The sequence below is a fragment of the Cyprinus carpio genome, unplaced genomic scaffold (assembly GCF_018340385.1).
Source record: "Cyprinus carpio isolate SPL01 unplaced genomic scaffold, ASM1834038v1 S000006527, whole genome shotgun sequence".
NCBI classification, from domain to species: Eukaryota; Metazoa; Chordata; class Actinopteri; order Cypriniformes; family Cyprinidae; genus Cyprinus; species Cyprinus carpio.
Window position 1 is genome coordinate 238,183 of NW_024879193.1, and position 72,089 is coordinate 310,271.

General features: G+C 37.6%; 1 pseudogene; it reads right to left on the reverse strand.

Moving 5' to 3' along the window:
• Window positions 1-30,249: 30,249 nt before the first annotated feature.
• On the reverse strand, window positions 30,250-39,751 carry LOC122133888 (annotated as a pseudogene).
• Window positions 39,752-72,089: the final 32,338 nt, after the last annotated feature.

Consider the following 72,089-nt stretch of genomic DNA (forward strand, 5'->3'; position numbering starts at 1 on the left):
TCACAACAAAATCTACAGGAAAACAAACATTAATGATTACCCTTTTAGTGTCGTTTATTAATAATATGAAAATGTTTTACAATAAAATCAGTATAAAGTCAGTACAACAAATGCTATCATGATGCATTAACACTTTTGAATTTAAGTGCAATTATTTTTGACTTTACAATAATAAAGAAGTAATTCTTTTTCTAAATTGGGTGAAAATGTGCTTAATTGTCAATAAAATATCACAATGGAATGCTCCTAATTAGGTTTTATTTTTATGCAAAACTGTATTTTCAAAAAAAAAAAAAGTGAAATAGGCTACAAACAGTTTGTCAATCAGCTGAATCATTCAACAGAATCGGCGCAAATGATTAACAAATCGGATGTCTCTACAGCACCGCAGGTGCAAAGAGAGGTAATAATAAAAATGTAGACTTTTTTCTAATGATTATGGATGTTTTTTGACAGGTTTTTGTGATTTGCTCATTTACTGACAAACTTAACAAAAATTTATCCATTTCCCCTAAAAAAAATTCCCTTTTAAAACGGTTTTGGAAATTCTATGCAAATTCTCATAAGGTTAACTCATTAATTATCAGTCTGAAAAAATGTTTGTTCAGCTCCTCACGAGAATCAAGACTCTTGACTCCCTCAGATGAGCTGATTGGAGCAGAACTGCCGTCACATAAGAGCAGCACTCAAAACAGATCACCAACAAACGACTGACCCCAGGTCATCACAGCATGAATGGACTGAAGGAAGACTGAAATGATTCACAAGTGCCTCACATGAACTTTTCATAACTTTCAAATAATATTACAAGAGATTTAGCTTGGTTTATCATTCATTTTGCCTGTTTGTGCATGTGGTCGTCAAAGCTTGATTCAACTTGCGCCCACCACCCTCCCACTCGTGATCTGCCTTGTCATGCCTTGGAGTTTCTCATCCCTTTTTCCAGGAGGGTGGGGGGGGGCCATGGACGAATAAGTGGGATGGTTTTGTAGAGTTGGGCGGGGGGGGGGGGGCACCCAATGACCTCAAATACTAGCTTTGTAGATAGCAGATCACAGGAATAATGATCAGAATTCTGTAAGAGGGAGGAAGAAACCGGCTCCACTCATGGGAAAACAGAGCAGAATATGAGGTCTCCAAGCATATCAATTTATTAAAAAGGCTCTTGGGTTTAGGTTTTTTTTTTTTTTTTTCTTTTTTATTTGTTATCTAAATTCATATTCCCTACCGATGTGCTTTTTTGGGATCTGTTTCTGGGTGTTCCTTGAGCCTTGCATGATAAACAACATTGAAAACATCATTAGAACCGTTTTCCCATTTTAGAATTATCCATTTAGGGCAATGCAATGGAAACACTAAAATATTTTGGGCAAAAATGGAAATGGCAAAGTACATTCGGTGCCTTGGAATTGGCAAAGGCAGAGTACTATGAGATACTTTTCAGCTACAGAAAATATATTTGGGGTAAAGATTTCCATATCTAACAGCTTTCAAAACCAGATTTAAATATAGTCTGTAAATTAGTGGTGCTTATTAAGACAAAAACGTGACTATTATTGCTCACCCATTTTTTCTAGACTTAAATGATATCCAAATTTAAAAACTTACTAACTATCTTACTAACTATTAAAGGTACATCAAGTGATTTTTGAAAAACGCTTTTGACCACAGAGCCAGACCGAGTCCCAAAACACGCTCAGTTTGAGTGCACAGGATGTATATTAGCAGATCGACTATAGATAGAGAAAGATGGCAGACTTATCTGTGTTGGTTTTTGTTTGAATATGCTTGTGTGTCATCTTCACTTGTTTCCGCTATCGTCGTTGCCATGGTGGTGTACGAGATTTCAAAATAAGGGCGAGGATCTGTTGGGGTATGGGCGTGTTTGTTTTGGTGCTTTCAAATATCAACATAGTTTGGCAAAAATCGCTTCATGCACCTTTAATAAGAAGCAAATTAGGAGATTAATGAGACAAAAGCCACAATTAATGGTTTTAGTAGACCAAACAGATTAGATTCATCAATTTAGCCACCAATTTGCCAAAATGTAAAATAATTATGAATTGCTGTGAAATTGAGTTGTAAACATCCAATAGACTGTACATGAGCTATAACAAGAGATGGGAATATCCTAGAGACTTGAAAGGTTCCACCTAGCAACGCCCTAAAACCCACCCTGTACACTCTAGCAATGCCTTGGCAGCCGCCTTATCATTGTGCTGGTAACTAACATTTTCCTCAAAAAATCCTATTTAAATTTTGTTTTAATGACTGTTTTCGTCCAGGTGGGATTTCCCCCTATACTGGATCCTTTGGCTTTACATTTCCAGTGTCTTTGACAGTAAAGCATTCAGGCTGGTAAAATGCTCTCAGTACACCCCCTCCGGCTCCTCAGCGCACCTGAAGCAACCGCACATATATATCTGCGTCTATTCAGCCTGACAGATGATACCCTGAGCTCTGTGAATCTAGTCGGGATCTGTTCTCTCAATGGACACAGATATTACTCTTGTACACGACAAGAACATTTTTACATATGCATGAAGGGAACGCTGAGCTGGATCCGTGAGTGTGAATATTACACAGCAAATGAGACCTAGCGACACAAACGACTTGTGAATTAATAGCAATATGTTAATTATGTAGATCTGTATGGATGTGTCAGTTGTATTGTATACTATTCTAGTGACAAAATTTAAATGTGATGCACTATCACGATGTACATATGCATAAAAACAAAGTATACTTTGGGCTTAAGGGATAGTCCACCCAAAATAAAGATTGATTTGCAATGCTCAGGGCTTTACTCAATCAGATCATTTATCACTTAAGATAAATGAACGTGAGAGGGCAAAATCTGATCTCGGATCACTTGAAGGCTTGTTACATTGTTCTTAAATGGCACAGTCCTGTTAATAACTCTTGAACCCCATGGCCTCTGACTATTTCTTCAGGTCTTTAAGGGTTATCAGTTGTAAAATCCATTTGAGACTTTGTCCGGTTGGCCTAAACAGGCTGGGCAAATTGTCTAAAAACAAAAGAGTAGACTGACAAAGCGCTGGAGACTGAGCAATTATTCATTGCCACAGTAAATGTTGAGAGAATTAATATATAGCGTCTATTAAAGAGAAAGACAGATTGCGGCTTCCCTCAGCAAACAATAAAGCAAGCATGGTCTGGATGCGAAGCTGAAGAGCAAATAACCTGCTTTGAATCTATGTGACTTTAGTCCAAAGATCTTTCAAAAGGCAAATCAGTGATGAAGTGCTGGAGAGACTATAAGCTATTACTGTGCAGATTCACTTAGCAGGTCTGCAGTGCATGCTGTCGCTTCGAGTTTAGGTCAGGCGGCTCCACTCCTCTCTGCACCTAGATGACAAGGCCTGCCGTTGTCATGGAGACCCTGGTTGCTATGTGCGCAATGCTCTCCAAATGTGTGTCAGGGGAGGACGACACTGAGTTCTTTTAAAACCCTGCCAAGTTTTTCCAGCTCTCGAGTGACCTTTTGCACTGCTTCATTCTGCTGCATCACAGAAAAAACGGTATGGCAAACTTGATAATAATATATAAGAATATATAATATGTTAATGGTTATATGATACACAGTATCATCTGTTAATAATAGTTATTTGTGGCTTAAATTCATTTCATTAAGATTGTTGCAAAGAAATGGTGGCTCTTAAAGTCTAAAAGTGTTATCAAATCTAATGAGTACAATGAATTAAAGACAAATGCTACTCATATGTTCTTTTGACAAAATGCTCTCACATATGAATGTTGACAATGTCAAAAAAATATAAAAACCACTGCTTCCTTTCTGTGTGTTTGTGTAAATAACAACTTCTGCATCAAGTTAAAAGAAAACCAAACAGTTGTGGATTATTCTGAATTAAGTTTTATTCTCACTTTTGATAGTGTATATTTAATTTTAATGTATTGAATATTTGACCAGTGAATTGTAACATCAAATCACCCCCCCCCCCCAATGCAAATAGTTTAAACAAACATTAAATAAATGAAGGACCAATTAAACATTTAAATGAAGCATACGGGGAGAGAAAAGTTGTATTTATTTTTAAAATGAAAATAAGTAATTAATAAGTTAAATAGCTCTCAAATAATGCTTGTTCCTTGATTATTATTCTTATTATTATTTTTGGTTTCCTGAATATTCACTTGGAGTCTTATATGGGTGCGGCCCGGTGAGACAGTTTCCCAAGCATTATGTCATTGATTGTGCAGTTGTTAGTGCCATGGCCCGACCAGTGAGAACAACTTTACAGGAACTGAGAATTTGCTGCCCCACAATTAATTCAAGTGCACAACCATAACTTATTCTGAGCACACAAGGTTTTGTTGATGGTACAGCTCTTGTTCTGACATGTCTAAGAAATCCACTGTCTTCCCTGTGCTTTAATTCATGCATTTATTTGCGAACAAAAAGGCATTGAAGGAATAGCAAAATACAGACCACAAAAAATCTCCAGCAGTGTTTTTCAGAGCTTAGAGGCTTTCAAGGTTCTGCATGGGGAAGATAATATACTCTATTTGGAAGAATATAGTTGTGTTGTTTTGGTTCAAACTGTGCTTTATCAGACAGGTTTTCACGACAATCAAAGAAATGCTCCTGTGTTCCTCTTTGACCAGCTGTGTTATCTACACAGGGGAAAATACACACACCAAATAGGAGATGTTTTTAATATATATAACAATATACTGATTTTTGATTGTTGGAAACAGCTGTGCTGCTTCATTTCTTTGGAACCTGTGATACTTTTTCAGGATTCTTTGATGACTAAATGTTTAAAAGAACATCATTTTATTCAAAATAGAATTATTTTCTAACAATGTAATTATTTACTATGACTTTTATCATTTTAAATCAACCTTGCTGAAAAAATAACAAATTTCTTGCACAATTTACTGACCCAAACTTTTTAAGCAGTAGCATATACTGTTTTAAAAAAATTTCTATTTACACATAAATGCTTAATTAAAGAAAAAGAATGTATTACAGAGAATGTACACAGGTGTTTCAAACACTGATAATAAATCAGCATATTAAGAGGTTATATATATATTTCAGATCAAATAGAAATACGTACTTTATAAAAATAAAGAGAATTCTTTTAAAAAACATGAAAAATCTTTTTTTGATCTCTCTCTCTCTCTCTCTCTCTCTCTCTCTCTCTCTCTCTCTCTCTCTACTCTTTATATATATATATATATATATGTGTGTGTGTGTGTGTGTATTTATTTATATATATATATATATATATGTGTGTGTGTGTGTGTGTTTTTAACAATATTTTACATACAGATCTATCTTCCAATAATAGCTGTGTATCCTTGATGTATTCTCTTTCTTCTTATAGGTGGTTTCCAGGAATATTACACTGTCCTGCTATGGGTTGCGCGCCTGAGACTTTCGCCAAACGTTAGTCATTGATTGTGCAGTTGTGTGCCATTGCTTGACTTTGTGTGAGCAAGTTTAACTAGGCACTGCGAATTTGATAACCGGGAAAAGTGGGAGTCAACAACAGGATGTACAATCCAAGTGGCACGAACCCGAGAAGGAAGGGAAACATCGGGGACAGAAGGATAAAATGTATTAGGAAAAAGGAGAGGTGAGAATGCAAAGGACAGACCAGGGACAGGCAGGGGTTAGATGTGATGGTACAGAGGGAAGGGGGTCGGGGTGCAGTAGGGAAAGAGAATGATCTGGGGGAGAGGGAGATGGTCGACGTAGGACAATGTTGAAAAATCCAAAATGTGGGGGCGTGGCACTGTGCTTGGGGGGGAAAAAAATAGCGGTGCGGGGAAAGAGTCGGCAGATGGATGGTGAAAAAAACAACAAAAGGCATGAAGGAATGGCAAAATCAGACCCAAAATCTCAGCATGTTGTTCAGAGCTTAAGGCTTTCAAGGTTCTGCCTGGGAAGAGTAAGTACTCCAAATATTTGGAATAGTTTTTGTTTTGGGGTTCAAACTGAACTGTCTTTATCAACAGGTTTTTAAAGACAATCAAAGAGAATGCTCCGGTGTTCCTCGTTTGTACCAGCTGTTTATCCTACAACGGTGAAATACACAAATAGAATGTTTTAAATCTATATAACATAACACTGAATTTTTGATTGTTGGAAACAGCTGTGTCTGCTTCATTTTTTTGGAACCTGTGATACTTTTTTCAGAGTATCTTTGATGACTAAAATGTGTTAAAAGACATCAGTTATTCAAAATAGAATTATTTTACCTAACATGTATTAGGTTACTATGACTATTTATATCATTTGAAAAATCACCCTTGCTGAAAAGAAGTAACAAATTTCTCTTACTGAAATTTTCCTGACCCAACTTTTGGAAACAGTGCTAGATTGTGTCAAAAAAAAAGATTTCTATTTTAATACATAAATGGCTTAATTCCGAAAAAGAATGTATTACATAATGTACACAGGTTTTTCAAACACTGAGGGGGTATGAAATCATCATATTATATGTTATATTTATTGGTGCCAGGGGAAACAGAGTCCACCAATGAACTGTAAACGTCGCCATTTATGAGAAAAAAGAGAAGGCTTTAAAAAACATGAAAAATCTTACTGATCTCTCTCGCTCGTGGCCTCCGTATAGACCTCTCTCTCTCACTCTCTCTATAATATATAGATATATAGTGTGTGTGTGTGTGTGTGTGTGGGTGTTGTGTGTGTGTGTGTGTGTATTTATTGTCGTCTGGGTGTAGTAGGTGAGGTGATAACGTGGTTAAAAGTAAAAAGAGATGAGTTTGTGGAACAATATATTACATACAGAATCTATCTAACATTGGAGCTTGGGGAGGGTGAGGGTTTTCAGGAGGAGGGACTGCACTGTTGACAGCTAATGCAGCAGAGGGCACAGTGATGTCAGGTAGGGAGGTTGGGTGAAAGAAATGTGATCAAGGAAACTTTGTGTGTAGGTGCATAAACATAGAGGAACCAGTGTCAGCATGTGAGCGATTGGTAGTAGATAACTTGGTGCGGATGCTAGCAAGTTTCATCTAAGGAACGCTTGCCAGCCGTGCATCTACCAACCTGAGAGAATTGGTATCCCGTACCGCACACTACACACACACACCCACACACACACACACACACACACACATTAAATATATATAATATAATATATAAATAATGATATATAGGTGAGTATTATAGTATAGAATCATATAGTAATCTATGAGTAAGTTATATATATATAATATAATTATATTTTTTGTTAAATGCAAGAGGTTTGTTAATTCAATCAAGGTTTTCGTCTTTAAAACGCTCTTTTCTGTAGAAATAATTTCTTACACATCTTATCTCAAGCCTTCATTGATCATTGATATGCAGTTATGAATTGCCTGAGTATGTGCATCTCTACTAATAGTGAAATTGTAAGTTTAACTGCTTCAAGAACAGCAACATTGCCATATTCATACTGAGAAAAGACATTTAGCTTTACAGTTGTGGACTATATAACAATAAAAAAAGTCAATCACAGGGCAGCACTGACAAGAGGTTTCTGTGCTTGTGTGTGTCTGCACTGTAGGTGTGTGTGCGCAGAGAAAGCGGGAGAAAGAAAGTGCTCGTTGCATAGAAAATACATTTACATAAAAATTTAACAGCCCCATAGTATAAATATATATGCATATATAAAATCATAAAAAGCATAAATCAAGTTAATCATATAGTCACATGTACGTATTGATGTTTTTGGTGGTAACTTGGGCTAGTTTCCCACCGGCTCTCAGCTCTGGGTGTGTGTTACATGTGTTTAACATATCAGATATTGGACAATAGGGGCTTGTTATGTGATACATGTTGTAAGAACTGTGTGAGAAAATCACATCACACTGTTTCAGCCCACTTTCTGTACATTTACGACTCAACCCCCCTCTCTGTGTAATCAGTGCATGGGTCTTCGCTTAGAGAGGAATGCAGGCACTATGAAAGACATGATCTAATACATAATTTGATGTAATCTGCTAAAGCCTCAAAGACCCAAGTTTTTTTCAGAAATATTTTTTTAGTACATTAATAATGAATTATATGATTAAATGAGTGGGAGGATTGACTTTATCTCTTTATTTTAGTCATGTACAAAATATTTAATTGCATTTCAAATTAGCCATCATTATTTATTAAATATGATTAAATCTAAATTCACATCTAAACTAACTGGTTATATTCAAGTTTACAATATTTTTTAACAGCACTCAATCAAGATAAATATATTCTATTATATTCTCTGATCCTTAATAGTGTGTCTTTCCAATCCATGTGCTTGTCCTGTAATAAATCAAACTGTAGTTTCTCAATGGAGTGATCGAGTCCCAACACAGCTTGACATCACTGCGTGCTTCACTTCATAGAAGAGCTGAAAACAGGTTCTTTGATGGCTGGGACAGTAAGGAGTGATCTGCTTGAAACTGTATAATGGCAAAAGTGATTTAGGAACAACTCCAGTGATAGTACTGGTGGAATAAAAGCAGAAACGTGTTTTTGACAGTAAGCCCAATTCCCCGAAAACAGTTCAAAACTGCTTGCTTCTGACTTCTGCCAGCTCTCCTGCATTATCACAGCTGTCTTTATGTTTCTGGGGATTCTTTCCGTGTGTTGTCTCCAGGTATCTGTTGCACAGCTTACCTCTTCTCAAGCAGAATGGTTCGTGTTCTGGAGCAGAGTTCTTGGCCAGGCAAACTGAATTCTGTCGCGAAACAGCTGCTGTCATAGGTGGGAGTTTAAAGAATGCCTGAGGGATGTAAAAGCAGGTATTTGGCTTTGTTTTGAAGTGGGGCAATTCCATATTCATTGATATAATGCTTGAGGTAGAATTTCAGCAAAAGTAGATTTAAGGTCTGAGAAATCCCAAGGACTTTGAAGTGCTTTTAACAAGAGTTGAGTATTAGAATGGGTCTTTGTTCTCTTTTACAGAAAGAAACAGCGCTCCAACAAACCTCATTTTCACACTCATGTGAATCTCTCATTCAGCTGCATTATGTTCCATCCATTAAGCACGGGATACAGGCCAGTCTTGCACAAAAGCAACACAACGAGCAGGTCGTGAGGGTGCCATCCGTTACAAACTCTACAAATCACACTGTTTTATTTATCGTTTAGCAGGAAGTGGACAGTTATTTAGACTGTATTAATACTTCCGTCCTCCATCTACAGCCTGATTCATTACAGGGAAATATATGTCCAATCAATATCTAACATAAGTGCTAAAAAAAAAAATGTCTCGGCGTAGGCACTGTTTAAGGGACAGTTTAGGGGGACCGATTCTCACTAAAAAGGATTAGCGGGGGGGTGAGCAGGCTCTGATTACTACCAATAGTTGGGCGATTAGTATATTATTGTGTTATTATTATTATTAAACATAATATTAAGCATGACAAAATATTTATTTTGGGTTTTATTTAATTTCATTACACAAAATCAACAACTGAAATAAACACAACCACTTTTTTAATTTCAATTGTATTATTATTTAATATTTATTGCTATTAGTATGCCTAAGAAAATTATTATTCATATCTTTTTTACTGCCACTTGTTATTTATTTATTTATTTGTCATGGCAATGTGTATACTACATGGTCAGGTATCAAAACAGTATATTCTCACATCATTTATAATCGATTTCATTTTATTTCTAGACTAGCTATGGATTCTACTCCAGTCCATTGGTTTTTTGGCACATTCCTTTATAAAAAATAGTTAGAACTCTAGATCTTCAGTATAGCACAGTTGCTTGCGGTCAGAATGCCACTCAATGTAAGGCTGTTGAGGGGCTTGAGAGCGCTTTTAATGAATGAGAAGAGATTGAATGCAATGATGAGTTCATTAATGAAAAGGTCCCGCCGCCGTGCTACGGGGGGGGGTCCCGACCACACTGTTGGTGTCCAGCAGTTTCAGAATAAAGTGCGTGTCCTGCGAAATGAAGCAAAACGAATATGCCGTGTTGGATCCCGACTCCCGACCACCACACAGCAGAATAAACCAAGCTGCATTCTGAGCCTCTTCAACATAATTGCCTACAGGACAGACACCACTGGAAACACAGTAAGAACAACTACCTAAGAGGCGCTCAGAGAACAAGCACAACAGATCCTGGGATGTCTTGCTGAAGAATGAGGCAATGTGATTGATTTCTTAATAAATAGACCTCAAATTAGATGCTATCAAATATCTTTAAAAAAAAAAAAAAAAAATGAGACGCATGTGATTGTGGCATTTTTAGGGCTCTGTATTTAAAGCCGCTTTTTAAGAAAAAATAGAAGAAAAGAAGTAAAAGACAAGGAATATCACATATATGACCTCCTTAACATCTCATTTGTTTCGCCTCCCCCCTGGCAGTAGTTGAAACAAATGAAGAGTTCTTCTGTTTCTTAGATTTTATTTTTCTAGCTAATAGTGCATGTAATCTCACAACAATCTCTCAAACACTGCTCATATTTTTTATATTCAATACTCTTGAGATCTGGCCATGGAACTCAATTGCTATATTTTTTGTTTCTTGTCTGACAGCTATGATCTCGTAGCTACATGTTCACAAAGGGTTAGCAAATGTTTTAAGAGAACCCCTTTGAGAGCAACTTGATGGCTCTCAAGGGAAATAGTATCACCCCTGTATATATACATCAATATATACAGTATATATAGAGTATATATATATTATTATATATATATGATTTACTGATATGATATAAAGCTATATATTAGATATACTAGTAGTAGTAATAATACTATTATGATATATATAATATATATAGATATCTTAAACTTGCTTGATCTTTGCATAATTTTTCCTCCCAAGAGGCTGCGGCAGATGTGGAGAAAGGCCCACCCTATCCTTGAGAAAACATAGTCTATGGATAGAGGTATTTATTTTTTCTGCTCCAGGTCTCTGGCAAGACTAACAGTTGAAAGCTGAAACAAATTTGAAGTTAAAAAAAAAAGTAAAGAATGGTCATTGATTGATTGTGATTCTTACCAACATGCAGATTTATTCAACTGAAAACAAAAGTGTTCAATCTGATGGACTGGAGTGGTGTGTGTGGGATTTCACAGTATTATGTTTTATCAGCATAGGGTTGTACCTCTCATGCTGGACGTCAGCACCATGTCAACATGCGGAGCATCTACATTACGCCTTCGCAAGCTGATGTAATATAAAGCAACATTCTGCTCCAGAATCTGTTCCTGATGAAGAAACCAAAAAATCATCTACAAATTACTTGATGTATTTTGCTTTGGTGACGCTAATTTTCAGCAAAATTTTCATTTTTTCTGGGTGTGAATTATTCCCTTTAAATGAAACAAACAAACAGTCTCTGGAAAACGAGCAAACCAAAGAAGCACATTGTTTCTGAGGGGAATAATGGAAAATGATGTTTACAGCACAAAATTGAGAAATTTAAAAAGAAAAAATCTGTTTATGACCTTTAAATAAGTGAATATGTAGTCTAGCAGAGTGAGTTATTGTTGTCATAGCGCACATGCAGCAGTATAGAGCGGCACCTGCTGTGAACTGGGATACTTCGGTGGAGAGGAATGTAAGTACAAAGGTCAGAGTGTCAGCTGTACCTTATGACTTGGCTAAAGATTAACGTATGAGATGCAGAATATCTCCATAAAATTATAGCCTACTACAACTGTAAACCGATGGTAAATGCTAGATGTTTTTCTACATACATGGTGCTTGTGGGTAAAAGCAAAGAGGGGTTAAGATAGAAGTTGAATCAATTTTTCGGCCTCAAGCAAAGGCTTCTCTTCACAACAATCCAGCCAACAGGCTGGCAGTCCATGTTTTGCTAACATGACATCCTTTGACAGCTGTGGTCCTCATGGGAGTGAATTACTGGGGCTTTCGCCTTTAACACCGCCATGCACTGAGCTCACCAACCCCCAACAGGGTTCCCACAAAGTGCACGTCCTACTCCGGATGCCTCGCATCATCAGGCCTTACAACACCTACGCGTAGGAAGTATCTCTAAGCTCACAGTCACAGCCATGGATAGGAAGCTAAAGTATGCGTCCATAAAAGGGAAACAAGATAAAGCCACGAGGAGTGAGGGGGGAAATCGGAATATTTTAGTATTCGGAGAAAGCACGAGCTACGAGATTTATATGTAAGAGAATACTTAGAGGATATCTGCAATTCCGCGCCTACATGTAAGTGTTGCACCCGGTAGCTACATAAGATATAGTAAGAGGAGGTAGAAGTATATAAAGATTCTCGTCTCTTCTTTCCGACACTGGTGGTTTATAACAAAGAAGAGTGTTTTTGAGGACATAAGTATTCACTAATTTACAAAGGTGGCACATATAAAGCAGCGATATAGGTTGCATTAGTCAGAGGTGAAAAATAACGTATTTAAAATATGAAGCTACGGTGCATACATGCTTTGGCAGACCATTTATAGCGATTTTATCATGCACTTCAATGGCTCAAAAGGGGCTGTCTTCTGTGACAGCACATGTGGGAGGGCCTCTCGTAGGAGCTCCGCTGAACGGATAGTATGTCCAACCTTAAAAGGGTACTCAGCACCACGAAAATGTGAGAAAATTTGTGTGCGAATTATACTGCCGACGGCTACCCACCACGTCGTACGCTCCGTTCTCACGTTGGGGGCCCAACTATCTGTAAAAAGCTTTAGCGAAAACCGAACACAAGTCATAGACTATCTGAAAGAAAACCATGAGTGACTGGGTACTGTCCAATAGCTGGCCAAGTAAATAACAGTGTATGGCCGAAAAGAGTATGACACTAGGAACACTGTCTACCGCTATGAATGACTAATACACTTTTTTGTAAGCGAAGAAAAACAAAATATTACGCAACTTTATTCAACAAAGTTCTTTTCAAGTGCGAGGAGCTCTGCTGCATGCGAGTGTCTCTGTCGCTGTCTCCATACTTCGATCACCGCATTGATCGTGCTGCTTCAATATGCTGTCTATCTACCGTAAAGGGGGGGGAAAAACGCACGGCCGATATATGACGTTGTCATACCTTTCCAACCTTAAAGGGATACTCCACCACCTCAAAATGAACATTTTGTCATTAATTACTTACCCCCAGATGTCGTTCAAACCTGTAAAAGCGTGTTCGTCTTCGAACACAATTAAGATATCTGGATGAAACCAGGAGGCTGTGAGCTGTTCCAATAGACTGCAAGTAAATAACATGTCAGGTCCAGAAAAGTATGAAGACATTGTCACGCTATGAGTGACAAGGAACACTTTTGTAAGCGAACGAAAACAAAATTAACAACTTTAAAGTTCAGCAATAATCCTTTGGTCAACAGTCTCCTTTGTCTGCTTTGTCCATATCACCGAGGCCTGCATACTAGTTATATATAATCTCGTGCCTACAAGGATGTGCTGTTTAAGGGTGCAACGTCAGGTTTCAAACATCAAAGCGCTAAATAGCCACGTAGTACATACAGCATCCTTGTGGCGAGGCTGATACAGAAGAGCATATGCAGCATACGGTGATAGGAGAGAGCAGCTCAGAAGGAGGCGCGTGGACAAAGGAATTGATTGACTTTGGTGTTTGCACAAAAATTATTCTTGTCGCTTCATAGCGTTAGCAAGCGGGAAGGCATACTGATGGCAGAGTGGACTATTCTAGCCTCAAGTAGAAAACATTACATTATATAGCCTAACAAAACGCATTTGTCAGTGTAAATCTAGATAGTTAATATTATGTATTAAGTACTTTGGAGGAAATTTTGTACATTTCTCAAACACCCAGACAGAACTGTTTTCATCTGAACATAGAATGTGCATTAATTCATCAACATGTTAACACCCATTAGCGTTATGTCTGAGGGTGGGCCAAAGGCCGCAGCTAGCTGCGTGGCATTTGCTCCGGCGGATTTTAAGTGAGCTTGATGGATAATTATGCCTTGGAGGAAAGACGGAACCATGGTACGGTCACAACAAAAGACTGCGCTCAACGAGGCTGTCCACTAATAACGACTCATACTCTAATTGCAGGCTTCATGAAGAACTTCAGTGGCTTTGGCCAGGCCACAAATGAGAGGTTTTAAACACTCTCCGACACATCAAACAAAGAAGGTCTACAAGAGTTCCCAGGACTTTCAAAGGAGTGTGTACTTTTTCAAAGAGTGAAGCCTCTGACTGTCATGGCGCATGATGTTTATCAGAGGAAATGCCCAGCGCTGATTTCCTGAGAAAGGGAAAGTGTGAGGAACAATGCATCTTTAATTCCTCTGCCCTAGCTCTGTCTTCCAGAGGGCTTTGTATCCTATGGTAAGTGAGCTGTCGTCTGGCGAGGTCGAATGTGCCTGTGTTGCCTTGCCTGGTTTGATTTGTGTTGTGATTGTGTGTGTGCACACCTGAAGGCTAATTGGTGAGAGAAGTCACAATTGACTCTTTTGTAGGATAGTGAAGGTGAGTGGAAGTAGGAGATACTTTTTAGCTGCATGTTCAGCGACTGTATAGAGTGTAGAACCAAACCTACAGTCAGCATGCTCAGGATGCACAAACAACTCAGGCTCCATGTTTGTATAGTAATTATAAATTCATTCGGTCTTACTGTGATCCTATATAACAATAATAAAAATGAATCAACACTTTTATATAAAACGACGTAGAACTCGACAAATTAGACATATGCAGATACCAAAGGGTGAAGAAAAGAGAGGATGCATTGAATAATTATTAGTTTCCTAAATGGCTCTATACATGCATATTTTTACTAGCATGTCTAATTAGTATGCTTACAGATACCGCCTACAATGTCTGGTTACTCTTGTTCTGTTCCGGACTGGAGATTACAGGCGAAACCTCTGTTACTGGAACCACCGCACTGCATCGATTATAGTAGCTCAACTTATCACAAAAACATCAGCTTACACTATTAATTAGCTGAACGCGTAGGATCGTCAGCCTGGGGCTTTTGTTCATCAACGGCTCACCAGACATAAGGGCTCCTGTGAGGAGAGACGCTGGGATGCCGCCTGCATCGCACGTATGCTGAGGAGTCCAGGGGGGGATTGACATGTGCTTCCTTGCTCAGTCACACTGCCTGGAAGTGTCAAGTATAACCTGATGTAGCTGACTCAGGTGTGTTTAATTAGATTGCAGATCTAAACTCTGCAGGCACTACATGACCCTGCCAGGAGTTCAACCTCCTGTATCAATTACGTATAGAAAAACAGCAAAAGACCGCTCTCCTTGAGACGCCGCTTAAGTAAATTGAAATAAAAATCACAGTAAATAAATAAATAATAAATGAAATTTTAATTTATTTATTGTTAGTTTTATTTTTTTTATTTTCTTTATATTTTATACGTTTTCTTGTCTAACAATATGGGCTACACTGAAAACAATTTGGTGTGTGATTTAATTTAAAACAATTTTAACGGTCAAAAATTGTTAGTAAGTTTAACAAATTTAAAAAATTACAAAGCAATGAACAATTTGATGTACCAATCAATCAAATACTAGTATTCCAAATAAGTGAATGTCCAATTATGTTTAGATCTCTTGTGTAAACTAGTTTAAGAAAAATAAATTGGATTATCTCTGCCCCAGCTGCTCTGCCAGTTATTTATGTTTTGCAGTCATTGAGGAAAGTTTTTATCTGTGAACTAGTTTGTTAATTTTTTTTTAGTGACGCCCATTTCCTCTTCATTTTAGGTATAGCTCTTGTGATTTTTGTTGTGCGTCTTTGACCTTTTGATCGGTGTCGGGATTAATACCAAATCGTGTCCACAATAATACACAGTATTAAGCGTATTAAGCTTTATATTTTTTTCCAGTCAACTGAAGTTAAAACTACAGTGAATATTTTTTGGTTTTTTTTCTTTTTTTGCCACCGGCCCCCTGACAGCACTGAAAAATAATTTACACTTAAACTCCTTGAATTTTAAGGTACATGTCTAGAGAAACGTTATATATTATTATGTTTCCATGACCACTCTGGTTTTCGACTCGTGTGTATTGAGTAGGGGTAGATTAGGTCCAATACTGACGTATCTTAACAAGAACCATTGCTCATATACTTTTTGATTATTTAAATGCAGGGTCTCTCACTGGCCAAATAAAGCAGATGCCAAATTTTTGCTAGAGCCGAACGTGGGCATCTCTTTGTATCATCACAATAATTCACAGATCTCTAAATAACTACTCCTTGAGGCTGCAGGGAGGAATTAAGTACTAACTACTGGGAATCCTGGTGCCAATGGGTCAGGTGCCCGAGAGGGACAAGGAGGCAGTATTAGACTAAAGAAGGAGAACACAGGGAGGAAAGCTTTACCCGCAGAACTATGGGTAGAAAACACAGACTGACAGCTACAAACATATGCTGAAATATCGCGGGCGTGCGTCCAATAAATCTAGATTTTATACTGTTTTAATGAGCTGATGTAGCCAGAGAAAGGACAAGGCTTCCCATTTAAAATACTGCAAAACAGTGATATTAATGATAGTGATTTAGATATTCTGTTTTGATGCCATTGGCTCACTGGGAGCTGATTGACTGACAAAATAAATAAAACAGAGCCCATTTATTTATTTTTGCACATTTATTTTATTTTACTTTTATTTTATCTTGTTTTACATTATTATTTAGTGTTTGATTTTCCAGACTACTTGAGACCACACACCAAACATCTGGACAGAAATGTGATTTACCAGAGTCTCCCAGAATATGTCGTTGCAGGCTGTCTGCTCAGCGTAATAAGCCTGTTCATTATCATACATTTGACCTACAACAGAGCTAACTGACTTGTTGCACATCAGGTAATGTAACCAAACCGATATCATCTTGCTCGTCGCTAACAGAGAAGCTTCACACCGAGGACTGGAAGCGAACCACATGTCATATTTTTCGTCACTATGAGCGTGCAACTGACAGTAATCGCGTAGGAGCAACAACCACTAAACAGTCCTCTGCATGTTCTAGATTCCTCATTCCCATTTACCAAGCCATTATAGCTTTTTTTTTTTGATAAAGTGGGTTTATTTGTGTACCTGTTGGTGGGCTAAGAATGATGGTACAAAAGCAACCTAACCCTAGATAAAGAAAGGGAGACAAGCTGCCTGAATCGGAGAACCCTTGAGGAGGTGACGTGATGATAAGCCAGATAAACTCCTCCATCCTCTTACAACAAAAGCTCCCACCTCTAGATCAGACTACAGAGCCCACCTCGTGAGAGATCAAAATGTATTATTCAGAACCAGTGGTTTTCTCTGCAAATTTATGGAAATCAATATAATTGTTTATGCAAGTTAAATATTTAAAACAGCCACGTCTGGCATTTCACAGAGACCGACTTATATATCAAAATATTAATGGACTGGTTCTTTGCAGCAGAAGCTGGTTCATTTTCTCTGGTCAAAAAACTAATTCAATGTTAGTCATAGATGGTCGGTCCGTGAAAGTTACACATTACAATAGGCTACATTACGAATACAATACAGCTTCTTTTTTTAGATACACATGCATTGGTTTTCTTGTTCTTTAAAGCACTTCATTTCACTAGTTTGTTGTTGTGAAACTTAAAGAGAGGGGTTATTTTTAACGCTTTTCTTTTCTAATTTAAACCTTTCTTTTCTTTTTTAGAGTGGTCATCCAAGTAAAAAACATGCAGGTAGGCGCACTATAATTCTAACGTAGTAGTCTGTATGGCTCTTAGTATATATGGGCGATAAGCCCAATATCGATTTGTCATCCTTGTATTAAAATCAAATTCAGAGAATATACTTGGGGAACCAAAATCTGACATTGTAGTAGAATTATATAATCCTGCCAGTTTCTTTTTTAAAATATAGGTTTGATAGTCCCCGCTTGCGCTGATCTTTTAACTGGAGATTTTTAATGTAGGACATACGAGGGCGGAAAGATTGGTGAAACGAGCTTCTAACTAACTGCCATTCTGACGCTTCTCTTCCACTGCAGCGCTACTAAAAATCATCTTGTAATCATTTCATATCTTCACATTATCACCATAACGCCCAAACCCCCACAATGCTGCAGAATAGTTTTGGAGGACGATTTGTTAAGGCCGGCGAAGGCCGCGAGGGAGCGAGAGATAATAGCCGCAACAGACCTTTGCTTCGGCCCTCAGGGCTGTTGGCCTGTTCATGAGCCAAAAGTGGCGAAGCGAAGGGGGGAAGAAGTGGATAGCCAATCGGGAGCTCCGGAATGGCAGTGGCGCGTCCACGCCATGTGCCCCCTATAATTTAAGACTTTCTCTCAACTAAGATCCCTGGCCATTACCTTCGAGGTGCCTTCTAGCCCCGAGAGCGAAGGTCACAGTAGAGGGGAGAGTCAAGCCTCATCATGAGGATTTTTTGTTGGTTTTTACGAACGCGCGCGTCAATGAACTAAACACCGTCTGCATGTTTTGTTACAATAGTCTGCCCTGGAAAATCAAAAGTGGGAGAAGATCGTTGTTTGTTTTTCCCCCACCCACTTCTTGAATTTATAAATGAATAACAAAAAAAAAATTGGCGAGCCATAGAGGTGGAACCGACAATATGCAAAGGAAGGATACCGGTTTTTCATATCCGATCTGTCAGATGCTTCTGATTGAGGTTGCCCATCCGACTTCCTCGAAAGAGCCCCCCACACCCCGCCCCCTCTTCGACTCTTCCGAGTCTTCGTGCTACCGACATGTGTTTATTTACAGCTATATGCCCTCACGGGGATATATACCGAGATTCGGTCCTTCATTACCCTCAGCACCTATTGAATTTCCATGATCACTCAGTTACATCTTGTCTGATGGAATGGGGGCGTGTTTTTTTTTTTTTTCATCAGCCGTGACTGCCTTACACACCACCAAGACAGGTACACCTGTTTACATAATACTTGACAGACAATTATGGACCTATATTCTCAACCTTGATGAACCTTGCACAGACTTGGCACACCTTTCAAAAGTCCGTCATAGTATCGAGTGAGATTTTGACGATTTTTAATTGGGATTTGTTTTTTTTTTGTTTTAAATATGCCGAGAGGTAGGCTATCTGATTTTTTATTTTTTTTTGTAAAAAATCGGCCGAGCCAGGTTTGTTATTCTGAATTTGTCCGGGTAATAAATAAGCTCATATGTATTCTTAAAGATGATTGTGTTTCAAATCTTCGTTCTTGGCAGCGATTGGTCTTTCTTAAGTATCGGTTTTTTATTAAACTTTTTAAAATGCAGCTTCTAAAGGAGTGATTAAGAAAGTGTTTTTGAGCGTGCTCGATTAGCCAAAGTTTATCTTTTTTTTTTTGGGGTTTTCACTTTCGTTTTTTTTTGTGGAGAACGTAAAATTGCTGATTCTCTTGAATAAGTTATTAAATTAATTCATTAATATTATCTTATCATTAGTATATGGGATGTATGTTTCTTATATATATTATATATTTAATTAGTGATATCTATGTATATATATATATATCGTATATATCATATCCCTATATCTATATTTGCATAAGTTTAGATTTGTTAGTGTGTTTGAGACGATTTAGACTTCTGTATTTCATGTGTTCCACCTGTTTGAGGCGTTATGTAGTTCTATCTGCATAGCTTGTGACACCATGATGAAATCGGTATATTCTCCCATGAAGTCGTTTATTGTAAGGCTGTTTACAGCATTGAAATAGAAATTAAGAGGGGTGGTGGAAGGTTGTCCGCCTGCGTCTTTACCAATAGAGACTCGTAGGGCGCTTTGTTTCTAAAACAATTCTGAGAAGAATGTGTATTTTTTTTTTCAGGTTGGTATTGTGTGTTTTTTGTTCGTTTGTTTTTTTATTGCAGGTGTGACTCGCGTAGTGCGAATCATTATTACTCGATGTGTTTTTTTTTTTTTTATTTTTTTTTTTCTTAAAACCAGATGTCACGACTATATTTATTGCCATGAGGTTTGGATTTACTTAGGCCGAAAAGAATTTTTTTTTTTTCTATCACCAGATTTTAGGCTTACAGGCATTCCTACAAACTTGGCTCTGAGATTATTGAATTATAGCGGATTTTCTGGGTCAAGACTGTGCATTCTGTAACGTATCTGGTATTGTTGATGTCTCTTTTATCTGGCCACTGCATTAAATTCAACGATAATGACATTGCATTTAGTTAGGCAAACTACAAATGTCTTTCGCGTGTTTAATGTCCAAGAGGCAGATTGGTAGTGTATGAAGTATAGGCTCAGTGATCTTTGTAATTGGGCCTTATGTGGTGTTGGCATCAATGACCAAAATGAAACCAGTCGGTTTCGGCTTTCTTTTAGATCCGTAACATAGCATTCTATGCCTACACAACGGGGTTTTAATGTTTATTATTTCCAGTCCTATAATGTCGCGTTGTTAATTTCCAAGAGGGCAGTTTTGTTTATTTTATTGAAAGTTCACCTATGCGTCAGTGGACTTTTTAATTTGCAGTCAACAATACCAGCTTCAAATGAAAGACGCAGAGTCGCTAAAGTCGTTTATCAGATCTTTCTTTTAGGTCTCTGTAAACCAGCATACTCGATTTGCCATAACTGTGTCGCTTTAATTTGTTTTTCCAGTCAAAGAGGAAACCTAGAGGACGAACTGTCCGGATGGTGTTCTAGGTTAAACCGGACCAGTACAACCCATTGATTGTGGAAGAACCCAAGAAAAAAATCCTGCAAATGCCGCGCACCATTTACTCGAGGAAAGTCCGTTACCAGCTCGCTCGCGCGGCTGGCAGAGCCGCTCCAGGAGGGCCTGCAGGTATAGCTCGCTGTCTGCTGCTCGATGCGATAGAGATTGAGGCTGAGCTCGCCGCGCAGCAGCTGGGTCGGCTCACGCACCCAAGTAACACAGGTAATACGGAGCTCAAATTCATTTAACAAAATTTCGTTAACATGGATAATTACTGGGCTGCCGCTTGAGCTGCCATCGGACATTGCGTTCACCAGCTGAATAGCCACATCTATCGCTGACACTGGAGCACATGATGAGATAAGGGATAATAGCAGCAAGGCTTATCAGGTCATAAAGCGTTGCTCATGTCGTAGATTAGGTGAAATGGTATTGCTACCGTCTAAGATTGTTGTGGATTACACTGTGATAGCTATTTTCAATTAAATTAATAGTAGTATTGATTTGCAATGTTTGTCAACGATAACTATTCGGAATACACTTTTTATTTGCGTTATTTGTTGTCCAAAGAATATCGCCCCTCCCGAACAACACAAAGCCGTTATGTGTACACAATCCCAGACACAGAGTCACGTTAGTCTGTTGATGCTGAACGTTGTGTTTTCCTTGAACTTCTTTATGGGCATAATGTGCAGATTTCAAAAATATTGCCATATAATTAGGTTCTATCTGTGTTTCTATTCATTTAAGAATATTTTCATCTCTAATTTTCTCTATCGCATGATTTAATGTTTATTTGACTTCAAATTGTCAGGCGTTTATACATTAGCCGTACACAGGGACTTTTACCTAGATTCGGCTTTGTTAAGGATTTTAACTTTTTTTCCTTTTATTTTTTTTTTTTTTATTTTTTGTGTGTTTTTTTTTTTTTGCTAAAGGTTTCTGTCGAGGCCAACACGTCAGATATCTAAAAGATCTTTTAAATACTAAAGGTGTTTGTTCGCACTATTAGTGATCTTGTTATAAGTATAATTATGTTACATGCAAAAATATAAAAGGTCAAAAAATTATATGAATCCAGAAGTTACCTCCTTGATCGTCTATTCGGGTTAGGCCTATTGTCTATTTATCGAGCTATCTCTTTATCTTGCTTAAGGTGAACGTGCATTTTGAACATGCTCCAACTTGTAATCTATATTTTTAAATATTTTACCTGAAATATGTACACAAAGATACAATAAATACATAAATAAATAATTAAGACATAGGTCTACATGTAGCTACCAAAATCTCCCAACAATTTGTATTTTAAGCCCTCTGATCCCCCCAAACCTTGTTCGTAACCAGTTCACAAGTAGAAAAGAGAATACCTTTAGGCCTAATCACTGTTAGCCTTCCCACTTTAGTTTCTCTGTCTGTAAAGAAAAGTAAGGCAAGCAATGTCAATTCTATTAAAAGAGTCATTTGATGTTAATATATGTTTACAGTGCTGGCTCGAACGAAAAGACAAAACTGACGCTGAATCGTGTATTTTACGTTGTTTTGTTTATTTATTTTGTCACAGTGTCACAGATCGGTTCGGGAGCGGAGAATCACGGAGGATCCAAGTGTCAAGAAACTTTTACAAAGAACGCGCGATGTTCCGCTGCGACGTCAACAAGCCCTTTTTTGGGGGACAAGCTCCCAGGCGAACTCCATGGCCGCTGCAAACTCGCCTCCATGCTCCGGCGTTTGGGACAATTACACGCGCACTATAGGCCACAGGACTCGCCCCAGCCATAGCCCACCCACTCAGCTCCTACACCCCCCTACATGGAAGATTACCAGCACTCCATTCCCGGTACCATGCTTGTTACCTAGGTCCCCCCGCCCCTACACATTTACAGATTACAGTGGCACACACCCTAGGACCACCACGAGAGGCTACAGATGTAGGGGGGCCGTGTATATAACTAGACACTGATGAAATCTCGAGATGTTAATATGAAGAGGGGAACATCGACTTGTTGACTTTAAAAACTCAGAATAAATAAGCTGAGAGTGCTATCCGCACGAATGTATCTGGATCGGTGGAACAGCACACCTGGTGTTGGCTGTTCTGTGGACTGTTTTAAATCGGCAACATGCTGCGATATATGAATGGGCTTTGTGTTGGAAATAACAGTTAGCGTGTAATTTAATAATAAGTAATGTGGAATAAACAAGTAAGGATAGTAAAGGTGCAATGTGTTCCCGGTACTACATCCAGACACTAATTTCATCAGAAATATAGGTGTTATGGTTTAACACAATGTAAAGGAAAGTGTTAAGCGGGTTTTAAGATTATTATGTTTTATGGATCTTTCTTATATTTTTCATGTGTTTGTTCATTGAGTAGGGCGAATATTAAAACTGTTTTAAAAGAAGACGATGGTTGAAGCTCCAAAAATTTTGGGTTGGGGTCCCGGGTTAGAACAGACCCAAGCTTCTACCACCCATCCAAATGTGGGAGGCTGGTGGCCGCTGCGTGCGGGCTGAGGTAGAGGGTCACGAGGGACTCTCGAGAGACTTATTAAGTTAGTTTATAGGACTTTGTCACAAAAGCGTTTGAAGCCTCGCGTATTGACTATATATGTGGATTTAAGAATAAATAGGCAGAAGCCACTAAAATTCATGTTCACTAGCTTCGACACAGATTTTTTTTTTTTTTTTGCGGGAGACCTGCACTGCGGGTGCTCTCGAAACCAATGTGTTTTTTTTGGATATTATTATATTATTCCATGTAAGTAGTTTCTGTTGTCGTAATTCTGTCAAACCCACCTGACATACCAATGACCCACAACCAGTTAAAAATATTTCCTCTGTTTTGCTTTCTGGTCACAGCCTAGCCCTTAACGCAGTTGCAAAATAACGTTTGCAAAATCTCAGGGATTGCCCAGTGGACCTATCGCACTGTTTGGACTCCCCCCCCACCCTTAGGAAAGGGTTAAGTCGGCAACCAGCACCGGACCTCCATTTTGTGATGCATGTTCGTTTGCATGCATAAGCCTGGTAGGGACTGCGTGCCAAAGAGGATTGTATTCGGAAGGCGACATACGAAGCACAGACAGTGTTGGAGTCACTGGAGTTTATTAGTATTCTGTTGGCAGATGAACAAGATCAGGACTACAGCGCAAAGGCACGCGTGGTAGGTGAGCTGATACTGAGAAAACGCCTTGTGCTTCAGGCCATAGTCAGATCACAACAGAAGGAATCGACAGGGATCGGAAACAAGAGGCATCAGGACGTTAGTAGGCAAGAAAAACCCCAAGGATGGTTCCATACATGGTTATCTATGCAAATTACAGAGCGGAGTCTCTTGGTCGGTATTCAAAGGAGGCAATCTAACATGTTCTCCTCCCAGATGCCAGCACAAATTCCCGCGGGTTGCGCACGTTTCAATTTTCATACCACATACATATGAGCCGGCTCCCGTTTTAAGACCGTGTAATGACGTTAGTAATAAAATGCCACGTAGAATATGTCCACATAAAATAGCATTATAGCACCTAAACCATTCAAAGTTCTTGTCCATTCGAATTTAGAGTATTTTTAACTCGACTTCCACGTGGACAGACGAAGCGATTGATAGGTAAGCATGCATCCGTGATTGTTACCATGGTTTTGTTTATTTTACGCTTTTGTCTCTTAGAACAACAAATTCAATTAGAATGTGAAAAAGGGTTTGCGGGGGTCTAGGTAGGTCTGCGGCGGATGGGTGTGTTGTTATGAGTGGTCTTGAAGGTTACAAAGAAATCACGATGTTCTTCTGGACGAATTTATTTCACTGTCTAAGTCCTACTGAAAAATCACGTTGTTGTTGATGTTTATTCAAGGGAAGTTGGGCTAGAATATCGTTCTGCCGATGCCAAAGCATCACCGCCAGAGAAATGAGGCTGTGAAAAAAAATTATATTAGAATGTCATGAGGCTTTAAAGACTTTTTAGGTGCCACAAATTCAGATGGAATAAATACAATGAAAAAAGTTGAAAAAGAAGACAATGCGTCGGGTTTTATGTGGCTCTGTGTGACATAGGTGGTCAGTTAAGCTACCCATAACCTGACGAATAAACGTTTTTGGGTAAACAATTTATAGTAGGCAAAATTAAAGACTGCATCATTTACAAACGTACATGACCTTTGCAATTATTTGTAGTGTCTAGGTGGCCCCCTGCATTAATGACTCTGTTAATTAATCGCTTATATATGAAAAAATTGATGGTTACTGTTTAAAAGATATTTTGTGTAAAGTGTTACCCCGACCTTAAAAAAAAAAAAATACCATAACCAAGATTCTAACAAAGATTTAATTAATTAAAACTGTGCGGTGGGCCTATAGCACTTAGATGTTGCGGTAAATATCATTCATTCATCTTTGAGTTGTGCTTTTAATGTCACTAGACAGCTTGTTTACTTTTGGCCTTTTTTTTGTGTTTTTGATTTACAACTGTTCAAATAAAGTATCCAAGCCATATCAGAACATTCGGAAAGTGAGTTTAATGTTGGGGTGTTGTATTCCCTCTGGAAACACCTCGGTAGCTTTACAGAATGACGTTTATTACTTTAAGAGCCTAACCAATGCTGCCAACTTCACAGAGAAAAAGGGTAGGTATATGATCGAATAGACATTTAAAAATCGTCGGCGCCTTCGTTGTACCATGACTGTGAAAACGGAAAAAAAAAAAAAAAAAAAAGTTCAATTTTTTTTTAAAGTTTATCGGTTTCGTGACATGTATGCCCTTTGGTTTTACGCGGTAAGTGGGCCCGTTTTATGTTAAAACCATAATTGTGAACCACAGAAACGCATAAATTAATCCGGTTCTCATGCAGAAAGAGAAATCATAGCGATCTGATAGACCGCCTAATGCGGTTCATCCATTCAACCTCTTACGCCAAAATGCATGACTCGATCCCCTTACATACGTGATCTCCTAACACAGAAGAATAAGGTTGAAATTTTCACGACTGGCCATCCTAAATTAGAGCAGGCCTATTGCCTCATATGAGTATTAATTTTTGATTAATCGAGATGACGGTATGATTTAGAACAGGACTTTTTTCCAGACTTCGTAGATTGGTTCTACTTGTTTACTGGGATTTTTTTTGGCAATGTATTTCCAATGTCTCCTATAAAGTAGGCCATGATATTGGAATATCAATGTATCACCACACATCTACTTGGGAATATGAAATATGGAGATGAGGCATTGTGGGACACTCACATGGCACCTCCTGGCAAAACAGCCAGTGCTTCTTTAGGGGACCAAAACGAAATCGAAGAGTGTGGGAAAAGTCAAATAGTATATCTTAAAAAAAATAAAGGGGTTCTTTATTGGCATTGGCAAGTTCCATGTAGAAAAATTTGTGGAAAATTTCCATTCCACAGAAGGTTTCTTTATAGTGTGAAAAGATATATTTAGATGTTTTAAATGTGTCTTCACACTAAGGGGAAAAAAATTGGTTTCTTTGAAGAACCTTTCACTGAAAGGTTCTTCAATGGAACCAAGACATGGTTCGAAACCCCCCATTTGAAGTTTTCATGGAAATAAAGTAAGTTTGAATACTTTCAAATATTCAGAGAGATGTTTCACAACGGGAAATCTTCATTCTGTTTAACAGCAAACTGTTGTTAGACTGTTAGTCTAGAAGACAGCATAAACAGTCGCATCTGCGGTGACCAGCACTTGTAAATCTTGCATCCAAAAATATGGTCTGTGATATCCAAAGCATAGGGTGGGGATGTGGTCAGCTGATGACTGACAGGTGATGAAAAGAAAAAAAATGTGAGATTGCTACTGTAGAGTTAGATTATTAGACAATACAGATCGAGATGGTTTAAGATGGTTGGTTGGTTGGTAACGCGAGAGTCAATTTCTGGGCATTTCTAGCTATGAATTAGTAATGCCGATCTTAGTAATACCCGCCCTCGCGTGTGCATGCAGATTGAGTTACCTCTCCTCCTCAAAGAGAAGAGAAAAGAGTAAATTCACAACTAAAAACCTGTCGAGGCACTTAGGTTCTCCTTAAAATATAATAATCCGTCATCTGCTGTTAAATGGCAAGCTCAAACCCTAAGACATTATATCCCCCTAATGTGTTTCCCACTTTCGTGTGGGAAGCTCTAGGTCATGGGTCATAAAGAACCGGCTGCATTGTTTGATACAATATTTGCAGGTTGAGTTGGGAATATGTAACGTTATCGTATCTGCTTTCCATTGGGCTTGTTCGTGGTGTGTGGCCTTCTCAATTGACTGGGCTTACTGGCTAGGATCTAGGTGGCATCGTGATTGGGACGCATCCGCTCACTCATAGCGAGAAAACCGTAGCCAAAGCTGGGTGTTGTGGGCTGACATGGTCACCTCAACACCACTTCGGGTCTTTCCTCCCCGTCCTACCGCCCTGAACTGTTGAACTTGAACATGATACTATTATTCAGTGCCACCGCAACACGCTAAATAAACGATAGGCAGGCCAATATTATTACGTCGTCTTCACGAGAAACTGTATCCAAAAAAATGGCACTGGAGGCCCTCTGGGGTGCGTTGAACAGGAAGGTCAACTGCGTGGGTTGGGACATTGCATGTGTTGCCATGTAAAGACAGAGGGCAGCTGCCGCGACACCCGCTCAAAGCCCGGCTCTGCAGGCTTCACTCAGCAGCATCGTTTCTGCTCCAAATGTAAATAAGATCAAATGAGAGAGATTTTTTCTTGACAGCTGTGAACCACTGAACTCTCTTTCACCCCACAAACCACACAGGGAAGATTTCCGGGAACTGGTTTCGTCCTTGTCCTTCAAATCTCCTCCAGGCCTCGAAATCTATTCACGAAGATTCGTTTCCGCAAACGCTGATGCACTGCAATTAAAACTCGCCAGGCACCTAGAAGTGCTGGAAATCTCTTTAAACCACTATCAGTCCATCCCATCGCCCTTTAGTGTTCCTACCCAAATCAGTTCCCACGACGTAATTGCCCTGCTTGAAAGCCCCTTTTAAAAAAAAACTAAAAATTCTCTGACTCTGTCATCCACTTGAGCACAACTAACCATTACACAATTTCTAATCTCCGCGATGTAAAATTGCCCATAATTTCCCTTGTGAGAGCTCGCTACTATCATCTTCAAAAACAACTTATGTCTTCTGCTCCCATGAATGTCATCTAAACGGAGCAGCACATCAACTCACAAACATCAAACTCTGGTGATGGGGAGTAATATAAAGAAGTGCATGTTAAAATCATTCCATGCTTTAAGTGCAGAGAGATGGTTTCCATTTACAGAAGCGTTTTGGATTTTTAAGCGTGGCTTGTCACCTATCTAGGGAGAGCAGGTAAGTGACTCTGCGCTAGTAATTTCGACTAGGACTGTGGAAGTAAGCAAGAAAATACTGATGGTGGGACTGTAGAGTCATCGCAGTAAATCTCCCACAGATGTTGCGGAGGCTCATAAATGCGTATTATTGTACAAGAAATTAAGAGTTTCATGCAGTAAAAAGTTTTGGAAGAATTTTGTCATTATTGTTCTGTGCATGAGAGTTGCATGTGGCAGGCATTATTTTATCCCGTAATCATCCCCATGAATAGGAGATATATCTATAATCCCCTCACTCACACTTCCCAATTTAATTCGACTATCAATTATTTGGAGTTTGTGGTCTGATTACTTCTAAACAGATTTATTCATATTTCCAAGCTGAAAAAAGCCCTACACTGTCCTGAATTTCCTTGTTGGATCTGAAGATTTGAAAATGACAGAGATGCTTTGTAATATGGCTGTTTAAACAAGGTTGTTTAGACAAGACCCTATTGAGTGAGTCGGGTCAAAGTCAGGTCTCTCATGGGACCCCGCATTCCTCCCAGGTGGCATCGTTACGTGGAACAGAGCAAAATCTGCATCCTAGATTTTGTGACAGTTCATGATGCTTTTTTTTTTTTATTGATGCTTTTTTTGTTTTTTTCTTTGCCAAAGGCCAAAAACCTGTATTTAGACTTAGGATTACAGATAGCCTACACATTTTTTTATTTTTAAGAACTTTTGACTGAACGGTTCTGTGAGGAACTAAAAATGGTATCCTAAATAACAGAAAGTCGCGTTTTTCGACTTCTTTGGACGCAAAATGAATGGATACGAAACCTATCTCCTTTATACACTTAACCACCGACAGGAATAAGCACACCATAAATCATGGTGAATCTCACAATTACAATAAGCATCCCGCGTAAATTTGGGGGTATCCGCGTAACAAACATCTTTTTTTATTTCTTGCGGTACCTTTAGAGCTAGTTTAAGCACTGAATGTACGTTTACTCGCCTAATTTATTTTCCCCTCGTCTTCTTGCATTTGATTGAATGTTGTGGCTGATTTATCACGGTGGCATCACGACATAAATACTTAATCAGCACCTACCTTTTGAATTAGTTTTTACTTTAGAAAGAGAGGAAAACAAGCTGTGAAAACAGCAGATGTTTGGCTGATTCGTTACAAACGTCTTGAAATTCGACAACTAGCCGCGTATAACTGAACTGATCAAATTGTATTTCTATGATTCTGACATAATAAGATTCTAAAGGTATTTAAATAGAAAAACGTACTTCAAAATCCATATTTTCTGCTGCATTGAGCATCTAATTGTTATTGGTGATTCATAGTTCAGCTGTTAGCGCAATTTCTTTCTGCAAAAAAGCAGAACAATTACATTGGCAATATTTCCGAATATTCCAAAATTTAAATCGTGACCCTCTGGACCTGAAAGATTTTTGTGTGCTACAGTGTTTAACGTACTGACATTTTTGCTATTTTGTAGGAGATTATATCAGAAATGTATATACAAAACCATAGGATCATTTAAAACAAGTCACAATTCCATTCAGAGTAAAATAACAAGCGTTCAGAACTCGACAAATAACGTGGTTTAGGTGACACGATATTTAATCATAAATAATTGATAAATCTCAAGCTCTAGTTTTTCCACACCCCTGCACAACGGTGAAAACGAAAATCTGTAGATCTGTACACGGAACGCTGCCTGAACATCTGTGAATTTAAAAGTGATGTATTGATATCAAGTGGTGTGGTCCTATCCGTACATATTTCTCGCAGCTTCGTTTAATCTAAAAAATCTCATGAGTTCTGTGCTATTTTGCTACATATTTATTCCAGAAGGCTAATAGGACCTTCATAGATCTATTTCTCTACCCTGCGTTTATTTATTATCATTATAATTAAAACCTGCTGATTCAAACATGATTGGTAATGATTCTACACCCAAATACGCGGTTCATATTGTTTTTGATAAGGGCTACACACCATGGTGACTGAACGGTGCAGGCTCTAGGCTTATAAAAAAGCCTCGTTAAAAAAAACGAAAACAAACGTTAATATCCCAACGGTTATCATAATGACAAATACTCAACATTTCTATAAATCCCTTCATAACATAGTCATAAAATCCTTTATTTCAAGCACATTGTAAACCAGATTCCGAAAAGGTTGAAAAGCTACTGAAGTGTAATAGAGGAGTCAGGGGAGTAAACCAGTCCTTTCCAAACACAAAAACAAGCCCACATAAAATACACCACCATGAAAACACCGTAAAAAACTAAAGGAAAAAAACCTTCTAGGATCAGGTGTCTACACGGAATGGAGTCTCGCCCTGGATCTCTCCTCTTGCTCCTTGTTTCCAATTTCAATCATCATCACATCTGAGGATCTGGGCACAGGATCCTGGTGGTGTGGGGGGATACCAGTGCCCTGTAATTTATGCTTCATTATAACTTCTGGGATGCATGGTGTGGCACTTTGTTGGCCATAGAGACCCTCCCAGAGCTGAAAGAGAGGCCTGTAGAGCATGGAGAGGATGAGGAGGTAGTGTGAAGAAGCTCCCCTTCAGGTCCCACCGGAGTCCATGCTTCATGATCCCAAGTCTTATCTACTTGGAGCGCTTGTTTGAAACCATATTTTTACCTTCAGCAAACAGAAGAGAGAGAGAGAGAGAAAAAAATTAACATTACAGTACTTGCAACAAGAATTGTTTACAATCAATCCAAACACGCTTTCAAGACAACAGAGGTCTGCTTTTTATGACACCCTTTTTTAGGATGATATTGACAGTTTGAAGAATTTGCCAGACACAGCTTGAACTTCTTTGTTGAGAGGGACTCATGACATTGCTGCCGTTTCATTACACACTACTCAGCAGTTGTTCCGCCCTGCCATTTTTATGAAGGCAGTGAAGCATGTGTCTGACAACAAATATGCTCAGATTTAGTTGAACTGAAATGACTTCCAGAGAGTTTGCTTGGCGATTTTGATAAAAGAATCCAGGAATACATTTAGCGTTGGGGATGGGTACATATTGATGCTTAAGCCAAACCCACCACCATCGCTAAAGGCATAGTTTTACTCACCACAATGAAAAATCTTACATACTTTAATTCACCCTCCAACCTGTACGATTTGTTTTCTCTGTTTGAAAAAACCCACCAAAAGGAAAGATATTATGAAGAATGGTTGGAACTAAACAGTTGACGGTAGCCCACTGACATTGAAAAAAGACACAATGGTCAAAAAGTCAAAGGCAACTGTCCAAGTCTGCTTTGGTGTTACCAATATACTTTCAAAGAAAACTCCATACAGCTTAGGAACAATTTGAGAATGAGTACATGCCGTGACAGATTTTTTTGTTCAGCACAAAATGCCACACATTCTGTCCATGAGTTACTTCACTTCAGCAGCGATTGTACCCCAAACCCAAATGTTCCTATCTATATTCTGAGAGGTTTTTGTACAAAGGGATCTTTTTCATTTGCTGGATTTATACAACATGTTATGCCTAAAAACAGTAACAGCGTTCTTGCTGTTAACAGTTATTTCTGATATAAGGTGTGATCCGAATTTGATACCAAATCAAGATCAGTTAAAATTAATAAAAAAAAAAAAATTAAAATTTCTTCTTCTGGACAATGGATGCAGAATTTAATGAAAACAATGCTCTGCTTTGCATTATTTAAAACATAGATCATTGCATGTAATGGTGCTGTTATTAATCAAGTATGCGTAGATCTATTAGTAAAAATTTTAACCATTTCATCTTTTTACTTGTTTATAGTTCAATTTGTGTTTTATTTTATTGTTGACCAGACGGTTTTATAGTGGTGAAAGGTTTTGTCTGGAATCTATAATATAAACGCTATAGCTTTAAAATATATTATTGCCCACTGGCCCATGCACTGCACCCAATGTTTGAGCAAGTGTCATTAATGATGTGGGAGTTTATGGTTCCTTTGCCGAAAAATGGGGACTTACATATTAGAGACACACATTTAAGAGCGAGACCGAAATTGTGCATTCGGGTGAAGAATTCCACTGATGCGTCAACTGCGGTGAAAACCACCAGCCCCTGAAATGCTGAGTATGAGAGCCCACCTAACGGAGTTTTCCATAACCTCCGACAATCAAAATCTAGCACTGGGTTTTTACACAATGTTTGAGTTTGGATGTCAACAGATTTAATAAAACATGTATAAAAAGGATTTTCTTTTTTATTTCCACAGAATCGGTTGCCCAAAAACAGCTTTTAGTGGTGAGGTGAATCGGATTTCCAGACCTCTGTTATATGCGCAAAGGAGGACTGTATGCTGTGTGGGCCCTTGTTTATGTGCCTCAATACATTTATGGATCTCAAAATGGAAACTGGCAGCGATGTGCTCTGGACTTCAAAACGATGCCACTACTCTTGCATTAACGTTCTGCCATCACTGGAGTAGGTTCGAATTAAACAGTGAATTTGCAACCACTGTCTGAGGTGAACACAAGAAGCGTTCCTTAACCAATGACTTGGATGTAAAACGAGGAGGCCTAAATCATAGAGACTGAACTCATTCTCCACGGTCAAAAATGCGGTGCAAACCTAGTACCACGAAGGGTGGTGAAAGTTGAAAATGAGATATAGAGGGAGGTGAGGAGAAGAAGAAGGAAAGCTTGTGACTGAATAATGAGAAGGCTCATGGGCAATATGGCTGCAAACCCCGGCTTATGTTTGGTTTCCATATTCTTCTTTCCTTCCACACACACAACATGTCTGATGCATGCTTTTAATATTTTACTGTTCATTGTCCTGCATGGTGTGGTGTGTGGGTTCCTGCATGTGTGTGTGGGATTTTTTTTTAAATAAATCACTGTCAATAACACCACCCACGGAACTCATTAAAGTGGTGGTACATCAACATAACAAGCTGAGGCATATGACTTATAAATCATTAGCTTTCACTAAGACCGCCATACAAAAGGTTCTCTGACCTGCGCAAATGGAACTTTTAAAAATCATCAGCGCTCATTCCATCGTCATCCGCTGGCCCAGAAATGACCGTTTATTTTGTGAAATCAATCCCAAGGGGTGAGCAGGTGGATACTCTAATTATTATTTCGCATAAGAAACTTAAAGCACACAAGATTAAATCATTCTTGGGATAAAATATTCTCTAGTACCTGTAAAGACTAAGAAAACAAAAGCGAGTGTGGCTATCTAAAAACTTGAAAGTAACGGTCGGATTAAAACGAAATCCTCACTTAGCTGTAACAGTACAGTGAAACCAATCGGGCACCCTACTTGCGTATACATGACACAAAGCACATAAATGCTCAGAAACCCAGTATTGACTGACTCATCATGTTCTTCATTTGAATGTTTCAATCCAGTAGTGACACTGACTTAAGGACTCACCTCAGCCTTAATTACGTGCATACAGAATGTGATAGTTATTTGAGCACTTGAGCCTGGGCTTAAAAAGAAAGCAGGGACCTTAGTGCATTATATAGAAAATATCAGCACCCAATGGCATTTGCAGTTGCATTGTGCTCGACCTTTAACTTCACTGAAAGTGACTGGTGTTCTGGTGATTTTTAGTGGATGTAGGAAGTCAGGTTTATCCTGTTACCAGTAATCACATGGAATTATATATGAACCTATTCCAATATCAAGGTACTTTTCAATAACTGAATAATGTTTCAAAAATAATCTCAAAATGTTAACAAAAGTGTTTCTTTGTCAGTGTGGTGTGTAGTGCAATATTCTTTATAAATGCCACTTGATTGATATTTTACAAGCAATATTTATTTTCATAATAATAATTTAAATGTCTAAATGTTTCAGACACGAATAACCCTAGAACAACATATAACAACAAAAAAATGTTTAAACATGACACATTTTATTTTTCCTGTTTTCCCGTGGCTAACGACAAAATATTTTCTATGAGCATTTTGTTAGAAAATATCATTTCTGAATGTTCTCTAAATATTCAAAACGTCCAATTCTAAAAATTTTCTAAAAACTGCTTTTTGTCAACATTAGGCCAAGTGAATATTCCATGTTATCATTTTGGGAACGTTACGTTACGTGAAACTTAAAAATGTAAGACGGTAGACGAACGTTCAACTAAACCCCCGTTTGAGAGAAAAAAAAAAAAAAATAATAATTGTTTTTATGATGTAAATTTAATGTTTTTATGCTTGAAAATTATTTTAAAGACAAACATTCTATCTAGGAACGTTCGAATCTAATGTTACGTTTGCACTCTGTTTGCAAATGACCAAATGCCATAATGCCGACTCACCCTAATGAGGTTTCTTCAACAGATCATACTATACAAAACTATTAGCTATAATGTAACCCGTATCTTGTTTCCACATCTGCGTCTCCTTAACAGAAAATACGCAATTCGTACTGCTTGTTAACAAGGCCTCTCGTAGCGAGCAGGAGGAACACGCTACAGTCGTATGGGTCCCAAACAGAAGCGAAGATGCTGGATATTTACCTCGTGTTTGCGGTCAGTCCCCAGTTTCGCGGCTAGGTCAGCGCGACTCGGGCAGCGCGAGGTACTGGGTCTGCTGGAAGCGCTGGTGCAGCGCCTGCAGCTGAACACTGGAGTTAATGGTTCGCGGTTTGCGGATCTTCTTCCCTTGCCATTAAGGCGAATTCACCATTCTCAAAGACGCTGGCGCTGAGCTCTTTTTTTTTTTTTCGCTGGCTTTTCGTGGTCTTCAGGCATGCAGACGAAAAAAACGACAGCATTATTAAACGGTAAAGGTTAATGTTTGATGTCTGGCAGGTTAATGAGTTTACTGACTGTGTGAGAAAAATCGTAAAACACCAAAGAGCTGTAACGGTCTGTTTGATTTACAGCAGCCAAATAGGAGATTGATCAGGTGTTTTAGGGGGAACACTGATATTTAGGGGTCCTCGTTTTTAACATCAGTAAAACATAATTAACGTCGCTTTAAAGTCTTTAATGTTTACGAGCCTAAACTTGAACCCAAGTGCAAACAATGGCATCTGCAAAAGCCATAATAATAATAGCATTTTTGGAAAGAATTAATAATATTACTTTTGAAAAAGTTTTCGAAAGGCTTCTTCGCTATATGGCAAAGGTGGACGTGCACAATATTATATTTGCAAGCTATAATCTGAGTAGTAGGCTAGCTTTATATACAGTATTTACGTGCGTAAGTACGTAACATATATTTTAACGATGGATATACCCTAGTCTACATATATTGTGTGTATAGCTCTAATGTCGAGGAACTGCAACAGTGTGAACAATGTGTAATCTCGATATTAATGACATTTCTGACATTAATGGAAGCCTTACCTTTAAGAAATTAACGTTTTAATGTTGTTTTTAAATCAAGTTCGAGGCCTACTAGGAAAAACGAGGTTAATTAAGCCTAAAAATACAAATCCCCCAATAAGCTTAAGAAAGAAAAATGTTTTTTTTTTTTTGAATGAAAGTTGTTAAAATAAAATGTCAGGACCTGCAATACACAGACTTTGTGTTTGCCATTTGGCAAACTGATTTACTCCGAGTTCTCCAAAACCCTTGGTCTTTAAAATTAATTAGACCATGTGTGCTTTTTTTTTCTTTAACTAAATCTGTTATTTATTTAAAGTGCAGTGTGCATTAAATTAGCTACTGATACAAATGCAATAAATATGTATTAGCCATGACAGATATGAATAAAACAATGAAACACGCATGAATTAAGAATTTTGTTGTTGTTGTTGTTGTTTTTGTCATCGTATTCTATAGATATAGGCTATTAAAAAGTGCATTAGCAAACTTGATTACGAATGCCAAAACTTTACACTTTTGTATCCGTTTCACGAGGATACTCACTCGTCTCCTCGGCCCTCGTGTGCGCCAGAGTACTGCTGTGGTTGTTTGGCTGGTAAGGCATGTAAGCACCCGGAGCAAGGAGCGCTCACCGGCCCGGGGTAGGCGTATCCCAGCGGCCGGCTGTAATGGGACGCGGTCGGAAGGGTATGGAGCATCGTGCTGGAGGTGGTCCGCCTGAGTGCAATCCATGTACTGGGTAAATATTGTGTGCGAATCCGGATAAATGCTGCTGGCTGCCTGCAAGTCCGTGGCCGAACTCTAAAAATGCTGATTTGGAAGGATCGGAACTATTCAGCGCATCAGGCATTGAAAACTCATAGACATCATTAACAGTCAAGTCCATAAAGCCCGAGGATGGTCTGAGTGCTGCATTTGAAACGTTCACTGCGCACGAAAAACACCTTGAACCGGATCCATCCCAAAATAATCCGGGATAAAACAAACGACCACCAATTTCTAAACAAACACGTATTTCCCAAAGCCACTGCAGTGAATCTACATGTGAATACAAGTTTATCTTTCTTAAATCATGACAGAAACCGCGCAATATCCAAGTAACCTCGGGCTTCGCGGTCCTGCGTTGTTTCTGACTGACTCGCGCTCCGCGAGAGCGCGCGCTGATTGGTGTGTCACGCGACACCGGGGAGAGCTAAATGAAGTTGATGAGCATTTGCTATCGAATTATGCTGAGCCTTCATATCGATCTTGTCACATAATAATGATCTTCAAATTAAACACTACCTCTACATAAATTATTTGAAAACAAACCAGGCAAAGAGAGCTGCAAAATATTTACAGCAATACTTGGCAAAAATCTCTCAATGCAATGCAACTTTACAGTCATTCTCCTGCATATAGTGGAAGGGGTGGCTAGTTATTACTCTCTTTAATTCAAATATTTGAAATTAAAAAGATATTGGACATATTCACTATTTATAGTAAATTAGAATGATTAGAAAAAAGAGTAAAACATTTATGATAAACATGAAAGCAGCAGAGCATGATGTCACACTGTATGGGTTAATTATTAAACATTATATTATATTAATAATATAAATAAATGAATTTTTTTTTTAAATTACATTCAATCTGCAACGACCATAAAAGACAAAAACGTAGGTTACACTAAAAATATTAATGCATGTTCTATTAATGCATGTCCGGTTGAAAATGTGATCATGTGAGCGTTGTCTATGTTTATTGAAATCTGTTTGGTACTTGGGTGACTGATGGCTTAGAAAAACTTTTCACAAATCGAGTGGATTGCGTCCGTTGTGAAATTTGGCCGGCCTGGAGTTCTCACCTTCCATTCAGAAAACTAAAATGATTGGAAGTTTGTTTGTTAAAAAATGAAAAAAGGGAAACTCCGGACTGTGCTTTAAAATTATTTATACAGGTAGGCTAATGAAAAGTATTTGGTGAAAGCATTGGGCTATTTACATTAAAATACGAATTATATACAGGTCTACACATAAATATCGAATGAGCTGGAAGTGTGTGTGCTTTTAGTTCTACGTATGAATTTAGAGTTTAGGTTTGTTTTTAAATAGGGCTACTTACATTTAAATGTAAAGGTCTGGGGAAATAAGTCAAACAGAAGAAAAAAATCCGGCCAATTTCACCTTTCAAAACAAAATAGCCACAGCAAAGTATTTAAATGTATAATAATCAATAAATTAAAACTAGACCTACTGGTTAAAAAAAAAAAATTAAATCATGCAAGGAGGCAGAAAAAGTTCGCTTATTTGAATGGTCCATGGTCCTACAGCAGCTGGTTTTCGCTCATTTGACCGTGAAATCACAAAATGCAACCAAGCGCTGATATTTCGCTGCTATAAATGAACTGGCATACAGCTTGTAAATATTACAAGTTTTATTAAAAGTTTATTAGAAAAAGAAATATTTAACTAAGTAGGCTAAGAAGTGAACCCGTGACCTCTCGCACTCAGCCCTCTAAAATCCTAAAGTAACCCGTTTTTACTGGGTTCATGAGAGTATTTAAGAGCTGTTAAAATAGGGCCTACAGGCTAGATGCGACAACCTGCCCCGATCTCCCTTATGCTATCAAACACGTCGGCATGTCAAACAAGTATTTAAATAGACATGTGATAACACGAAGGCAAAAACTGTTGATATGCTGTAGGTATATATTAATTACTATACAGGCTACTATAGGCCCTACTGCAATTGCAAGCGGAAATATTAAAGTTTCAATTCAATTAAAATATTAAAATAAAACTATTTTTAAAATACGAACATAACGAATAATAAAAATAGTTATAAGGATTCCCCTAATTGTTTTTTCCAGTAGAACAATCAGTAAAAGTGGAGCTGGTGTTTTCGTCGGGAGGATGAAGCGCTTTGTAATCCAGTCAGAGTTTGACAAGCCTTTGAGCGCGTGACAGCACACACACACCGACAACAATGAAGAATTCATACGCACAATCTGCCAGTGTTACTTTTAAGCTCTTTGTAAGAGACATTTTATATGATATTAGGCTATTAGTGGTATTATTATTTTTGACAGTTATTTTTGTTTGAATTCAGGCCTAGTAATTTAGAGGAACATGGTGATGTAGACAGGATGGATACTAAGAGTTAGCTTAACCAGTTTTAAATGAACCATGGGGGTCGTGAAATAATTACCATACATGGCAACATTAGGTGTCATTATGTTTTAGGTGTCTGTGTGTAAAAATTACATTTAAAAAGGAACGTAAAATCTCATGACCCGGATTTGTGACCATGTTATTAGGTGTTAAATGGACAGAACTGCTGCTTCTTTGTTTAATTTGATATGTAGCCAAGCATCCACACAACCAAAAAACAGAAATATCAAATATATCATCAGGGTTGTACACCCTTCTGCTACTGGACCAAGAGAAAAACACACACTAGTATGTTTTTTTTTTTTTTTTTAATTGTTATTTTTTTAAGAGTTGCACATTTTCTTTCCTCTACTAAATAAAAGCATTTACTATACCAATTTAAATGAAAAAATAAAATAAAATAAAATAAAATAAATATATAAATAAAAACAGAGTGTGTGGTTTGTGAGAGATTTCTATAATTATTTTAACCAAGCAACTTTGATTATGACAACCGGCACAAAAGGCAAAAATGTATACAATTTACTGATAAAAAGCAGTAGATTTACTTTAATATGTAGCATTTAGCTTAGCATCCAATTATGTGAATTTGATATATTTGATATATTTTTGAGAGTTACTTGTGCAGTGAATTGTACATTTCTCGCGACACTGAGAAAAAAAAATCCCCCTTAAACTGTAAATGGTAACATATAAGTTATCAGGTTTTATGTAAGTAAAAAATTATTTAATATAGTGGGGAAAAATATGACCCATCTTCAGTGTCAATTCTTGTGAATTCTCTTCAAGATTTTACAGTAAATGTCCCCATCCATTTGCCCCTCAATGTGGTGAAGTCGTCCTGTACCCTTAGCAGAAAAACAGCACCAAAGCATAATGTTTCCACCTCCGTGCTTGAGGGTCATAGTCATCTTTTCTCTCCCTCCAAACAAGGCAAGTCAAAGTTACTGCCAAAGAGCTGAATTTTGGTCTCATCTGACCAAGCCTTCTCTGAATCATTTAGACGTTCTTTGGCAAACTTTAAATGGGCCTGTACATGTGCTTTCTTGAGCAGGGGGACCTTGCGGGCGCTGCAGGATTTCAATCCATTACGATGTAGTGTGTTAAAAATGTTTTGCTTGGTGACTGTGGTCCCAGCTGCCTCGAGATCATTAACAAGCTCCTCCTGTGTAGTTCTGGGCTCAGACCAGACCAAGGCTGACTGATGGTTGTTTTGTATTTTTTCCATTTCCGAATAATCGCACCACACACAGTTGTCTCCTTCTCACCAAGCTTCTTGCTGATGGTCTTTTGGACCATTCTAGCCTTGTGCAGATCTACAATCTTTTGACTGCTCCTGGTCTTGCCCATTGTGGTGGGAGAGGTTGTAATGGAAGATACAGATTGTGTGGACAAGTATCTTGTACACCTAACGAGCTCACATTTGGAGTAACTTCTTAAAGTGGCAGGACTAATCTGTGTTCCACGTGGGCACATAACCAATCTGTGGGAGTCAGAATTTTTGTTGGTTGGTCGAGGATCAAATACCTATTTCACTCACTGAAATGCAAATGAATTTCTAACATTTGTATAATGTGTTTTCTCTGGATTTTTTGGGTTGATATTCTGTCTCTATCCATTAAAACAAAACCTACCATAAAAAATACAGACCCTTCATTTCTTTGTAAGTTGGTAAACTTACAAAATCAGCAGGGGATCAACTGAATATTTTCCCCACTGTAGCTGAATCAACCTAAATACATGAATTTATACAACCAAAACTAAATTTTATTGGTTAAATCTGGTAGAAATAACTCTTTAAGGTAACATTTGGAAATCATCAATTTTTACAATATAGATATTAAAGAATTGCCTGAAAAACAAGCACCATCCAAAATCAGTCACATGCATGCAGTAAGTAAAAAAGAGATTAAATGAGCAAAATCATTCTGAAATCTTTATGCTTTACTGTTGCCCGGTAAACCGTCCAGTATTGACATAATAACTGTATTGCTCAGTTTTCTAGAAAAACCTGCAGTACATGTGATTTTTAATCACACCCTGAAAATCCCAGCCATCACAAGCACGAGACTGCAGCGATACCTCCCTCTTCATCTGCCTCAGAGTATGATCATTAAAGCGAAGTAACTTCCATATGTTGCTGAAGTGCTGGTGTGCCACTTGTTCATTTTGGTCGTGTTTCTCATCGCAGCGGAGTTTTCCGGGGCTGTAGAGGACCACAGTGGGCTGAGACCCAAGCCATGGCAGCTCGTGGTCTCTTAGCCCAATGGACCAAAACACAGCCACAAATTATTGTCATAGCTAAACAACATTCTCTGAAATTACAGTGAGGATGCGACATGACAATTTCATTGAGAGGAGAGTTTTATCAGTTCTGTTGCAAGTAAAATTTTTACAAACTAACAGTCAAATGATTACAATTTTTTTCATGTTTCTGAAAGAAATCTCTTATTTTCACTAAGGCTGTGTGTGTGTGTGTGTGTGTGTGTATTATATCTATATATATATATATATATATAATATTATATATATATATATATATATATATATATGCTGATATGTTGCTCAAAAATACGTATGATCAATGTTTAAAATGTAAAAAAAAAAAGAACAATCAACAGGTTGGGGTAAATATCTAAATAAAAATTAAATAAATGAATACTTTTATTTAGCAAAGATGCATTAAATTGACTGCTGAAAAAACTGCTGACAATTCAGCTTTGCCATCACAGGAATAAAAATATAATTAGATTGCATATTTTACAATAGAAAACAGTTGTTTTAAACTGAAATAAAATGTAACAACATTACTGTTTTTACTGTATGTTTGATCAAATAAATGCAGCCTTGGTGAGCATAAAAAACAATAAAAATCATAATTATTTCTAACTTTCGCATGGTAGTTTATATATTTAAATAAAAACATTAACATAAGTTAAAATCAATGAATTTGGTATGCACTAACAATAAAATATCAAACAAAATGATGACCTTTTTTTCACGTCATAATAATCTTAATTTTCAAAAGTAGGTTTAGCATTTAAAACCTGACAATAAATGCCATTTGGCTTGAGATGAAATTATTTAATGCAATATTGCATATACATATGCACTGTATATGCAATATTCCAAGTTAAGCAAGAGCAGTTTTGGTGAACTCACTGTATTTCACAAATCACATGCATGAATACAATGCAGCAAAGTGAACTTGAGAGCAAAGTTGTAGCCAGAGCAGATCCCTGTGAATACCTGTTGTTACGGTCTGGGGTGTGGGATAGAGTGAAGAGGGCGAGAAGGAAAGGTAGACGCTCTTTAAGGCTGTAATTATGCCTGTGTTACGGAGAAGAACAAAGCAGAGCCCTGGAGTCATAGTGCAGGGATGTGTCCTCACCGTGCCTTAATACACACAAGACTGAACGTTAATAACAATACACCAGAACGTGGCCCAGACTGGCTGGCGTCTGCTGCCCTGCACACGTACGTCTCTGTGAATGTGTGTGTGTGAGACCAGAAAAGATGGAAAATCTTCCTACAGTAGGTAAGAGTGGAAGTGTGCATGTGAATCTTGGACCGCGCTAAAGTCCTGTTAAGTCCATCATTGTCCAGTGATGTGGAGTGACGGCATTCCTTTTCATTCGAATCAGTTGTGCCTTATCCCTCTGGCTCTTTACGCCATGTCTCACACCACCTTTTCGTAAACGTGTTACATAACATCAACAGGTTTTTACACTTTCAATAGACTGCTTTGGGAATTTTTTATATTTCTATGAAATTATTTAGAAAAAGTGTTCAGAAATCAGACTCAGAATTTTTGCTTCAAATTTCCAGTGGCTCTCTACACTACCGTTTAAAAGTTTGAAATTAATTAATTATTTATTTTTAAAGCAGTTGTCTTGTTTTATTTTATCATTAATAAAGATTTGCTACTCAAGAAACTTTTCATATTATCATTGATCTTGTTGCTTAATATTTTATCAATGATCAGATCTTGCTGCTTAATTTTTTTTTGTGTAAAATACGATACACTCCCATTCAAAACACCTAAAACATTTGATTTATTTATTGTATATAAAAAAAATTACTACTTTTATGTATTTATATGTATTTAATTGATCAAGTGACAGGTAAAAATGTATAATGTTACAAAAATGTACTATTTCAAACAAATGCTGTTCTATTCATCCAAAAATTCTGTAAAAACGATTTCAACAAAATGAGCTTGTTTTGAGCAGCAAATCAGCATATTAGAATGATTTCTGAAGGATCATTGTGACATTGAAGAATAGAATAAATAAAAATAGCTTTACCATCATAGGAATAAATTACATTTCAAAATATATTCAAATAGACAACAGGTTTTTCACAATATTTACTGTATTTTTGATCAAAGAAATGCAAGCTTTGTGAGCATAAGAGACTTCTTTCAAAACATTTAACAATCGTAATTATTCCATATGTTTGACAGGTAGTGTACGTGCTTGGGTCTTGCAAACAGCAATGTTTACAACAGGATTTGTCTTTTTCCACTCATGTTTTGGCCAGGGGGATTCTGGGTCCGAGGAAGAGGTAGGTGTGCTTTGTTGTCTAAAGACTGTTAATCTGTGCTCCAGGCTACTGGAAGACCCGGGATTGTTTTCTGTGGTCCACCCTCATTCCTCCTGCGTAGACAGTCCACGGTCATTGATGGTGCGTGCTTGCGTTTATATGTTGGCAGGCCCTTTGCATACATAAGTGACCATTCACATGGAGATCTTGAAGATTACTGATTTAGAAATCATGTTTCAGAGTTGTGAAAAACATGCAGTTTTAGCTGCCAGCACTAAACACATAATTAGCTGGAATGATCAAAGAACTGTCTGCTGCCACTCCTCGTACAATCATCACTCAGCACTGACACGAGTAACTAAAATGGATTAAAAGGTTAAAAATTACAGTGAGATGCTGAGAGAGAAGAAACTGAAGTGTATTTATGAAACATGTTTAACACCTTTGTGAAATGAGGAGAAGCTAATAGAGATGCAAACACGGCAGAAAACGAACACTCTAATTTTAATACTCGGTTTTTGTTGACAAGTAAAGTCTGTCTAATCCAAATAGTATGTTCATTACTGAATAACTGAACATTTCAGTTTTGTTGTGATTTTGCTCTTTCAGACCTACATATCAAAATTAAGACTTTAACTATGATCAGTCAAATATGACAGTGAAAAAAAAAACCAAAAAAAAAAAAACTGTAGGACTATATTACTGTTACTTTCAATTTTTTTTTAAAATGTATTCAGCTTTCATTTTCTAAATTCTAAATAAATCTTAAAGTAATTTGGTTTTGCTATACAAATAAAACAGAACACTGTGTTGTCCTCTTTCATATTTTGTTATACACTACAATTACAGCATTTAAAAAAAAAAAAGATATTAATACTTTTATCCGCGACGACAGATTAATTCATCAAAGTGACGGTAATACATTTACGTACAATGTTACAAAAGATTTCTGTTTAAAATTAATTCTGCTCTTTTGAACTTTCTATTCACCAAAGAATCCTGAAATGTTTGTTAAGATTTATTTTTGTTTTTAATTATTTTTTTTTTTTTTTTTTTTTTATTAAAGAATGATTAATTTTCAATTATTGAAAGTGATTTCTAAAGGATCATGTGTAATGATGCCTGAAATTCAGCTTTTGCATCGCTGAAAATAAATTATATTTCAAAATATATTCAATTGAACTCATTTCCTGTTCAAATTACAATAATATTTTACAACATTACTGCTTTATTGTATCAAATAAATGCAGGCTTTCTGAGAATAATTATTCCAAATGTTAGAACCTGTAAAGGCAAATTAATTATCTAATATGAAAGAATAAACCTGAATACAATGTATTATTGCAACGAAAGCAGAGTTAATAGTCAAATCAGATTCCTTAAATGCATATTTTCATTTCATTCATTCGAGTGAAAAAAAACCAACGGGCACCGGCAGAAGTATCGGCAAAAGAGTAACATAAACAGTAGGAAACTTTTCAGGCACTGAGAAGCCATCGAAAAGTAGCCTCTCTTGCTTTTTGTGGGAATTGCAAATGTGTGTGTATCTGGTTTTTGGCTTGGGCTCTGAATTCATCACCAGAGTAATTGTTGCTGGAAGGAAGTGTGTGTGAGGGTGGTTGCTGGAATCTCTCTGCATGAATGATTTGACAACTGTTAAATGACTGTCTATGTGTGTGACCGCAGTTTCCGAGATTTGATAACAAAAAAAGACAACAAGGTGCACTGTATAGTTTGCATTTGACTGCTAAGAGGCCAGTTGGATAAATTGGACATAATGTCACCACAAAAGTTAATTCATATTAATCTATGTTGCAAATCTAGTATATATATACCTGTACTGTATATACTCTATACTGGCCACTACAATGAAATGTTTTATTAGTTTTCAAAACAAACAAAATCCTTTAAAACTTGATTTAATCAAATTACAAGGGCAGGGGGAAAAAAAAAAAAAAAAAGAAACTGAAGAACATAAACAAAGAGAAAATAACAAAAAGAAAATAAACGAGAAAGAAGCAGAACAGATTGACAGACAGAGTGAGTTTTTATCCCCTCACTAAACTTTACATCTGGATGGCAGGAAAACTGAACTGGAGCGAGTGCAGAAGCTCCACTGAGCTGTTTTCTGACACTCAAGCAGAGCAAAAGACACATTCCAGAGAGACGAGACACACCGGGGGGAGGGGCTTGGGCTTTTTTTTCCACTGTAGAATGTACCACCATGGACCACAAAAAAAAAGCAAGTGCTCAGAAATGAGCTCAGATCAGCTAAGAGCTGCGGTGGGGCGTTGAAGAGGCTGGGGGGTGTCTAGGAGAAGCGTCTGGGACGCTTTAGTGCGGCTACTAGAGGAGATGGGCACAGTTCAGCTGAGGTCACCGAAAATAGGGCGGCACGTACTGAGATGAGAGATGGCCTTTCAGAGTTTACAATTTACATTGAAACACAACTCCACAGCACACTGTGAGAGCTGCTAGCTTATATATTGTGTCACACGACCCAAGATGAAAATATTCATTTATAATTCATTTTAACCATCGTGACAAACAATCAGATATAAATAAGTTATATGTCAAAGTAGTTTTTTGCTTACAATTAAAGAGAAACTTCACTCAACAATGAAAATCTGGAACAATTTACCTTCATGTTGTTCCAAACTTGTATGGATGTTTATCTTTTATGGAACACATATTTTGAAAAAAGTCTGTACTTTTTTCATATAATGAATGTACCTTCGTCCATTTTTTCTTACAACTGGTGAGCTTATATCTAACAATTTTCCTTTTTTTAAACTCAGAATTATGAGATATAATCTCAATTCTGAGATAAAACAATTCTGAGAAAAACTGCAAGTTTATTGGAACAATTGACAGAAAAACATCAGAATTGTGAAAATTGCATTTGTGTTTCCACGAAGGAATACATTTTTTTTTTTACTTTTCTTCTCAGAATTGTGAGTTTTTTTCTTGGAGTAGCAAGTTATAAATTTGAAACTGAACGTTAGCATCTTGCAAATCTTTTTTTTTTTTTAATGAAAGAAGCTTCCATTCAAAAGAACCAATAACCATCTCTTAAAAATAAACGTGCTTCCAAAAGTTCTTCAACGATGCCATAGACGAACCAGTTTTGGTTCCACAAAGAACCATTAAGTCAAAGGTTCCTTAAAGAACCATCTCTTTTTAACCTTTTTATAATCTGAAGAACCTTCTTTCGCCACAAAGAACCTTTTGTGAAACAGAAAGGTTCTTCAGATTTTAAAGGTTCTTTATGGAACCCTTTAGAAATAAAGGTTCTTCTATGGCATCGTGAAGCACCTTTATTTTTAAGAGTGTATAGTGACAATAAAACACCAACTTTTACTCCTTTACACATGAATTAAGATTATGGGGACAGATTATCGATTAATAAAGATTGTCGCTTGGTTCCTTGCACAATACAACGCTAAGACCTCAAAATGCTTTTCCCGTAGTGCATGATTTCTAAACAAACACATTTTTTACTGATTATCGATTAATAAAGATTTTCTTTTTTTTCATGATTTCTAAACAAACACATTGTGATGTATGCTTTTCCTGACATAGTAAACTTGCTTGGTAGTGCCACTGGAAGCACTGCACTTGAAATGCGAAGTCATGACAAAAGAGCTCAAAGACTTATAAAAGAAACAGCTGAAATAACATGGTTGTTTTAACAAATGTGCTGTTTATCTCAAAGTTTGCTTTTGTTAACAATATCGGTTTGTTTTTAGGGATAGGGCTTAATTTGCCTAATAGGCTTATTTTTCAAAACGTAACAGAGCATTTTAGCACCATTTCACAAGACATTTCATTTTCAAACTCCCATGATCCTTACAATAAACAACCTAATAAAACAGTAGGATTCACACTGACTGAAACTTAACGTGCCTTTAGTTGCACACTCACAAGGACATTTCACTTGAAAGTGTTTGCAAAACCTAATTTCACCGAAATGCCACCACAAGGCAACATTCTTCCATTGATCCGGGGTTGAAAAAGTCATACCAGCTTTGGAATAAACATGAGGGTTGAGCATGATGACCCAGAATTTTGGGTGAACTATCCAATTACAAGAGCTCTTTGTTAACCAGGTGTGCTGTCCTTTGCAGAATGAAGGACAACGAGGCGGCATACGGGAGGAGAAACGGTCCGCCTACAGGTTTGAAGGCTATTCCTAAGGGATGGTGGAAAGCAGAGCACATGCACATCCCAATCAACAGACAATGCGGACAAGGGCCTGCAGGTTTCCAGGTACAGACAGGGATTTTTCTAAAGACCGGTTTACCAGGTCCAGGGATTATCCTCCTGGGGCTACCCAACCCCTCAGTAACGTGACCTCCTCTAGCCCGTGGTATTGTGGTCTACTCTGCCCAGAGCATTATGATTTACCATCTCGGCTTAGTCCATCTGTACGGCCAGCTTCAGCAAACCTGACATCTGTCTAAGCAATACAAGAGCACTTCCTGCACGGGAAACATGAAAAGCCTTTCTCATTTATTTGAGTTTCAACAACGACGCCGCTCTATGACGACTGATACTTTATAACATCTCGATACCAAATCGACAATATGTTTTCCTGTCATTTCACTCCCACGAATCAAACATTAAGAAAGCACCTTCCCCAAGGTCAAATCCCTCTCTCCAGAGCTCCTCAATAGAAACAAACCACCAGGATCACGTTCAGCTCCTGACAATAAGTCCCCGGCGCTGTCAATGTTAAGTTCCATTGTGACCTACAATAGCACACCATGGCCCATCGCGCACCCGGGCTGTCCCTGCCTGCTGATGAATAACACAGAGCTCTGGATGTTGGACAGGTTATCAGATCCTGAGATATGACCAAATATCTGTCCCAGTTTGAAAATAACATCTTTTACTGATTAATCAGAGATGATGACTAGAAGTTCTTCACCCAAAGATCCATTTCATACTGTTTTCTTCCTCTTTATTTATTAAATTACGATATTATATTTCACTTATAACTAACTCCAACCCCATTAATACTTAACGCTGGCAATTGAACATTAACACATAAGGAAATAAGAGGACAGTTTCACCAAAAAATGAAAATTCTGTCATCATTTACTTACCATCAAGATGTTCCAAACCTGTATGACATTCTTTGTTCTGCTGAACACCAAAGAAGATATTTTGAAGAATGTTGGTAACCAAACAGTTGATGGTAGCCATTGACTTCCATAGTATGGGGGAAAAAATACGTAGGGAAGTGCAATGCTACTGTCCGACTTGTTTTGATTATAAAGGAAGGCTAATAAGAAAATGCTATATTCATTTTTGGTGAACTATCCTCTTCAATGTTTAATGTGCTGCTAACTACAGATGGCCTGTGTGTCTGTGTGACACAATAGACTTGAACAGTATTACAAAATCGTGTAAAAATGGACCTAATTATCCATCATTTACCTCCTCTGCTAAACTAATGTAAAGTTTCTTCATTTTGAGGGCTTTTTCAGCAAACACTGGCGATAAAACTGACGTGACAAACAAAATAATATAGATTATTAAATTCTACATTCTCGACAGGCTCCCTTTTTCTATATTTAACTTGCCATGATTTTCGTAAAGTCTTTCGTGGCTCTGGTGATGTAATTTTTTAGGTAATCTTTGTTTAATGTTCCAACCCATGATATCAGCTTCATCATCCTTTTTAAGCAAGTTTAGATTTGGGATTTTTAGATTCCCCCGTAGTCCCTATACACACTAAAAAAAAAAAATAATGAACCAGAATTCTACTGTTTTTGATACAGATGTAACATGCAACTATGGTTATTTTCATAATGTGATATGTTCATATCACAGTCAGCACTAACGATGGAGCTGCCATTTCAAATGTTCTTTGTAACTCTCAAGTCATGTTTTGAGCATAACAGCATACATGTTTGTTGTATCTGACAGTGTTGTGACATATAGCACTATAAGCGTTGTATATGGCAAGGTGGAGACCAACGCTGCCCACAAATGGAATAAGAAGGAAGCTGCCACCTACATTGTTTTTATTAAATCTTAATTACATTTAACCAATGTGATACAAACAAATTATGCTTTTTCATAGGAGGCAAGGAAGAGCATTCTGTGTTAATCACAGAACAGCCTTTGCAACATGAACACTAAATACGAGAGGCAAAATTCGTGTCTTTCAACAAGGCCAAACAGCACAACGAATCAAGTTGAATGTTGAAGTGTGTCTCCATGTACCTCATGCGACTGTAATGTAGTTGGAGTGTGATATTTGAAAAAGCTTGTTTTGGCCTGGCTCTGGGCGGAAGAAGAGGAGGAAGGAGAGAGGTTGGTTGCTTTCCGACTCGGCCTCGTGCTACAAGCTTGGATTGTCCGCGATTTTTAGGGAGCAACCGAATGGACTGCCAGAAGGATCATGCAGTTTTGGCTGCTACTCATATTTGAACGTCATGAGACACGCTTCATACAACCGTCCAACGAGCACACGTTCCGTATCTAATCCACTTGTAATATAAGACAGACTTCTTTACAACTTCAAGAGTCTGACAGTGTAATTTAGGTTAAGTTCCAAAACCTAATGAGGTTCCTATGTGACATAATTTTAAGCCTAATTATCATGTAACTGAAAGCTTCACAGTAAAGGCCAAAGATAAAGTAGCCCACAATCCAAAAAAATCCATTCAAGATGACTGAAGAAGTGAAACAAATGTCATAGGCATAGGTAATATATTGTATAATAACACAGTATAGTCAATAATATTGGCTATATTGTATTATTTTATTATTATTTTTTATTTTTAGTAATTTGTAATTCTGTTAATTCTATTATCTTTAATTCAATATTTTAAAATAATATGTAATAATAACAAATACATCTTTGAGTCACTTGTGTATGTATATTGTTGTAATTTTAAACACGTTTAAAAATAAATTAATTTTAAAATAAATTCAAATTATCTATCTATATATCTGTCTGTCATTTCTAGAATTTGTATGTTTTTACATTTAACAAATAAATAATTATTAATCTAGATATACAAAAAAACAATTATAATAATTAATTATATTTGACAATGTAATCTATTATACACACACACCACAGCCCACACGACACACACGACACCCACACACACAAGAACCGCCCACACAACACGACACGACACACCACACACACATTTTCACCCATATTTTTGCTATTTGAGTCTGCGGTGGGCATTTCATGTTGGTTCCGTTTTTTATTGAGGATGTTATCTCAGAAGGCATCTGTCGTATTTTAAAAGCATCACAGCTCACAAGGATTCGGAACAGAGCCGCAGTGTTTTGTTTATTGCAAAGCTAGATGTGCATCAAAACTAGGAATTCTGCACCGATTGATCTTTTATGATGTCTGATGTGAGTGTGTGGTCGGACGGGGGGGGGGTGTGATATCCATGTCTCCACTGTCACAATTTTAATATGTCCACACCAAGACGGGTTGACCGTAGGTGGGTGTTCAAGTGAAAGACAGCACCACCACAGCGGCTCAGGGTCACATGAAGATTGGTGTGAAGGTGGAAACAGTGGACCTTTGAAAGAGCGGTGGGAGTGCCAGAGGGGGTCGCGTCACAGGGTGGGGCCAGGTACGTCTGGCCTGTTTAACTCGCGGGTATTCAGGTCGGGTTCGGCAACAGTGACTCCGGGAGTCACGACCCGATGCGGGCGTTGGTATGGGCGGAGCGCAGCCCACTGCTTGGAGCGCCTTGAGAATGCACTCGGTGGCGTACATTTCTTTAACAGAGAAAATGAACAAATTGGGGCACAGTGCTAGTGGGAAACAGGTTTAGAACATAATGCACCTGTTTGAAACATTCTTAAAAATAAAGGTTCTTTATTGGCATTTTGGTTCCATAGACCTTAATCTTTCATTCAACCAAAGTTTCTTTAATATAGTAAAAAAGGTTCTTTAGATTCTTAAAAAGTTCTAAAAATGGTTATTTTAAGAATTGTTTACTCAGTGATTCATTGGGGAATCAAAAATGGTTTAGTGTACAGCAGAGTCAGCAAGCAATAAACCACTTATACATCAGAGTCCTTGCTGACTACATAACAGGAGCAACCTAAACGTGCGAAGATTTGGCCTCACGGGTGGGTAACAAAGAGCTATTGCATTCCAGCAGTGAGAGTGAGGTCAATTAAGCCATTTCCCCTCCAATTTATCTCCCCGCAGCACCTAGATCAGTTGGACTGCAGCTGCAAGGGCCATGTGTGTCTGGGAAAATGAGAAGATTGAGGTACCAGTTTCAGATGAATGGGGGTTTCAAGTCCGGCTGTCTTAAGGGTGTGTGAGAAGTTGGGATAAGGATGGGGTGTGGGTCAATACAGTATAGTTTTGTCATAATCCAGAACATGCCATTATATTTGCTAGCCTTGTAATATTTATTCTTCTGGCTCTTCTCAACCTTCTCAAGTACAGAAATTCTGCAATGAAATTAAACTATTAAACTGTGAAGCATTTTTTTTTTTTTAAAGTGGAACTTTACATAATAAGCCTGTTGATCAGTTTTAGTAATTAAGTAATTTGTTTTTCTTAAAATGTCACATAAATGTTTGACTGTGCTGGAAAGAATCATGAAGACTATAACTCGACGATGCAAAAACATTTATTTTACCGTTGGCAATTACTTATAAATGCATTTCATTCATTTTATTTAATTAATTTCCATTTCATATCATGTAATTCATTCCATTAAAATTTGTAAAAATGACAACTCTAAATGTAAAAATTATACTGAATTCAAGTATAAAATTAACATCTGTTCAAATGCAAGATATAATCAGGCACCGGACCTGAACTGACCCACTGAATTTTATAAAATTCTATAAAAATGTATAGAAATTTGGACATACTATACTGTCACGTGACATGGGTCACTTCACTGCCTCTTCCATATCTTCATGGATGGTAAAGTGTCCATCTAATGCGCACACCAGAATCTCGATGGATGTAGTAGGTCATCCGGGTACTTTTTGTCAACTGTCGATGAATTTAGGCATAGTGCATTTTTGGCGTACTGTTTTCCACATACTAAAGTGACAGTAGGCAAATTCAGATGCAGCGTTACTCTATAATAAAACCTAAAAAGAAGGGTTCTAAAACACTAGGCATTGGTTCCAAAAGAAGTAACCAAAAGGGAACCATACACTTATGTTAGGTGAATGTTCTGTGTTTGCTGGGATATATTTACACTGTGAGTGTCCTTACTGCAAGTTAAAACATTTAATAAATCCCAAGGTATCATAAATGTTTATTAGTCACATGTATCATGCCCCAACTACTATCTGAGCCAACACAGACTCATTGGAAACACGTGCCTCTAAATACATTTCTGCATAACAGAAAAAAACGTACCTATACATACGAATCGTTTCCAGTTGAAATAAACACTAGAGGCAGTAAAACTCTGGCAACTTTTGTTCGTTTTCACACAAATGATTTGCAGTTCCACAGTTTCAATTAATAAGCCTATTTTTCACACAATTACTTGAGGAATATCATGTTATGAATTCAAAACAATTTTAACATGCTGCAACATTTGACAACTGATACTTTTGAACATTAGCATAACATATCCAGCTTCATATGTATGGGTTTTTATATTCAGTAAGTTTGTTCGGTAGCTCATAACATGCAGTTTAGAGTTTGAGCTCAGGTACGAATCTTGTGAAATTACGGTTCCACTAAACAGTTCATACCTGCATACAAGGAAGTTCAAATGGCACGGTTGCATAAACAAATCCATTTTTATACCAGTTTTGCATTTATTAACACTATCGTGTAGGTTTAGCTTTGGGCTTGGCTTTAGGTGTAGGGGATATTTCCAACACAATAGAGCATTAACTTTTAGCAACACTCCCCACATATTTGAATTATGAACCACCGCAACATGTACCTGATGCAACGTAATATAAACAAAGCAATACGTTCCTATATCAACAAATACTTACTGAACCCACGCTTTAGCACCATTTAATGGATGTTTTATGTTGAAACTGCCTGTAAACGTACAGTAAGGTACGTAATAACGGTGTTGCAGAAATGTATTTAGAAGCACATATTTTCAATGAGCCTGGGTTCATCTGAGCAGTCTAAAACATTAGGAGTTTCGTGAAAATGCACACGATGATCAAAATGTTGCTGCAGTTTTAAATCAACCTGAAAATATAAAGGTAAAGTCAGGGTAGCAATTTCATTTTAGAAGTGAACTTTGAAATCTCACGTTTCTAAAATTTTAGACGCATTTCTTTGTGGTCTGCAGACATTCAGCCATCTGGAGCATTTACCCAAAGGCACTCTAGCTTCCACTCCAAACCCAATTAGCCAAATCACATTTCAAAAGTGCTTGAGTTTATCAGCCAATGGTCAAATCCTTCAGGTGTCAAAAAGAAGGCTTAGACCTGGAGGAGAGAATCAGAGAGCAGAATGGAGTGGGATTAGAGTGAACAAAAGGGCCACAGATATCCTCCAACACCTGTGCAGGTACTGTGGCCAGTGGAGTGTCTGCTAATGGGAAAAGCCTTTGGTCCAATTTGCAGGTGCTCAGAACCTAATCTCCCATCTTTTAGGATGGGCCGGGTATCTGTTTACCTCTGTACTAGTTCAACAGACTCAGTCTCACTTGATAGGCAGAAGACTTCCATCCACCCTTGCAGCATAATCTAGGTGATCAATCATTTAGATCAGTAATTAGGGCCTGGTGTCAAAACAGAAATGGAACATGAGCCTGGGGACTTGGGTGCAGCGGGTTGACATCAGACTTGGCAAGTGTTATGGGTGATGTGGGTCTGTGTGGGTGAGACTGAGGGGGGTGCACGTCTGAATGCCGAACTGTGGTCCAGAAGCCTGAGGTCAAGACATTCCACACAACTTGATCCATGTTTAAGAATACCATTTGTTCCATGTCTTCCTATAGGCAATCGGGGACAAAAAAATAAAAAAAAATAAAACCCCCCATAAAAACAAAACCACATAGGGGGGAAGATCTATTAGGGTACTTGCGAGATATAAAACCAGGAATCTCTAAGGGGGCCTGGGGACTCCAAAAGTAAAAAAAAGAATTGGGGGACTAAGGTTGCCCACTTCTGATCTTAAAAGTTCCAACAGTTTCGCCAAAGGGGGGGTTATTGGGATAGGATGGTACACCAAGTTATAGGGAAATGACAATATTAAAATCCCAAACTTCAAAAAATCGGAAAAAGAAAAAAAGTGGAGCAAAAACTGGAGGAAAAAAAAAAAAAGTTATGTAAAAACAAAAGATAACATTTTAATTAAAATAAAGTGATAAACACACACACAAACAACCCACAACACACCACCACAACACACACCACACAAAAAACAAACAAAATGTCTGTTTTGTTGATTTGGGAGGAGGATTTTTTTTTTTTTATTTTAGGGGTTCGGAAGGGCCTTTTTTTTAGGTTGGTTCTTTATTTTCATATGATTTAATTATTTTACAACTAATAGTTGATGGGTTTAATGGAAAATTTTATAGCACTTTGAAATTAAAAAATAGGTAGTCTGCTGAGGCTTTTGAGAAGAACAGAAGGAAAAGGGATGTATTTTATGGTTTATTATTGATTTGGAATGGAATTAAAAAATAAATGTGGAACTAACCACCAACAGTGAGAGGCAAACTTGTCCAAGGACCCCACAAAACCAAATGGAAAAACAACTTAATGGAATTTTTAAAAAAAGTGCAGGTTTTTTTAAACAAAAAAAAAAAAGCCTACGGCCAGGAGGCACCAGCGCAGCACCCTTGGTTTTTTTTGTCCCAAATTGCCACTAAGGGGCTTGTTTGGGCCCACCTGGAAATGGAGGGGCAAAAATCTCCAATTGCCTCAAAACGGGGCCCACAGGTAAATTAACAAAAAATTATGCTTTTACAACTAGGATTTATTGAGTTGCCACAACATTTGGATTGAGTTGGAGTCTGGGGGCAAATTTGTTTTATTGCTGAACTAAAATTCGACTTTTCAAGTATTGTAAAAAAAAAGGAGCTTACAGGAAGGGGAGGTACATCTGGAGGACAAACCAAGAAGCGTAAATAATAAAAAACCAATTTTGAGCAAAACCCAATATGGGGGGAAAGGGGGGCTTTAAAAATACGAAAATTAACAGAAAATGGAAAAGTTTTTAAACTTTGAACGCTTGGAAAGGTTAAGCTGTATCTTGGAACGTATTTAAACCCGTGGAGGAAAACCACGTTAAAACTTCTGTTCTCGAGGGAACTGTAGGTGTGTGTTACTTTAAACCTTTTTAAACGTCACTCTTAACTTTTTTAACCAGTCTCTATAGCCCCAAGGGGCGAGGGCAAGCAGTTAAAAAAGGGGTGGGGTCTGTCTTTCAGGGGAAAGTGGTAGGGAGGTTTTTATCAAGCCCAAACATAAACAGGGGGGGTCCCACGCTTTGAAAGGGGAGGAAGTTGTGGGCCAGGGGAGGGCCAATCGGACATGGTCCAGGTGTAAAAACATTGGAAAATTAGGGTCCACGGCAGGGAGGGCTGTGGCGTGGGTGGGGGCAGGCAGACTCAAAAGCAGGTTTCTCTTATTGGCCTTGCACTCAGGTGGAAGGTTGAAGGCCATGCAGGGGCCCAGTTTTTTTTTTTTTTTTTCTTTTTTTTTTTGGGTGAAACACGGTCCCCAACAACACAATTCCAACCCGGGAAATGGCAGAGAAGGGGAAGAAACTTTTCGTATCCCTTCTAGGGGTCGAGTTTGCCACGGTGTTGAAATGCTTGTAAATATTTTGGAGTTGACATTGCATTTGGTGCCACTTGGAGGGGGATCCGTTCATTATGAAAAAATGGGGCCTTGTGTGCAAACAATACACAATTAAGCTTAACGTTAAATAAAGGACGGATTTTTGCTTGAAATCTGGAGAGGGACTGGCCTGGTGATGTCTTTTGGATTTTAAACAAAATACGGTAATTTTGATATAGGAAAATGTTTAACATACTTTGGACAATGTTTCATATAGTAGTTAAAAAAACTGATTAACTTCTTTATCATTACAAACCTAAAAAAAAGCTTAGTACTTGCTGAATTGCGAGGGGTTAATGCATTGGCGTTCTAGGTGTTGATTTGCCTTACAGAAAATCCCAAAAACAAACTAGAATTACCAAAAAACAATTTAAAGGTGGCCCCCCTCCCAATTGGAAATACAGTGGGTCAAACACCCGCCAAGGCTGCAATTGAAAACATGGATAGGGGGAAAAGGTGGTTTTGATAGCGTCGTTTGTTAAAACATTTTTTAAAAGCGAAAAAAAGAAGTAGGGGGGTGACGAGGATGGGATTTTTTTTTGTTTTTTTTTTGACGATGAAACTTTAGGGGGTTTTCTTCTATTGTGTGTTAATCTAAGGGGCACAAATTTCGCCATTATTCACACTAAAATTAACCATTCGCCCCACATGAAGTGAATCTTCAATTTTTCATGGCTGGAACTTTTAAAAAAAAAACGGGGAACAAATATATTATTTTTTGAAAAAAACCGGGGCCATTTGAATACTTGAACAGTGGGAACAACAATTTACCCCAAAATTAAAGGGTAATGTTCTATGTAATGGTTGTGTTTTTTCTGTTTCTTGGGGGGGGGATTTGGAGACCAACGAATATTAAAAAAAACATCATTTCCTGGGGGACTGTATACGTAATGGTGGGAGAGGCTTTTTTTGAAAGGCATCATAAGTTGAAAAAAACAGGGGGGGGGACCCGGGAAAAGGGGAATTTTTTGCCATAACTGCTGGGGGGGGAACATTTATTGGGCCAAAGTTGGTGGAATTGAAAAAAAGGTTGCATTAGGAATTTCTTATTTTAATTTATGTTATTGATTTTTAAACAAGTGGCTTTTTAAGCGGTTGGGTTTTGGTTTATAAATGCTTTTAAACAATTTGAACAATCTGCTGGTTGTAACAAAAAAAGACCTCGGGCTTGATATACACCGAAGGGGGAAATAAATGTATCTAGTTATTTAGTTCGGGAAATTGTAAAAATTATAAATTTAGCAGGACTTGTAAAAATGGACAACCCAATTTCACAACCATTCCAAATTTTCCAAATAATTTTTTCCACTTTTTTCCGTCTTTCCATTCAAGGGCCCCAACAACCTAAGCATGCTAATAGGTTTTTGGTTCATAAACTTGGCCTAAAAACCCCACAAAACGCAAATATTTCAAAAATAAAGTGGGAAGTACCCTATTTTTCGTGTTATTATGGCAATGTAGGAAAAAATGACAAATAACATCCTATTTTCTTACTTATCCCTCCATGGGACCATCACATTTGAGACCTCAGGTTAGAGATTATCGCCTTTGTTGGGACTTCTAATTTTTGGGACCACGGACCAGGAGGAAGAAGCAAGAAAGAAGGAAACTGTTTTGGTGCCACCTTAGCCATAATGAAAAGCTAAGGGGATTTGGATTGAGGATTAAGAACAATATTCAGTTGACTGTGTATTTGTTTAGCTAAACCAAAACCTGGACGAACATAATTGGTGTGCTTCGCCATTTGCCTGCCAATCACAAGCTTTCAGTGGGTAAAGATATTTAAAGCCGCTCATTTGGATAATTAAGCTTCCTCAAAACATGTGCACTGGGGTATGATCCTAGTCAACCCCCCAAAAAAGCCCCACTTTGAGAAAATCCACTACACAAAATATACGCAGAGGCGTTCTTTCTGAGAACAAAACCACTTTTGTATGACAAACCAAAAACATTCAGACCACACCATACAGGAAAAACCACTGGAGAACCCTCATCTCGCTAAAGCTGATTGGCTTTCCTGTGGGAACAAGTCGCCAAAGATCCAAATTTCAAGTCTCAATAGGTTGCGGTGTGCAACCACCGAGGTGTTTAATGGCGTATTAAATCGCAACATAATCAGCGCAACTCTGCTGTTTGTCATATCAAAGGGGCTGTTCCCTTAACCCTTTAAAGACCTCGGCGATACAAGCAATGCAAACCACTGGGATAAGTGTTTACATTCATTCCAACACCTGTTTTTCTCCCACAAGTTCTTGTGAATGGTCTCTCTGTGATGCCCTGACTGGGGAAATTTGTGAGACAAAATGATTTTTGGTCATGGGACCTGTTGTTGTCTATTCCCTCTTGAGTCAACACCTAATTATTTGTGGTAGATCAAGAAATCCGGATCTCTCACAATAGTGCGCTTAATTCATAACTTAACCTCATGGGTGTTAGCATGAAGGAATAGAAGCACAGCACATTTTCTGTAATATAAATGTTGGAAGTTCGGATTATAGATCTAATGCTTTATGTTCAAAAGAAAGGAAGTTGTCTTTTTCAATTATCTTTGGCAATTACTACATAAGCCTGACGTCTGACGAATGTGCGGAAATGTGGCTAGCCTTTGTGGCTTTCGATTTAGCCTTCATGATCTACCAAGCGGGAAATCTGTGGAGATCACAAAATAGATGTGGTGGCAGACAATGAGAGAGAGTCAGCCACAAACCCAAACAAGATACATGAGATAATACGTTTGCTAGTTTACAAGCTACCTGAGTCCTCTCCCGCACCTGATTAGAAAAGAAAAAGTGTCAGAAAATCCCCCTCGGGTTCATTCACAAAAAAACGATGCAACAGCCACAAACTGCGCGCCCAAATCACTGTTTTTTTTTTTTTTATCAAATCACCAATTTTATTTGAACCAAGACAAACTTGTAGCATCTCAACTGTAAACTTACAATATCCCTTTGGAAAAACTCCAGAAAGGGTCGAACAAAAATTATACTCCCCGAGCCCCCTCACTAATATATTCACTGCTGTTTCCAGCACGCGACTCTACACAATGAACCACAATAGTGGCAGTAAAACGCCCATTAACAATTTTTGCTTCTTTGAACCAATTATGATTATGGGACAGATTTTGGAATAATAAACACTTATTTTGCACACCCAGTTCCTTGCCACATCCCCGATGTTTTTTGAGCTCAAAACCACTCTCACCATAGCTCAACAGGCATATTTTTGGTGTAGAGCACATTGGGGTAGGGGGGGTGTGTCCCGGGTTAAATGTGGCTTAGTATTCACCGGTTCCCGCACACCACTCCACTAGACATTTCATTGAGCGTAAAAGATGTTTTGGCCTTTTTATTTGCTCCTTTCTTGAAAGCGGCGACCCACCTTTAGTAGCAAAGTTATAAAACTGGATACAACACTTACACAGATATAATTCAGTATAAAAAATTTCACAGACAAATCATGTACAAAGCCATGTCTTATTCTTATGTGGCCTCCAATCATTTAAACAGTGAGTACGTATAAACTTTTACAGACCCCTTGTTCCCATTTTCCTTTTTGTCATGAATGGAGCACAAAAAGGTCTAATTTGTTGTCCGGTATGAAAATCCGATGACCTGCCATCCCGATCTTTAACATATATTGGACTCCAGAATATTCCTTTAAAACCAACCTGCCACTCTTGCGTTCAATTGAAGATTTTTTGTTTTTTTTTTTTTACCAGTTACGACTGTGACGTGCGTTTCTCACAGCACAAGATACAGTACAACTGCCTACCCCATGCCAAATGACGAAGTTGGACAGGTTTGTTCAGCGCCCGTGATAATTTTTCCAATCAACCCAACACCTGTTTTGCTGCTCATCCCCTCTCCCCACATGTATGCTGTTAGCCCCCTTGACGATATTCACCTCTCAATCTCACGAGGGCTAATTCAGCGGTTAGCACAAAGAAATAAACACAGATGCTTCTGGCAAACGAAAAAGATGAAAGACCAGCAATGGCTTGGACTGCGAATGTAGTGATTTCATAATCAGTACTTTCAGGTAAGCTGGTTTATTTCAAGGTGCAAATGTAAATTTGATTCTACTTTTTTGGGGTAGGACAACAAGGGATGGGACTGAAATCTTTGTATTGGCAAATAAACAATAGTATGTGTGATATGTATAAATCAGGGTCTTAGCTCCCTTTCCTAACATTGCATGTGTTTACCATCAAGATATGTCCCTGATGTGACCAGAGGTGTTTGCCTTTTTTTTGGGGGGCCCCCTCTTTTGTGGTCGGCCTACAGCGAGATCGCTTGATAAGCTTTCGGCCTCCCCTTTGACGAGGGCTGCTCTCGGTCACGTTAACACGGCCCCATTACCCATTATCGGCTCCCAAGGGCCAAACATGAAAAACAACAGAGGGTAACTTAAAATCTGCTGGAGAAAACCTTCTCTGTCTATAATTCTCAAGAAGATGGAAAAAACTCTTATCTGATTGACTTTACTTTAGCAGGTCCTTAACTGGGAGGAGGGCTTTTTTAATACATTAAAACCTGAACTTGGCAGAGAAAGGTTAAATGATGCAGAAACAGTTTCTGTTTCACCCCACATTTCAGGTGATTATGACCTCTCGAAAATTCTACAAGCGACTGTACCTCCCAAATGAGCAAGTTCCTGCAGAAATAAGCATAATAAAGTACTCTGGAATGATTGTTCCAATGCAACGCACATTACGCAAACATATTGTTTAAACAAGTTTGTCTGTTTTAACAATTCAAGATCACATGCAAAAAAAGTGTCTGTGCCAGAAAGAGTTCATAAATTATACTAGAGAGTAATAGAACAATGTTTTTGAACCTTGAGCATTATATAGCCCATGGCAATTTATGCTGAGGAATTCAGCTTTGAGGTTTGTCAGAAATGATGGACTCTGCTGGTCTGAACTGCTAAGAGTCAGATGGGGCTTCTTTTGAGATTGTGAAGTTCTCTATCATCCACATAAGTATATGTATTTCAAATACATCCATCATCACACTGAGGCAAAACCTTCAAAGAACACCAAGTTGTTGATGAGAAATGCTGATCCTAGAGCAAAGGAAATGCCTGAGAGTCTGGAATTGAAGAAATGTTGATAAAGACTTTGTATTTAGCCTCTATACTATACTAGAGTGATGTTTTCCCTTGTCCACTTGTAATTTACTTGTGTATTTAGTACAGGGTTAGTTTCACACCCAAAAATGAAAATTAGGCTGCGTTTTACTCACACCCCGAGGCATCCTAGGTGTATAAGACTTTCTTCTTTCAGACGAATCCAGTCGGAGTTATATTAAAAATTGTCTTTGATCTTTCAAGCTGTTTCATGGCACTCAACGGGTGTAGCATTACTTCAGTCCAAAAGACGTGAAATAAAAAGCGCCCTTCCAAAAAAAAAGTGTTTCATAATGCTCTGGGTAGTGGACAAAAGCCTCCTGTAGCGAATCAATGTGTTTTTGTAAGAAAAAATATCCATATTCAAAACGTAATAAATACTTTAATCTAACTTGCGCTCACTGTTGTAAACTAAGCAGTTCTGGGAGGATGACGTATGAGGTACTAGAATGTTTTATAAATAAAGGCTGTTTCAGGTTTAATTCAATGTATTACTTGCTGACTCTGTAATTATTTATATATTAAATTATATGTGAAAATACTATTATATATGAAATACTAGCAAATTTCAACACCAGGTTTTTTTTTCAGTGTAGTAGGATGGAAATAAACAAGTAAATATATAAGTAAATAAGTGGATGGATGGATAGATATAGAAGCAGGAAAAAAGTGTCATTTTTTTCAGTTGAGCTTAAGTAACTACAAATTCCTCAAAATCATACTCGCAAAGTAGAGTAACAGGGACGTCACACCTCTCAAGTTTCTATTAAATCCTGAAAGACAAGGTACGAAACTGCTTCACTTGAAATCAGGACACTGAGATATGTGTTTTCACAGCTGCCTGCAGGTGTTAAAGCAGTAGATTTGAAAAACTATAGCTATGTGACCCTGGACCACAAAACCAGTCATTAAGAGATTTATACATCATATCCGAAAGCTGAATAAATAAGCTTTGCTTTGATGTGTGGTTTGTTAAGATAGGAACAATAATTGGCCGAGATACAACTATTTGAAAGTCTGGAATCTGAGGGTGCAAAAATCTAAATACTAAGAAAATCATCTTAAAAGTTGTCTAAATGAAGTTCTTAGCAATGCATATTACTAATCAAAAATTTGCTTTTGTTATATTTATGGTAGAAAATGTACAAAATATCTTCATGGAACATGATCTTTACTTAATATCCTAATGATTTTTGCCATAAAATAAAAATCGATAATTTTGACCCAAACAATGTTTTTTTGGGCTTTTGCTAAAAATATACCCCAGCGACTTAGGACTGGTTTTGTGATCCAGGGCCACATATTCTTTCTTCAGCTATCCTCAGGTAAGGCTTTAGTCCACCTACTACAGGTAAAGCAAATTAATAGGTCTGATCTGCTCGTTCAACTAAATATCCGATACAAAGCACAAGGCTTTAGGGATTACAGAAAATCTCCCTCGGGCCTCGGAGCTGTGGGCAGGAAGGGTGGGGCTGCCATGGCCTGCAGCCGAAGCAAATAAAACTAACTAAAATCTCAGTATCATAACCCTCACCATCATTTTGCATCCGTGACATCATAGATGTTTGTACACTGGCCTTGCTATGCTCCAGTAACCACCAGGGACGGCGGTAGGCCCAAATGACAAAGATCTCGCCAATCTTTGTAACAGAACATATCAAATATTCGACGACGGAAACCTGGCCTGGACCCTCAGTCGGTGGCTTAGCCCAGGGCAACGGACCGCACAGTGGCCTTCTCATTGTCATGCATCAGTAAATGCGAGGGCCCATGGGGTCACATGGCTCGGAGGTATATTGTTTTTGAGCTTCTGAGATTTGAAAACCTGACTTTTTCTCCCGCTTCTTTCAGTCCTCCCCCGCTCGGCCATCTTGTTACCTTCCAGCATTGAGGGCTGGAATGTTTATTGAGCTTTATCAACAACAAAACCGGGACTTGCCCACCTGTGTACCCGCCCCTTCTCTCAAACATGGCAGCCCCCGAATCACCAATCTAGGGCCTGCCAGTCACTTCTCTAACCCAACCCATGGCCCCCTGCGGACTCGGGAATGCCTGAAGAGCCGCCTGATTTTTGTGTGTTTTTGCCACTCCTAGAGTTCTCAGGGAGAGATTAGCTATAAAACTGGAGGGGTGTCTAGTCTCCTATCAAACACTCCAGCTGTTTCTTACGTAAATATGAGGGGTGAGCCTAATTTTCAAAACACTCATTAGTGACATCCACTTAAAATAAATAACGCTGATGTAATCAAAAAGATATGTTTTTTATAAAATAATAATGAACTCTTGACAAGCGTTGATGAGATTTTATTTTTTTTTAAACCCTTTTTATTATTGTTGTTAATTGTTATTATTATTATTTACAATAAATGATTTTAAAGGAAAGTCAAACAAAAGTCCAAATATATTATTATTTATATTATAATAAGTTATAAGACTGTTGGTAGTTTGGATTGAGTGATTAATTAATTAATAACTTCATTAATTTTTTTTCTCTCCGAAGCTGCATTTAATTGACTGTAAAACAGTGAAAACAGTAATACTGTGGAATATTAGTGCTGTCAAATGATTAATCCGCGATAAATTGAATCCAAATAAAGTTTTTGTTTGCATAATATATGTGTGTGTTCTGTGTATATTTTATTCTGTATATATAAATACACACACATATGTTTTGAAAATATTTACATGTATATATTTATATTAATATAATTTATATTATAAATAAATCTATTTCCTATATAAACTACATTTTTCTGTAATATATACATGTGTGTGTATTTATATATACATAATAAGTATGCACAGCACACATACATATATTATGTAAACAAAAACTATATATATATATATATATATATATATATATATATATATATATATATATATTATATATATATACATATTTATGCCACACACATGTATTCCAGAACCAGCGAAATTTGAAATGAATGTCCAAGCTGTCAATCATAAAATCATTGTGCTGAAAAATAATATCATGATCATTATTGTGGCATTCCTGGTAGTCAAAACTGTATTTTTATTGAAGTATTTTCTAATTCAAACTATTTTTGACAAAACATAATGTTTAGGACATAAGGAACATATAGGGGACATAAGTGAGAATGTGCAATGCATCTTGAAAGCATCTTGGATTCATGTCTATATTGTAGGTACATGTGCACGCCACATTTCAAGCATCAGCCTCCAGTAAAATCAAACTGTGTTACAGAGGAAATAACAAAACAACAGCAACAACAAAAGAAAACAACAAAAAGGACTCCGTAGACCGAGGTCCACATAAACAAAGAGGAAATTAGATCCCAGTCAGCAAAGTCAAAAAGAAGAAACCTGTTTCTCTCTTAAACGCATTGAGATAAACGGACTAAATTTCACAGTCCATGGGCAGTGATAGGGGTGGTTGGGATAGGGACCACATGGTACAGAGGGCACACGGGGTGTCTGGGCTTTTATCACCCTGACTGACAACCAGGTGGGGGCACAGCCTCTGGCAGTTTAATAGCAGACCCTTAGCCCACCCACCTGACCCTGCCCAAAACCACCATCTTGAAACACCTATATTATGCTCTCAGGAAAAGGGTTAATGAGGGAAAAAGGTTCCGGAATCAGAAGCTATTTTTGGATTTAGGATTTTAGGCAGTCAATGCATGCGCAACGTTATTTTACTATGATGACATTTTATTTAGTCCTTATTAATATTTTTTAATACAATTTTACTACTTTACTTTTATTTTTAGCTAATGTTTTCGCTTTCATTAAAAAAAAAAAAAATTAATGTGTTTTTAATTGTTTTTATTCAAGTTTTAGTTTTTGTTATTTTAATACAGTAAGTTTAACTTTGCAACTAGCTGAAAAAAAGTGTACGGTTTTTAAATTTTATTTCAAGTAATAAGAAAGTATATTTTTTAATTATTTATTTTAGTCATTTTATTTATCTTAAAATAACACATTGAATGTGGCCACTATTATAAACAGATTGCAGTTTTAATGAGGTGAGTAGTAGTCTATATCATCAAATAATATTTAGAAACTTATTCATGAAATACAGATTACTCACCATGCTTTTACGCCTTTGTGCAATTCCCATGAGCCTGTGAATTAATAGCATTAATTAATTACCAAGCAATTCAGAAATTATGTAAGTTTAGTGTTCAGTGATCCATAGTTCACTGCTTGTAGAGGGGAATTTTCATAATGCTCCATAAACAGTGGAGTCCAATAGTATGAGACTACACCGAAAATAATGTAACCTGGAAATAAACAGAAAGTGTTGAAAAAGCATACAAATTAAGTTCTGCACTTTTTCTAGGTCACCAATCTAATGTAAGCAAATTTGTGACACTGACCGTGTTAATATTTTCAAATCATGCTGGATGAATGGATCATCAGGTTTTCTCAGGTTAGCTCAACTGATGCTGTAAGCAAAATAAAGATTTCTTACATTTACATTGATGCATTTGGCAAATGCTTTTATCCAAAACAAGTTATGTTGCATTCAAGGTACACAATTTATCATTCTTGCTTTCTCTCATACAAAAAATACTGCTATTTTTTGTTAATACTATAATTTTTACTAAAAATAAAACTAAACTAGAAGAACAAGAAAAAGACTAAACACGCTTACATGCTTAAATGAGAAGTGTAGCATTTCTTTTGCATGTGCGAAGGCAGCCATTACAAAATGTAGGCCCAGAGTAACTTGTCAATGATAAATATCATGTCTGGAACGGCTGCTTTCCAGATGAAAACAGCTAATGAGGAAGTAAGGTGGAAAATCAGTCAAATCAGGTGGGTTCAAGGCGGGTGGGCTGGAGCTGTCCACCCATCACCGGTCTGATACAACCAGAGCAACCTCAGAGCTTGTAGTTTAAGGTCATATTTCTCTCTCATAGCAAACACTCAAAATAGATGTTCATTCACACACGTGCTGAAACAAACATGGAATAAAACGTCCATTGTTTTATATAACAAAATAAGGAACGAGTCGAAAAAGTGAACAGAAACAGAAAAGCAAGGATATAGGATGTCTGGCCAAGTTTTGATGGATGTTTTGGTTGTTTGAGTAAAGTTGTGATTACTGTGTCTAAAATAAAGGCCATTAAGCAGTTAAAGTAGAAGATAACATCAGCTGTGCAAGTTCAAACACCACTAAACCAAGTCTGTCTCCAGATCAGAAGATCTCAATTTTTGTGAAAAATGTTCTGTTTAAAGTCCTTTTTATGTTGATTTCTGTGGAAAAGCATAATCAAATTAGTCAAGGCATTTACTAACAACCACAAAGGGACAGGTGATCCTTAGAACTTGAAGAACGTCTGCTCCAGTATAGTGGAAATCCCTCGGATATCTGTAAGATTAAACAGAGCGCACCTTGTGTCTCGTCCAACCACAACCATTATTGATAATGCTCTAACTTTGACCACAAACAGGTCTGAATCAAACCAATTACTTAGTCTGTCCAAAAACCAGGCTCTAATCAACCATTTACTTTACTTGTCCAAAACAGACCGTTTCCCAATCCTTTGATACTGTCCAGCGCTAAATCCGTGATAACTGGTTTATTTGTATGTTCCGCTTCAACAGCCAGTGTAGAAATAACAAGGCTTTCTTATTTACATAGACAAGCGAGATGCACAAATAACCAAATGAACAAGCAAAATGAGTCTATAGGCACGTTTCCATTACCCTTCAAACTGCGCAAACTGAAATTTCTAATTGAAATACGCCTAATGCAAATGCGTCAATTCCGCAAAAACGACCATATATCGCAAAAAAGTTTTTTTTAGGCCTAATGCAAATGCGTCAATTCTGCTATAAAGGCCGTATTTTGTCAAGATACATGCATACGCCTCCTTCGATTAAATGTAATGGCTAATGTAGCCAAAAGCAATCAAAATCCGTTGCCATGTCTTATCGCGAGAGGAAAAAAATACGTTTTAGTCATATAACACTGTTTAATGGAAATGCCATCATTTCGCAATACTTTTTTATCGACCTTTATAAAATAGTCAAAGTTTTTGTGCAAATTTAAAATGGAAACGGGCCCTAAGTACATATACAGAGTGTCTGGAATTAAAAAAGAAAAGAAAAACACACATGCCAAGATCTTAGAAATGTACTCCAGGTTCATATTTTTTATCAAACTAATTATAATAAAATGACTACGACTTAAATTATTCTAAAAATGTAATGTCTATATTATAATTGTTATTATATACTGACAGTTTCAGCCTTTTTTTTTTTTTAAATAAGCAACAAACCAAGTTTTGTTAAAATAATATTTTTTTTCTAAGAAAAAATAAATCATTTCAAGAATTTATCATATATATTTTATGAGACTTTTTCTTACTTTCCCTATCATATCATGATATATAATTTTTACTTTATGAATTAGATCTAGATGTTCTTACAATTTTCAAAATATTCCCTAGCGAAAGTGGAATTGGACTCAGAGAAGTGTGACCGAAAAGACATCTCGATGGGAACATATGGCTGCAATTGAGGAGAGGGGGGGAAAGCGCTGTCTGACCAGCTGCAATTAGCACACTGCCTCATGTTTGGCTTTCTTTTTAATAGCTTGGATTGCCCTGTTTAGACTAAAAAAAAATGGCCAATTTAGGGCTGTGGGGAATGTCATTTCAGGAGCATGAACTCTGAACCTTGGCCAAAATTGAATGTCCAGATGTAACGTAGTGTTCGTGCCACAAAACCACATCCCTTCAAAATCCAGAAGAAATTGGCTTCCACACATTCAGCACGCAATCACTGCAAAAGGACCACACAATCTGTACACTACTAAAAAATACAGTTTTCAAAAGTAGGTTTTCACAGCACACCATAGAAATACCAAATTTCTGGTTCCCCTAAGAACCTTTCATTGACCAGTTTTCTTAAAAAACCCATTTTTCTTAGTATGGAAGAACATTGAATAAGTAAATAAACCTTTGTCCAGTGTGTTGGGCACACTGGTTTTGCATTGGGAAAAGTCCTATGGATTGATTAAAGGTTCACTCTACAGGTGGCCAATCAGAACCATTCCTTTAAGAAAACGATATTAATACCGCTAAAAAAAAATAAATAGAATAATAAAACTTTGTAGAGCCCCTCTATAGTAGAACTGGGAAAAAACTGTTATTTTTGAATTTGACATAAATGACCGGATGTTATACATTAGAAATGGAAATGTGCAAAATGCCCTTGCAACTTGGGTAAAATCATGGATAATGGTTCCTAAAGGGGGTTTTCACAGTAATGCCATAGAAGAACAAATTTGTTTGGTTCCCCAAAGACCCTTTTATTGAACAGTTCTTAAACCATTTTCGTGTGACGAACATTTTAAAATCTAATACAACATTTTTTTCCACTATAGAACAGTTTATCGAATGGAAAGGTTCTATGGGTGTTGAAAAGATGGGTGTTGAAGGATAGTTCACCCAAAAAATTAAAATTACCCATGATTTTAAATCCACTCCTCAAGTCATCCTAGGCTCACTATAGACTCCCTCTTTTCGTTTTGTGTCAGTGATACACAACCCCACCCTACCGAAAATACAGTCATAGTTATCATTGAAACAATTTACTGCCTCACTTTCAAGTTTTTAATGGTCGTGAATAGTTGGTTCCAGATTTGTAAGCAAATAAAGTGCGTCCATACATCATAAAAAGTGCTCCACCATGGCTCTGAGGGGTGTGTGTTTTTTAATATAGTCCTCCTGAAGTGGAAACAATGTGTTTGTGTAATAACATATACATATTTACAACTGAATAACCTCTAGATTCCAGCTAACTGTTGTACAAACGTACATGAGAGAGTGGCGTTCCAGCCAGATGACGAGGGATGCGCAGGGCATAGCATAAACTTCCAGTGAAGCATTTGCTAGTCTCAACAGAATTTAAGGTTTGATAACAGCAAAGGAAAACCAGTCTCCTGTTGGCTTATATCAAAAATTCCTACCAACATTTTTATTTACAAATCCTCATTTTGTTTTTTGTAAACTTTTTCAAAATTTGTGGTTCGTCACGTTGTTCGTCATCCACTGGGACACCACTCTCTTGTGAAACACACATGCAAAAGCTAGAGGAAAGCTAGAGGTTACAGTTAATTAGTAATATTTTTCTACACAATGCCATCAATTCACTTCAGTAGGCCTTTATTGCATAGAACTTTTTATGATGGATTTTCACTTACTTTAATTTTGCCTCTCTGGACCACTATCACAACTGCAGATTATAACGCTGTGAAGAAGAAAGTTAAAAAAATTTTGAAAATATAACTCTAATTGTATTTGTCCTGAAAGAAGAAAGTCTATATATACCTAGGATGCTTGAGGGTGAATACCATCATGGGGGATTTATGTCTTTTTGGCAAAACTATCTCACTTTAAAATGGTTCTGGAAACTACGGAAACATAAGAAGAAACTTGTATTTTTAAGAGGCCACCGGACTGTACATAACACTTTCTAAATACTAAATATACACCTGACTCTTTGTAGGTATGTTTGTTTTTCCCATAGCAATTATGCTGCGATTTGCTCAAACTAGCATAGGCGTAATACTTTATGGTTCCAGATCTCTATCTAGGACTTGATGGGGTGTGAAGAGGAAACCCACTGCGCTTGGGACTCCGATAGCCCTCCCTAAACCCTTCCATGGCCACCCCTGAAACTTTCTTCTGCTAATTACCCTTCTTGTTTAAATGGAATTTGCGCCAGATTCAGGCTGAATTCGTTCGCAGAGCGCAAGGGCCTGACCGTAGTCCCTAAACAGATGTTCAAATAAGCCCAAACCAAACAATAGCACCTTCACACCTGCAAGGCTCACGCAAAACTTGGCAACCCCAGAACTCTGTGGCTTTCTGGCTCAACCTTTTCACCCCCTGCTTATGTCAAATGCTCCTTCGGCCAATCGAGCGCTTCGGCCTGCCCTTGACTTTGGCGGCTCATACACAAGACAACTGAATCTCTCAGATTAAATGTTTTTTTATGCTGCGGATAAAGTCCGTGAGACCCGCTAGAAGCCTGCTTTGATTTGCTCTATAATCATTCAAATGAAGCTCTCATTGTAATCCACTCTGCTCACAGGGCCCGTGTGCCTATCTGTGTGGTTGTTTCTCCAGATGCACTGTATATAATGACAGCAGAGCTTTGTAGTTTTAGTGGACAAAGTCCCACGCTATGTGTTCTTGCCTAGGGCCCAAGTCATTTAGTCCCATATGAAGCGGAGGAATACATTTGACAATGTCAAGGAAAGGCAAAACTGGAACAAGACACACAAAGTCATGGTACTATTCCTTCCAGACATGAAACAGAGCCCACGTTGAGAAGTACCTGGGTCCAAAATCATGTCCACACTCAATTAAACGGACTTTGATAATGGGGAGGCGCCTGAAAAGACTGTGACAATATTTGGCGTCTACTTCGACCCAATGTCCCCACTACTATTGACTCGGCTTTGCAAAATCTACAGCCAAGTTCTTCTCATCATACTGGAGAATACCAAAATGCAGACTGCACAGATTGAAGGTGTTAATGCTATTAGACAAGTCATAAAACAAGACCTCTTTCGTTATAAGTAGTAATGTTTTGTTAAGGCAGGATTCAATGCTCATGCATGAGCAAACACCCTGTATAAACCCGATTAAGGCACATAGTTTGTCTTTAGCTACTTGTGTGTTACTGACATGAATCATACAGACTTATTGAGGTGTGGGAATTGTTTTTTCTGGAGTGAAAACAGATTTATGAGTTCTTATATACCTTTTTTTAAAAAAAATAACGCCAAAAATTACGTTTATGTTCTTGGGTTATATTGAAATACTATGAAACAGTAAACTTTTTTTTGTAATACTAAATTAACTATCATTAAGCAAAATATTATTCAATTAAATAACGTTGATTCCTGTGATGCAAAGCAGAATTTTCAGCATCATTCGTCCAGTTTTCAGTGGTCGCAACGATCCTTCATACATCATAAGATGATGATTTGGTGGATTAAGACACGTTTCGTAGAATTATCAACTGCTGATAAAAGTAGTGCAGCTTAATATTTTTGTGGAGGAGAAGGAAACTGGATTTTATTTTATTTTTTCAGATAAGTTCAAAGAACAGCATGTAATTGAAATAGAAATATTTTTTAACCTTATAAATGTGTTTATTGTCCTTTATATTTTTTATCTTAGTGTAATATTCTGACCATTTGTGCACCCGTAATTATATTTTATCACTGCTTCCGATCCTCTGAATCTAGTCTTTTATATGCATGAAAAATCCAATAATGGCAAGTAGACAAAAACCCTCCACCACAATCCGCAGCCCAAGAACTCCCATGATCATCGGTGCAGCACAAAAGATTCTTTTGAAAAGCGGCGGGAAAAAGAAAAGGTCCAAGTGATGCTCCTACAAAGAGCTTTGGGTCATTTAGATCAGACAGACACTGTCCTCCATTGGCGTTTCTTTTTCTTTCTCTTTTCTTCATTAAACAGACACAGAGTGAGAGGGCAGTCTTGGATTCGGGGCCCAGTAAAAAACCAACCTCTACCTGTGATCACCCAAGCATGTGGAGTGGAGATATCGAGAGACAAAGAGAAGAGGAGTGGTTCAGGACCCTAGCCCGAGGGGCAAGTCTCGTCACTCAACCTGGGCCGTTGTCTCTGGACAGGACCTCGACTTATCTGAAACAGCAAAGCACCCACCCCCCACACCAGAATTATTAGAGGCAGTTTGTTCTTCCCTGACAGAGCTCCATTGTAGATAATTTGTCTCTTTCAGATTACTGAGGGCTGGTGGGTGATCCCTCCCTCCCACTGAAGTTGAAGGACATGACGGATTCTGTTTCACCTGTGGAATGGATGGGAAGTTCCACTTTCACATAACCCAAACACCATAGGAAATCAAGACCTTTTGTTTTCCTCAGGTTTAAATTAGTGTTATAGTCGAGCATGTTTTATGGATAGGGAAATTGTTTCCTATTTACCATTATCATTGGTTTTAATATTTCATCGTAAGGGGTATAATTAATATACCACTAACATAATTTTTTTTTTTTTTTTTTTTACCAGTATTTTACATACATTAATCAAGAGCCCAGGAATTTAATTATTTAAAATCTATATTCATATTTTATATTTATATATTATTAACAATGTCTACAATTATGGATTTATACTTTTTTATTTTATTATAGTATAGTATATTTATAGAATATATT